This window comes from Lontra canadensis, unplaced genomic scaffold, assembly GCF_010015895.1.
Source record: "Lontra canadensis isolate GAN:19392208 unplaced genomic scaffold, GSC_riverotter_1.0 scaffold8, whole genome shotgun sequence".
NCBI classification, from domain to species: Eukaryota; Metazoa; Chordata; class Mammalia; order Carnivora; family Mustelidae; genus Lontra; species Lontra canadensis.
Genome location: NW_022631002.1, coordinates 26,207,914 through 26,277,084, shown reverse-complemented (window position 1 = coordinate 26,277,084; position 69,171 = coordinate 26,207,914). Strand labels below are relative to the sequence as shown.

The window sequence follows — 69,171 nt, the reverse complement described above, 5'->3', positions numbered from 1 at the left end:
TCCAGCCATTATTGTCAAGTACTTTTTCAGACCTGCCCTTTTTCTCCTCTCCTTCTGGGACTCTGATGAAATTAGTATTAAACCTTTTGTTACAGTCCCACAAGTCCCTGAGGATCTGTTCCTTTTTATTTTATTTTACTTTTCAGTCTATTTTCTCTCTGTTGTTCAAATTGAGCAATTTCTATTGTTCCATCTTCCAGTTCACTGGTTCCTTCCTCTGTCTCCTTTATCCTACTATTGAGCCCACCCACTGAGTTTTTCTTCCAGCGATTGTACTTTTCAGTTCTAAATTTCCCATTTAGTTTTCTTTACACTTTGTTTGCTGAGACTTATTTTTTCATTTGTGTTTAGTATATTTGTAATTGTTCATTGAACCATTTATTTTTTTATCACAGATGCTTTAAAATTTTGTCAGAGAATTCTAACATCTCTGTCATCTCAGTGTTGAAATTTCTTGGTTATCTTTTTTTTTTTTAAAGATTATTTATTTGAGAGAGAGAGAGAGAGAGAGAGAGAGATTGAAAATGAGCCAGTGGAGGGGCAGAGGGAGAGAGGGAGGATCTCAAAGAGACCTCCCACTGAGTGCAGAGCCTGAAACAGGGCTTGATCTCATGACCCTGGGGATCATGACCTGAGCCAAAACCAAGAGTTGGATGATCAACGGACTGAGCCACCCAGGTGCCCCTTGTTTGTCTTTTTGTAATCATTTGTGATCATTCTGGTTCTTGGTGTTAGTGATGTTTTGAACTCTGGACACTTTCATATTATGAGACTCTAGATCTTATTAAGCTTTCTGTTTTAGCTGGTGTTCTCTGATTCTGCTCCAGCAGGGGATGGGGGATGGGGGGTGGCCAGCACCTGGTTACAGCCAAGTGGAGATAGAGGTCTAGATTCTCTATTTGGCCTCTCTCTGTTGGCGAGAAGGAGGGCAGTGCTCCTCATTCTTGCTGGGTAGGGCTGTTCTCAACTGAAACCACAGTGTGTGTGTGTGTGGGGGGGGGTGTTCACTGCCACTGGGTGGTGGTGAAAGCCCTGAGTTTCCACTAGATTTCCTCTGATATCATCCCAGAGTAGAGGGAGAGGGGTGCCTCATTATTGCCAGGTCAAGTGCAAGCTGAGGCTCCCCATACAGCCTCCACTGACATGGCAGCAAGGGAGCCTCATTGTTGGTTGGGGACGCCTGCTGAGGGTGGAAGTTTGGGCTCCCCACTGAGCCTTTGCTGGTGTGGGTGAGGGCAGGGTTGCAATTTTTTTCTGTGGTTTTTGGCTGGCATAGATGGTTATCATCTTAAAGTTTTCTGTCTTGCCAGGATGTCCCTTTCCAGGTCAGACAGAGCAGGCTTTTGTCAGAGCTTTCTTTGGGTTTGTGCTCACTGGCATTTCCTGGTGGCTGACTTCTTCAGCATCAAGAGGGCACTGTAGGGAATCCAGGGAACTCACCACTGTGTTCCTGCTTGGGTCCCACCTCCCCTGAGGTGGCCTGTCTGCCTTCCCTTTGCTGCTTTTCAGAGTCTTCTTGTGTTTGTCTTACATATAAGCGCCAGGGTTTTTAACAGTACTTAGTGGGAGGCATAGAGAAAAGTGGGACTACTTTATCTCTCCAGAAGCAAAAGTGCCAACTCACTTAAGGGAAGAAAAACGTAAACACCACCCCTGCTCTGCCCTTGAACTAAGTAATACTATTTATCAGATCACAGATCGGATGAGTGCCAGTATTCAGATAAACGTATATTCATATATTTTTATGTGTGTGTGTATATACAATGTACTCTATGTGTACATATAGTGTATTACGTATACATTAAAGCTTTACTGATGTGTAATGGAGTTACAAAAAGCCGCACATATTTAAAATGCACAGTGTAATATGTTTTGACGTAGGTGTTCTTATCAGCGCAACCAAGATAGTGAACATATTCATCTTTCCAGTTTCTTCCCTCCTCTCATTCTTCCTCTGCCATCCCTCACCCCATCAGTCCCCAGGCAACCCTCTGTTTGCTTACTGTCACTTAGGTACTAGTTTGCCCTTTTTGCTGATTTTATAGATTCACACATGGGTGAACCACAGCAGTAATAAAAAGAACAAACCATGGATAATGGCAATGACACGGAGGAATCTCAAAATAATTATGCTGAGGGGCACCTGGGTGGCTCAGTGGGTTTAAGCCTCTGCCTTAGGCTCAGGTCATGATCCCAGGGTCCTAGGATTGAGCCCCACATCGGGCTCTCTGCTCAGCGGGGAGCCTGTTTCCTCCTTTCTCTCTCTGCCTGCCTCTCTGCCTGCTTGTGATCTCTGTCAAATAAATTTTAAAAATCTTTAAAAAAAGATTAAATAATTATGCTGAAAGTGAAAAGCGGCAGACAAAAAAAGAGTACATATCGTATAATTACAAACACACATGTATCACAATATAACAACAGACTATATTATATATTATATATAGATATTATAACATATTATAACACATACACACACATCACATCTCAAAATACGGAACTGTCCATCCACGTGCTACCCAGAATCAGGTACTTGCAAACTACTACCCTGAGCAATCTCTAAGATCCGGTTTCCAAATCTCTGAAGTTGCACCCAGGAGGTGCTGGCTCAACCCTGGGGTGCAGGTGGGGAGAGGGGAGGCTGGGGTACCGTGGGTCATGGGGAAAAGCCTCAATGAAGCCTGGAGGCCTCTGGCTGTGAGGCCATTGGCAAATCTTTTCCCTTCCCAGAACTTCCCAGAACTTCAGGGTCCTGATGTTTAAAATCAGCTTCATGAGCCGATGCCTGGCTCCGTCCTCCGGTGCCGACCAGGGGGGTTGAAGCGAGGCTGGTGCCAGGTGGGTGCTGCTCTTGGGCTCCCGGCCCGGGGTCTCCAGCCTGCTTCTGTCTGGCGTGGATGCCGGGCCTGGGGCCGGCTGTGTTGGCTTTATTAGCTCCTTCACACCCAAGCCTGCTGAGCTTCGAGGCCGCTCAGCCCCACTAGGCAGACTGCTTTCAATTCCTGCCGTTTTTCGTTCTGCGGCCAACACTCCTTCTAGGTTGGGAGAGCAGCTTTGCTTCTTGCCTGAGCATTCTCAGGGTCTCAGCAGCTCGGGCCTGATCCGCTGGAGAGGGAATGACCTGCGCCGGCGATAACGGAGAGCGGAGAGCAGGACAGGGCTGCCGCTCCGGCTCTTCTCCGGGGCTGTAAATGGCTGAGCCCAGGAGCTGCGAGGGCAACACCGGCTGTACCTAGGGCCCTCCCTCCTCCTCAGGCTCCCCTGGTCCTCCTGGGCTGGGAGGGAACAACAAAGCCCACGCAGTGGGCACCTCTCTTCAGAAGGAGCCACCTAGGGGACACTGAGGCAGTGGATAAGGGACAAGGGGTTGGCTGTGTGAACTCAGTTCCGTGTCTCTACTTCCCTCTGGCGATGGAGCGGGAGGGGATGCAGACCCCACATGGCCTGCTGAGAGGCTGTGCTCTAAGGGACAGGAAGCCTCAAGCAGAGAAGGGCCTTGGCTGAGGCACCTGGGTTCTGGAACCAACCAACTACCTAGTTCAAGCCATGCTTTCTTTTCACTGCTGGGGAACTGACCTAGCTCCTCTGTGTCTCAGTTTTGCCATCTGTAAAGTGTGAGTGATCGGTTCTGAGGACACACACACAAAGCTGTTGGAAGGGGACCCCGCACCCGGGGGGCTCCCCAGACAGGCCAGTCCTCACCCACAGTGCTTGTTTATTGTCTGTTAGTTTCCCAGATTTCCTACGATGGCCAAGTGTGAATTTTTCAATAAAAAAAAAACAAAAACAAAAACAAAAACAAAACTGTTTGAGGGGCGCGGGGGTGGTTCAGTCGGTTAGGCGTCTGACTCTTAGTTTTGGCTCAGGTCATGATCTCAGGGTCCTGGGATCGAGCCCCGCATCAGGCTCCTGCCTGCTCCCCCTTGTTCTCTCTCTCTCTCTCTCTCTCAAAGGCTCTGCTCAGAAGGGAGGCTGCTTCCCCCCTACCCCTGCCTGTCTCTCTGCCCGTGATCTTTCTCTCTGTCAAATAAATAAATAAAATCTTTAAAAAAAAAACAAACTGTTTAAGTACAAAAATCTGTTTGTTGGAGTTAAGGGGTGTGATCACTCCCTCCCCTCCGAGGGGGCTGTTTGGGGGTGGAGATGTGGGCGCAGTGCTCTGGGAAGCTTCCTCCACAGGATTCTGATCACCGCCCTGGGAGGGATGAGGACAACCCAGGCCTCAGGACCTGCCTGACTCAGGCATCCAGCCCGGAGAGAGTGCAGGAAGGAGGGGGCATTCGCAGGCACTTGAAAATCCTGAGACAGAGGCAGGGAAGCCTCTGGGGGTCCATCCCAGCTCTGCTGCAAGACCCTCCACCATCTGGAACCTCAACTTCCTCCTCCAGAAACAGGAAAAATGAAGGCGGCCGAAAACACTGTCTGTGGTGCTATCTGCTTGGTGCCTGGGGCACAGGATGGAAGGGGGGCTTTATCTCAGGTTACTATTTTTAAATCACTCTGACCTTCGTCCCTCAGGCCTGAGATTTTCTCCCAGGAACTGCAAAGCCCTTCTCCCAAGTTGACCCTTTCGGTCCCTCACCTCAGCTCCGTGTTGGCACATCACTTGACAGTTTAGAAAGTATTTTCAGGGGAGCCTGGGGGGCTCAGTCCTTATGCGTCTGCCTTCGGCTCCAGTCCTGATGCCAGGATCCTGGGATGGAGCCCTGCTTTGGGCTCCTGCTCACTCTCCCTGCTTGGGTTCCCTCTCTCGATGTCTCTGTCAAATGGATAAATAAAATCTTAAGAGCGCACGCACACACACACACACACACACAATCTTCACCGGCTCTCCAACAGGACAGCCCCAGCCACTCCAGCCCCAGTCACTACAGCCCCTTTGCAGTATGTTGCCTGATCCAAGCATCTCCTGTACTATTATTGGCTCAATACTTTTTTAAAAACTCAGCTCACATTTTTCTATTTGCCTTGCAAACAATATATATAAATAAAATACCTAAGAAATAAGACAAATGCATTAAACACATGCTGGCTAGCATTGCCTGCCTGATGAGTTCTTGTTAAAAAGGAGCTGAGCGGGTAGGAACGAAACCCACACTTACCGTTTGTCTGAGAATTTCCTTGGCAACCGGCAGAGGGTGAAAAGAAAAATGAGCAGGCAATAGCTTTCTTGTTGTGCGACCCATCTTGGTTTGGGCCGTTCTGTGGAGTGTGACCCACATCATCCTGTTCACCGTGGTGGTGTGAGTCCACACCTGCAGAAACACCGTGCCAGCCTGTTAAACCCCACAGTAGCAACCCAGGGTATCCACTGCAACCCCCATTTCACAGGTAGAAAAACTGAGGCCCGGTAAACAGAAGAATCTATTCAAGACAGGCAGTCATGTCAGAACTTGGAGACTATGTGATCTCTGTTTCTTGGGGGCTTGACATTACCTAGAAGGATGGGAATCCTTGCCCGTGTTAGTCCCACCTTGGGGGCCACCTGTAAGCTCCTCACCTGCCCTCCCCACCACATACATCTCTGCCTGCTCTTGGGAAAACGGTGGGCTTGACAGAGCCAGTGTCAGAGAAGATGAAATCTGGAGGATCAAGGAGTCCCAGAATCCGGGGCAAACCAGCCGCAGCCCTCAGACTGATGGCTTCGTTTCAAATGGTGTTGGTGGGAGGGTGGTGTTTGGGGGAGCCCCGGGCCCTCTGCCGTCCAGCAGCACAGAGACCAGGGGCAGTTCACTATTTGAGACGAGGCCCCAGACTGTCTCCCTTCCTCAGCTCCACAGTGACACAAACCAGGCTCCCCAGGAACCTTCACATCAAAGGGGACTGACCGGGAGCAGGGTGGAGAGGAAGGAGATGGGGCCCCCTTGCTCCCTCTGCTTCCTCTGAAGGAGGCTGGGCTAGGGGCGATTTCCAATGGATGCAGAGAGCAGCTCGCAGGAAGGAGGCAGCGTCCCAGCCTCCCAGCACACTGCCCTGGCTCCACCCGCACTTCTCCCCAGGCTGCCTTCCTGAGCGCTCCTGTGATATGCTAATAGCAAGTCTGACCCAGGAGGCTGAGGGCTTGGGCCAGCCTTCCCTCCCTCAGTGGTTCATTGACTCGTTCAACAAACACATGAGCACCTACTTTGTGCCAGGCACGGGGCACAACAGAACCACCTGGCCCTTGAGGAGTTCATGGTCTAGTGAAAGTGACAGGCACTGACCTAAGAACTCAGTTGTAGCTGTGGGAAGGACAGAGAAGGTAAGAGAGGGGTTATCCAAGGTTAGAAGAGATACAGGGAGAGCTGACCTGTTTAGGAAGGTGTCCTGTGGAAGTGATGAAAGCAAATGAGTAAGTTAACTAGGTGGAGCAGGGAGGAGGGAGGAGGGAGGAGTGTTCTGGGTTGAGGGAAGGTGCAAAGGTCCTGTGGCCGAAGAGAGTCTGCTCCATATATGACTGTGGGAGGAGACCAGAGTGGCCGCAAGGCAGAGGGAAGAGGGGAAGTATGGTGCTCAGCGAGGCTGGCCACACAGAGAGCCCTGAAGGCTGGTTCAAGGGTTTGGTGTTCATCTTAATAGAAATGGGGAATTTATCAAGGGTTTTTTTTTTTCCTAAAGATTTTATTTATTTATTTGACAGAAATCACAAGTAGGCAGAGAGGCAGGCAGAGAGAGGAGGAAGCAGGCTCCCTGCCGAGCAGAGAGGCCAATGTGGGGCTTGATCCCAGGACCCCGGGATCATGACCCGAGCCGAAGGCAGAGGCCTTAACCCACTGAGCCACCAGGCGCCCCTTATCAAGGGTTTTTAAATGGGGAAGGAGACTGGATCTAATCAGCATTTTGAAAAAGTCCTTCTGGCTGCCCTGAGAGACTAGATGGAGGGGCCTGAATGTAACTGGGATGGGGGCGGGCACAAGACAGGAAGTGAAGGCAAGTCTCACAGGAGAGAAGTGGTGTGGCTTGGGTAGTGAGAGGGGTGACAGCAGGGGACAGATCTGACAGATCCTCAGCAAGTCAAGTGTCTCTGACCCCTTGGTGACTAGCTAACGGGAGCCAAGTATCAGGGATAAGAAAAGAAAAACCCAGAGAGGAACACCCCAATATCGATTCTTGCATGTGTACAGAGAGAAAGCCAAGCCCGCATTGTGTGCTCCACTCAAATCAGATTTTGCACCCAGTCCCTCTTTGACAGGGTCGATTTGGCTGACTGGCCTCCGCCTGGAGGAAGGCACTGCCATTTATTTGACTGGCCCCCGACTTGGCCGTTTAGCTCTCTCCAAGTTTGGTTTTGTAAACAAGGCCACAAGGAGCCGACCTGTGGCTCAACATTTGCGGCCAGGACCAAAGGCTCCCCGAGCCTCAGACTTCAAAGGAGTGACCCCGTCTGTTTTGGCTACATTGTGCCAGGTTGCTCTGGGGGGATCTCTACCCCTTTGCCAACTGAGGACACACACTTCTCCAGGGCCCATGAGGCCAAAACCGTTGTGGCTGGTGCCTGAAGAAAACCCGTACTGACCGAAGACTACTATGAATTCCACGGACGGCTTAAATGGACTTGAGGCTCATCTCCTCCGAGGCACCCAGGAATCATACCTATCTGGGGTAAACACACGGATTTGAGGACGCCACCTTGTCTTCCTCTGAGCCCCCACCCCAAGTCCAAGTCGGAGAGATGCCTGGAGAAGACATTTCCGGCTAATGTGCTCGTCCTCTGGTGGGGGTCCCACAGCGAGGTGATGAGAACTGGAAGGGCTTCTGAGCTGAGGGCATGTGGGGAAGGCAGGGAAAAGAGAAGGGGATAAGGGCAGTTCTCCAGGGGAATGGGTAATGGCCAAAGGCAAGGGTGCTCTGCCCTGGGGACCCGCCCTCTGGCCATTGCCTGAAGCAGGTCCGTCCCTTTGCAGCAAAACTGGCATAATTGGTGGGGCCTAGTGCGAAATGAAACCGTGGGACTCCCTGTAGAATTGCTCATTTCAAGATGGCAGCCACAGAGCATTGAACTCAGCATGAGGGTCTTCCGAGGACAGGGCCTGGCATGACTGCACAGGCCACAGGCCCTGCTTGGCCTCTCCCTTCTAGAAAAAAGATGTCAGGAGCATGGACCAGCAGAGAGGTGAGGAAGGCTGGCTCAGGGGCGCATCAGTTAAGAAAGAACCAGAAGCCAGCACAGCCCAGCTCTGGCCCATTGTCACTGGAGCGGGGACCCTCGGGGGCCACCCGTCAGGTTGAAGGCGTGGATGGAAGGGGTGGAGTGGGGAGCAGATGTGGCCCGAGACCTGGCAGACAGGTGCACACAGAACACCTCCGTAGCCATGGGTTTGGCAGCAGAGCACAGAGGCTGATTCAGAGTTGAGCCAGAGGAAGCAGAGAGAAGGTGGCCAAGGTCATTCAGGGGGGTGGGGACGTAGATGTGAGGGCTGCCTGCAGAGCCAGGAGAGGAATGCTGAGGGCAACAACGGCAGCGGCCCTTCCTGGCTCTGTGTTTGGCTCTCGAAGCCGGCCAGTGTCACCCATCAGGGAAGAAATGATAGACCTAGAGGTCCTAAGTCCCAGCCCCCTGTTCTTCCTTATCCCCCTCTAGCCCCACCCTGCAAGGGACAGATGGTGAGCAGAGGTCTGGAGTGGTGGGGGACTGGCCACCAGTGGCAAAGGGGGGATCCCAGGGGTCCCCACTCCCACAGTGGAGCTGCCCTACACCCTTGTGGACCACCCCACCTGCTCCTCCTCCCTTCACACAGGCCCTGTGGGTGCTGAGGGCAGCGGCAGGTGCACGTGTGTATTTAGGGCAGGCAGGGGCTCCCCCTCTTCCCAGTGTCCTGAGCCAGGGCCAGCCCCATGGCCATCTCACCTGTCCTGGTCGACCCCCAGATGTTGCCCCTGGCGCCTTGGTTACTGTTTCGGGATCAGCCACACGGCAGCCTTTCCACTCTATCTGGGTTTGATTGTTCATAAAAAAAATTAATGGTCCCTGCAAATAAAGAAGCATAAAAACAGAGGAAGGCTTTTTAGACAATCAATTAAAAGCCTAAGAGAGGGATTATCTCATTGAAATATCAATTTTTAATAGCACCGCGTCTTAGAGTTTCCTCTCAAAAAACTTTGCACACTCCATTTGCCTGCCCTGGTTTATAACTTCATCACTTGCTGCCTTTGACCGAACTGAGCCTCTGAGATGGGCCTCGGGGAACCCAGAGCAGGTGCCTGAGAGGGAGCACGGAAGGTCCCTCGTTAATTTACGCATCCATTCACTCATTCACCAAGCGCTCCGTTTGAGCTCCTGCTAGGTGGTAGGTGCAGGTGCTGGCTACGAGGGTGACTGAAAAGGACCCCAAATTCTAGCCGTCAGAACATTCACTGGCCGGAAGGGAGTGGGGAGTCAGCACCAGCCAGGTGAATAAATTGGCAATTGTGAAAGGAGAAGCCATTCGGAAAAATCAACGTCAAGGGACTGAGACGGAGGTTCATTGGCACGGGAGAGGGGATCTCCCTGCGGCTGGAGGAGCCAGGGAAGGATGTGGAGGGAAAGAAGTTTCAGGGCAGAAGCAAAAGGATGCCTGCCCACCCCCCCCCCACCCCGGCCAGGTGGGAAGGGAGTTGAGGTACTGAAGGAATAAAAAGGAAACCAGTGGACTGGGACACAGTCAGGGAGCGGGAAGTGGGGTAACAGTGTGGAAGACGAAAAGAGACGCCATCCAGACCTCCTAGGGCCCCGGAGGCTGGGGAGGGGCACGTGGTACATGCAGAGTGCACCGGGAGCCGCTGGTACATGGGTTCCAGCCCCAGCTCTGGACAACCGTGACCCTGGTTCAAATCCTGCTTGTCAGCGGCTGTGACACCTGGGGAAGCCGCTGGGGGTCTCAGCCTCCGTATTCTCACCCGCTAAGGTGGGAGAATAATTGTGACACCTCGCAGGGCTGTCCTGAGCATCCAAAGAAGTCAGAGGCAGGCTGCCTGCTGGGGCACCTCTTTTGTCTCTGACCCCACCCTCCTTCGCTTGGCAGCTTCCTCACATCTGCCCTTGGGCGGGGGGAGTTGGGGGATCAGATAAACTTTATCTAATACAGGATTCCCACCAGCCACATCCAAGCAATTTTGTTAACACACAGAATTCCAGTTTGTCCGCCAGTGGGGTGGGGTTGGTGGGGAAGGAGGTGGTAATCCAGGAATGGACGAAGACACCTTCGCTTTCCCAGGGCTACCTGCCCTGCATCCCCCCCACACCCCTGAACTTCATTCCATCCTGGAATCAAGAGACCTGGGCAAGTGGGCAAGCGGTTGGGTAGGGGTTTCTGAGATAGGGTGGCGGCAGGGAGAGCCCACAGGGCGGGGCGGGGGGGGGGAGCTGAGTGGGTGGAGCATGCAGGCAGAGGCAGGTCCCAGACAAGGATCCCCAAAGTAGGTACAAGAGCATGACGCTGGGGCACCTGGGTGGCTCAGTGGGTTAAAAACTCTGCCTTCGGCTCAGGTCATGATCCCAGGGTCTTGGGATTGAGCCCCACATTGGGCTCTCTGCTCAGCAGGGAGCCTGCTTCCCCCTCTCTCTCTGCCTGCCTGCCTCTCTGCCTACTTGTGATCTCTGTCTGTCAAATAAATAAATAAAATCTTAAAAACAAAAACAAAAACACAAGAGCATGGTGCTCCCACACAGACACAATGGGGCCCTCAGACAAAAGCGAACAGTACTGCTGGGAGCTAAAGTCTGTGCTGGGAGCTTGGCAAATGTGCTTTCCAACCCCACAGCGCCCATGGTACCTGAGTAGAAACTGAGGCAGGCTCAGGAAGGTGGGTTGAGGGTACAGGTGCCTATCAGGGGTATAGGAGTGCCACTCGCTGTCTCACATTATAAAAATGAAGGTCAAAGGAGTGGAGGATCACAACACTTCTAAAAGGGCCCGGGGCCTCCCAGGTCACACCTGCTGGGGGCCCTTGCTTAGGTTGCTTTGCTCTCTGGACCTCATTTTCCTGGGCCAGGTAATGAGATTCCCAACTCCGAGCTGCCTTAGAGACTAAAGTGGGGTGCGGGATGAGAGGGCTTTGCAGAGTATGTGAGGAAGATGGCCTGATGTCCGTCGTTCTCCACGTTATCAGCTCCCTCTTCCCTTCCTCCAGCCTGCTCTGAGCCAGCTCAGACCCCAGACCCACGCTCCTGGCTGGACCTGAGAGCAGCAGCAGCCTGGGTTCAGTTCCCGGTCCCGTTATGCATTGGCTGGTCCCTTCCTTCGCCAGGCCTCATTTTCCCCATCATGCATGCCATTGCCCATCTCCCAGGCTGTACAGACAAAAATTAAGTGATTCCCTGGGGGAGAAGTAGCAGCTCTGAACACACTCCCTCCTCCCCGGGGAGGTCAAATCCCCAGAGGCAGGACCCCCACCTGCAGAGCTGGAGGGCACAGCCGTCACCCAGTCCAACCAGGCCACTGGTGCAAGGGCAGGGACAGTGCTGGTTGGGAGAGAGGCCATAGCAAGGGGCATGTCTGGATTTTATTGTAGCGTAATGGGGACCTGAGACCAAGGCAACTTGGGGAACATGCTTAAGGGCATGTAGAGAGCACCTCGGGGCCAGGATGTGAAGGGAGACTGTATTTGTCCAGCACTGGGGAGCCATGGCTAGTTCTTGAGTGGGGAAAGGGAAGGCTAAGATGTGCCTCTCTGACTTTGGGAAGCCTGGGAAGTGGGAAAACCACGGAGGAAGGTTTCATGTTCACACCTTTTTAGGCTACCTCCTGCAGAAGGGGGTGCGTCTGAGCACCATGGAGACAACCCCCCGGTGCAGCTGGATCTATGGGGTTGGAGAACTGGGAGGCTTTCCAGGGAGCCCCGCTCCATGGGGAGGAGTCTGCCTGGGGCCTGGGAAGCAGCTGGCATCTCACAACCCTGCAATTAGTAGGCAGAAGAGCTGGGGGTGGAGGGGTGGGGCTGAGAGCCGTGGCTGGTTTATGGGCGCCAATTCTGCCTCCAGGGTTCCCCTCACTGCTCCAGAAGGGTGTCCAGGGTGGCTGGCAGGCCCCAGGCAGACAGGGTACTAGGTTCTTGGGAGAGAATGCAGAGCAGGGGAAAAGCCAGAAAAATAATACTAACAGTTAAGTCATGTTATTGGGTGTGGGTCTGGACAACCCACTTGCTATCGTAATCATTTTACAGATCAGGGAATGAAAGCCCAGAGAGGGACAAGGGCTTGCCAAGAGACACAGCCCCCACCCTCCAACCCCATCCAAAAGAGCTGGGGCTAGATGCTAGGGTGATCTGGAGGGCTGGGGTGCAGGGACACTCCTGGGCACGAATTTCCACGCAGGCAACCCTAACAGCTGCTCCTGGTAGAGTCGGGTTGACATCATGACCTCTGCTGGAGAGCGAGCGGAGGCCAAGCCTTCAGAGGCCAGACCCCAGGGCCCCCAGCCTGTTCCTGCAGGGGGAGGAGGGCCTGGGTGGGGCAGTCTGGCCCAGCCGGTTCTCTAGCCTGTCTGGGCACTCCAGGCCTGGCAGGAGAGGCACTGGGCTGATGCTTTTGGGTACTGCACTGTCTGCCCTGGGAGACTTCTTATCTGAACAGCACACAGACCCACCCAGGCCCGTCCTGCAGGCACTGCAGTGGGGCTGGAGTTGAGGGGCAGGAGGGATGGTTCTGGCTTCTGCCTCCAACCATACCACCCATCTGCCCGCCCTCCCCGCCCCTTTCAAAGGTGCCCATAGAGCCCAGGATACCTTACTGGCTGCTGGCAGGGCTCTCTGGCCTCCGGGAGCATCTGGTGGGATGCGAGAAGCAGACGAGTACACAGCCTGCCAGCACTCTAAGAATGAACTGGGTAGGCTGAACCTGGAAGGGCTGGTGGCACTTTGACATGGGTGGGGCAATTCTGGTGGCACTGAGGACTTCAACAGGACCAGAGCTGCAGGTCTTTGGCCCAGCGGAGGGCAGGGGCCTTGCCTTGGAAGGGTGGGATGTGGGAGCTGTAATCGGGGGCCCGGGCTCTGGCCTGGGATCCATCTGACCTGGAATGCCAGCATCCCCACCAATGAGCCGTGTGGCCCTGGGCGAGTTACTTGCTCCCTCCGGGGCTCTGCATCCTTGCTCAAAGGAGGGAAGAGGTAGCGCCTGCCTCAAAGGGCAGGAGGCACATGGCGTGGCTCCATAGGCCTTAACAGTTGTTGGTAGTCACCCCGTGTGCCCAGTTCTGAGCCTGCAGTGGACAAGTGCACTCACCCACTAGAGCTCGCATTGACTTTGGATGAGCAGGTTCCCATGGCCTCCGGGTGGGAGGGGACATATATAAATGAGGTGCACGCAGAGTGAGGCTGCAGGGAGCGGCGGGGACTATGGCCCGCTGAGGTGCCTGTGACCCCGTTTTGGGCGGCACCTGCCTCTCCACCCCGGGGGCCCTGGCCACGCAGCGGTGTGAACCCAGCAGAAGTGCTGATTCCTCATGAGAAGAAAACCTACATTTTTCTGAGAAACTCCCCATTACTAATACTAGCAATGTGTATAGTATCGTTTTTAAAACCTATGGGAGCCAAAGCTGACCCTTCTGTCGGCAGAGGCTGCCCCCCTCCCCCATGAACAAGGGGACACGAGAGCCAGGAGCGGAGAGGAAGTGTGTTCCAGGCCCAAGGGATCTTCCAGCCCTGGGGTTTGTGGCTGCGTCTCCTGTCCCGAGACTTTGGTTTCTCCTTGGACAGTGCAGTAGGAGGCCAGACCCTCTCCTCGCTGACATTCTCAGGAGCAGCCCCACCCGCAGGCAGGGCCAGGAAGGGGGCCTCTGCTCAACACTCGGCCGGAGGTGCCAGGGAGTCTGGGGGAGCCCACAGGGCGGCGGATCTGCTCTGTGTCTGGGAATGGCAGGTCTGCCTGTGGCCTGGTGCAGGGGCTCTCAGGGCTGCTGTCAGCGAGGGTCTGGCTCCTGGGGGTCAAAGGGCAGCATTTCAGCCTCTTCTGGGGCCAACTTCCTGTTTGGGAGAGAAAACAGAAAGACCCCCGGCAGGTAAGGGCCCTCTTCCCACAGCTTCCCCCAGCCCTGGCTTGTGGGGAAAGCCCTATGGCGGGTGGCTCCCCATGGCTGGGCTGGCCCACTCCTTCCTTTCCCCTCAGAGCCATAGAGGCAGCTCCCCTCCGCAGGCACGGCGCCCCAGCGGCTCCTTGCACACCGCCTGAGCACAGGGAGCTCGCCTCTTATGCTGGCTAAGACCATGCGGGCAGATCCTCTCTCTGTAGAAAGCAGGCCTGCTGTCGAGGATTCATCTAGAGAGTCTCATTAGGGGCAGGGGTCTCAGCGCCACCTCGACCTGCACATGCAAACATATAGGCTACTGTGTTCTGAGTAACAGTTTCCACCAGATTTAACAGAAATCTGCTGGTTATAGAGGGCTTAGAAATGAAGTTTCAAAAATAAAATTAAAATTACCTGCAATTTCATTACCTAGAGCAGGGCTGAGGAAAGAGAAAAGGATTTATTATTTACGGTGTTTATACCCACCTCCGGTCGCCTGAACTTCATCCCTTGGGACAGAGCCCATCTGGCAAATCCCTCCTCTCCAGGGCACACCTTTAAGTACTTTAATAATAACTAACCTTTCCTGAGTTCCAGACGAACTCATCTTGTTCTCCTGACACCTGTAGGAGACGCCTCAGTTTACAGAGGGAGAAATTGAGGCTCAGAGAGGTCCGGTCACTTCCCCATGGCTGCACAGCCAGGAAGGGGCAGAGGTTTGAATCCATCTGGTGCAGGCTCAAAGTCTCCTGTCCTCCAGATCAGACACACACCAGACCTTTCCTTCCCCTCGCAGGAGGCGGATCCCAGGCCACCGAGCGGCTCAGATGCTCATCCATTCATTCTTTCTCACATTCGTTCGTTCAGCAAGTCGCCTGACGTTCGGGAGCTCAGGCTGGGTGCCGGACCCAGGCTGACTGCTGTCCCCTGCACCCCCTGCCCCCACCTGCCACACTCTGAGGATTCTGCCCTGAGAACCCAAACTCCATTTATTACAAAAGACTGAGTTTAGCACATTGTCAACAGCTCCACCTCACCCCCAAGGATAAGAGAGGCAGCCTGGGTCGAGGCCCCCACAGCCCCCTCTGACACTCCCTTGCCCCTGCACGAAGGTCCTGGGTGGACAAGGGCGCTGAGACTGGGTCCTGGAGTGGTCCTGTGTTTGTAGACCAAACGGATCCAAGGACCCCACGCACATATGTGAAATACACATGGATAATGTATACATGGGCTGTGGCTTCCCCTCCACGGGGTGTTGCTGGGATGGGACCATCGGCGCCCTCCCTGGGAGAGGACGACGTCCGCCACAGCGGGGAGCACGGCTGGGCAGCTGTGTCAGCTGGAGCCGCCGGTCAGCCTGGGCACCCAGGGGCCTGTGGCCACAGGCAGGTCCTGTCCGGCCCTGGGAGCTCTAGGCCACCTGGATCTGCAAGTCCTCGTCCTCATCCAGGTCGCTGGCTCCGTCCCCGGCCTCCTCGGTGCCAAAGCGAGCACTTCGGATCTTCCCGAAGAGGGGGGCGCTCTGCTGCTGCCTGCGGAGCCTGCGGGCCGGGTGACAGGAGGGTCGGGGACAGTCAGTCGATCAAGGGCGCTGCAAACAGCTCGGCCCTTCCCTAGCATGTCCCTGCTGCTAGGCACCTGCTGGGGCCTTTTCCCTCCAGTTCCTCATGTCACCGCATCTTTCCAGAAGTCACTGGGATAATGGAGGTGCTACCGTCACCCTCGTTTGACAGACAAGGAGACTGAGACACCCAGAGGTCAAGTAATGTGCCTATCCCCCAGACAGCAGGGAGTGAGGCTGGGCTCTGCAGCGGGCTGAGGCCGGAGAGGTGAAGCAGCCCCTTAAGGTCACCGTGCTAGGATTCGAACTGACACCAGGCTCCAAAGACCACAGGGAGAAAGTTTGAAGGTAGAGGAGTCGGAGGTCTCCTTTACCCTCCACGACAATGACAAAGGGCTCTGCCCTAGTTCTTCCCCATTCTGAAATTCCTAAAGCACCAGTTTACGAGGCTTGGTGGAGGAAATGCCCATCCCCCAGCAGAGTGGCCGCCTTGGCTCCATCTTACTGGAAGGCATGAATTATTAACACGGCAGGGAGGGGCCCAGGCGGGGGCCTCCATTACTGGGCCGTGATTTAGTGAGCTGTCCCCGGAACATTAAAGCACAAAAAGTTGGAAAATAAAATGAGGCAGCGGTCCTGGGCAGCCCTACCCTCCCCATTGGAAGCACTCAAGAGGCTGGGCACAGCCTGCCTGCCCATTTTGGAATGAACGGGGCCAAAGGACGTGGCCAAACAACACTGCGGTAAAGCCCGGGGCTCGGCGGTCCCTGGGGGTGGGGGGACAGAGCAGCAGCGCTGGTCAGACATGAACTGTGACCTGTCATGCCTGGGCCCTGTGCAGCATGTTATGGGCAACATCCCAGGTAGATGGGGAAACTGAGGCCAGGCTGGCCATGTCACACAGCTGTTAGGCCTGGCTCCATGGCCTGTATTCCAGCCACAGAAACTCAGCCTGTGGCAGCACGTAGTATAGGCTCTGTAAATCATGGCACTGATGGCCGGGAGGTTGGGGGAGATCTGGCCGGACCCCCGACCCCAGCAGTGTGGCCGTGGACACACCCTCCCTCTTAGGCCTTAGTTTCCTTCTCTGCCAAGCTTCCTAGAAAAAAATATCTTCCACTTCCCTTTTCTTGTAGAAGCGCAATTCTTGGTCGCATAATGTGGGACCCAAATATAAGTCCCCTCGTCCCCCAGCCCCCAGCGGCCCCCTGGGGGGTGTAGCAGCAGTGACAGCTGACAGTTCCTCAGCACTTACGACTGGCTGGAGCTTTTACAAGCTCCCTGAATTCTCACAATAAGCAAGGGTTAAGAAGTGTATCATCCCCACTTTACAGAGAAGGAAACGGACACAGAGAGGCCAAGCGAGTGATCCAAGACCACACAGGCCACTTCCACAGCTACTAAGCACAGATTCCCACCCACCTGGCTGCAGAGCCCGTCCCTCTATCCTCTGACATCACCAGAAACTGCCAGTAAGAGCCTGGCACGGGCCTGGCACAGGAAGTCAGCACAGTGGTCCTGACACTCCTTGCTGGTGGGGCGTGTGTGGAGTAAGGAGGGCCTTGGACTTGGCTCTCTGTCCCCTTATGGGCCTAGGGAGAGTGTTGGGAGAGGGGCACCTTGGAGTATTGGGATGGGTGGTCAGGGAAGGGAGGAAGAGTGTGATGGGTGGGTGGGTCCCCCACAGACCCTGCGGGCCTCCCTCACGAAGGCTGCAGCTGATGGCTTGGGCACACCATTAGGGCTGGGGCTCCTCCACGCTTCCCTGCCTTCTCATTGCTCAGATCCCAGCTGGCCTGGGGTCCCCGCAGCCCAGGGATCCTGGGGGCTGCCTGTTCTTCCTATCCATGACTCCCCAGACCCTTAGGCCCTGCCTGCTGCCCCACCTTGGACCTGGCCTCTTTGGCCCTCCTTCCTTCCCTCTCACCACCCACCCACCTGCCGGCCCACCTGGACTGCAGATGCTCCAGCTGCACTTGTAGGTTCTCGCTCTGCTCCGTCTGCTCGTCCAGCGACCGCTGCAGCTTCCGGGCCTGGTTGTGGGCCTCGTCCAGCTGGCAGGGGGGCAGGGCCAAGAGCGTGAAAGTCACCTTGAGTCAGCCTGGCCGGCCATCTACCCGGGACCGGCCACTCCTCTGCCTTTCCCGAGAGAAGTCCGTATCTGTCCTTTGAGGCCCAGACCAAGGCCCACCTCCTCCAGGGTAGCATGCCTTTGCTCCTCCCCATTCCCTGCTGTCTCTGCCCTCCAAATCTGCCCATTCTCCCATCCACCCAATCATCTACCCACCCATCCATCCACTCACCTATCCACCCATCCCACCAGCTATCTACCCATCCATCCACCCAACCAGCCACTGATCTATCCATCTATCCACCCACCCACCCACCTGTCCAGTCACCCACCCATCCACCCATCAATCCACCCACCCACCCATCCATCTACCTTTCCACCCATCCATCCAATCACCTACCCATCCACTCACCTATCCACCCATCCATCTACGCATCTATCCACCCATCCAACCAGCTATCTACCCATCCATCCACCCAACCAGCCACTGATCTATCCATCTATCCACCTACCCACCGACCTGTCCAGTCACCCACCCATCCACCCATCAATCCACCCACCCACCCATTCAGTCACCCACCCATCCATCTATCCATCCACCCATCCAACTTCCCATCCAGTCACCACCCAACCACCCAACCAATCATCCACCCTCTAACCCCCAATCACACCTCCATCCACCCACCCACCCACCCATTCAGTCACCTACCCATCCATCTACCCTTCCACCCATCCATCCAATCACCTACCCAGCCACTCACCTATCCACCCATCCATCCACTCATCTATACACCTATCCAATCACCCACCCATCCATCCACCCAGTCACCCACCCAACCACCTATCCAGTCACCTACCCATCTACCCACCTAGTCACCCATCCATCCAGCCACCCTCCACCCACCTACCCAGTCACCTACCCATACATCCATTCATCCAGTCATCCCCTCATCTACCCATCCAGTCACCCCCATCCATCCACCCATCCACCCATCCATCCACCCATCCAGTCACCCAGCCATCCATCTACCTATCCATCTATCCACCCATCCATCCACCCACATATCCACCTACCTACCCACCCATCCACCCACCAATCTATCTATCCACCCACCCACCTGTCCAATCACCTACCCACCCACCTATCCATCCAATCACCTATCAGACATCTCTTGGGACATCTCATCCATCCTCCTTCCCTCCGTCTTGCCCTCCGGCCCCCATCCACCGGCTCCTCTATTCTCGCACACATCTATTCGTACATCCACGGAATTACTTTGTTGTTCCATTTCCACGTCTACGTGCTCCACAGACCACCTGCATGTCCACCACTAGTCTATCCCTTAACCCAGTCAGCTGCTCGTCCCTCCTGCCCGTCCATTCTTCCCAAGCACCTATCCACCGACCACCGGACGACCGCAGAGGGACCCGGGAGGGCCGTGCAGCCCCCTCCTCCGCCGCCGAGGTCTGAGGCCGCCCTGCGGGCCCCACAGGGGCTCACCTCGTCCTCGGCCTGGGCCAGCTCCTTCTTGAGCTCCTCCACCCGCAGCCGCAGCTTCTTCACCTCCGCCTCGTGCTGCTCCACCCGCCGATTGGCATGCGCCAACTCGGCCACCTTCTCCTGAAACTGCTTCTTCAGCTTGCCATGCACATGCTTCAGGTCGGCCAGCTCCTGCGAGGGAGCACGTGGGGTCACAGGGCGCCCGTCGGCTCCCGGCTTCGAGGCTGGAGGGGTGGCGTGAAAGCACGGGCGCGGGGCCTGGCCCCGGGGGACGCCCGCCGGGAGCGGCTTCCGGGGCCATGGCTGCCTCTGTCCTCCCCCCCACCGCCCACTGTGGGCAGGAGCTCGACACACAGTAGGTGCTCTGCCCCGGCCTTGGCTGAACCGCCCGCTACCCCACCTTGTTCTTCTCGAAGAGCGCAGCCTGGCTGGCCCGCAGGTCACAGTCCAGGGCGCTGGCTGTCTGCCTCCGCCGCCGGGCCAGCGCCTCCTCCAGGTCCCCGACCTGCGCCCGCAGCTTCTTGTTCTCGCGCTCCAGGCCCAGCTTCTCAGTCTCCAGCCGCTCCCGGCGACCCCACTCGGCCGCGTTCTCCGCCTGCAGCCGCTCCATCTACCACAGGGCAGGACAGGGTCAGGGCTCCAGGGGGAGAAGGGCAGACAGGCCTGAGCTGCGTGCTCCCCGCCCCCACCTCCCCCTCCAGGGCCATTTTTGGCTCCAGGAAGCAGATCCAGCTGCGACAGCTATAATTAACCTGGGCTGATTTCACGGCGTGCAGGATGTGAGGGCGCTTCTGGTCTCTGTGTAGGAGAAAGGCCTGCCGCCCCCCGCAGACCGCACTACCTTCCGGGTGTGGCTGGTTCCTGCCTCAGCGCACAGACCTCCTTCTTGCCCTCTTAGAGGAGTGGTTGGCTGATGGAGGCCAGGCCCCTGCCTCCCCCCACCACCCCCCTGCCAGCCCCAAGCCCTCCCAGGTCCCGCAGGCGGCCTCACCTCACCCCTCAGCTCTGCCATCTTCCTGTCCATGCTGGACCGCGCACCTAACTCGTCCTCCAGGTCTTCGGACATGCGACCCAGCTCGTCCTGGTGGGCCTCCTTCAGGATGCTGAGCTGCATGACACAGTGCAGCCAGGTTCCGTGAGAACCAGCTGGGCACATCCCAGAAGCGGCTCCAGGGGATGGGTGCCGGGCAGGAGTGCTCAGCAAGGAGCCTGATGTGGAGCCCCGATGTGCCCCCGGGTATCCAGAACAGAGCCTGAATCTGACTGCTGGTGCTGCTTCTGGCATTTCACACCTCCTACCTCATGGCCATCTAGCCTCCCAGCGTCCACTTGGGGCCCCTGTCACCCCACCTTCCACAACAGTAGCTCAGAACGAGCTCTTTAAAAAAGATAAATCCAACCACACCCCCATCCCTGGGTGCCTTAGGATAAGGCCCGACTCCTTTCTATGGTCTCACAGTATGGTTGGACCCTTGCCCATCTCTCCTCTTAGTTCACTGTGCTCTAGGCTCGAGTCCTCAAACACACCAAGTTCCTATGCACCACTGGACTTTTGCACATACAGTTCTCTCTACCTGGTACACTCTTTCCAAGTTGTTTTACAGGATTGACTTTTTACATTCTTGGGCTTTGGCCTAAATGCCCCTTCCTAAAGTGAGGCCTCTCTCCTCCTCCCTCACTACAAGGGGTGTTTCCTACTTGATCCCACCCCCGTAACTAGCATGGGCGCACGGGAGGACAGAGCTGTCCACCTTTGTATCCCCATGTGGCCTTGGCACTGGGTAGCCCTGGGAACTGACTGAAAGCACTCTGTGTATCTGAGCAGGGTCCGCGTGTGGGTGCGGGCCTGGACACGCGAGGATTGCCTGGGGTGACTGTGGCATGGCACGGAGTCCTGTTGTATAGCAGGAAAAACAACAAACTATCACTGTGTGCGATGACACGAGTAAGCTCAAATCCGTAACACCGAGGGAGAGCAGCCAGTTATGAAAGAGAATCTTGACGTCTACCTGCTAAATGGAACATTCACGTTCTATTCACTTCTCCACAAAGCATTCCACTTCATAACTTGGAAAGATTAAAAAGGCAGATACCCGGACCCATCCCCCAAAAGATGCTGCTTCTGGAGAGTGAGGGTTTTAGGATTTTTCCTGAGAGTCTACTGTGAGACAGTCTTGGTTGCTTCCAGGGCAGTTTCAGGCTCTGAGGTCTGGGGGAATCTTTGCTCCCTCTAGAAATGCAGCCTGTCCCGCAGACTTTCTCTGGGTGGCTGCGCCCCCTGGTGGCCACGGAGGGCCCGCACAGGAGGCAGGACCTCGGTCGGCCCTGAGTCCCCAAACTGCAGTGGTGGGATCTCCTCTCCGCCAGGTGGACCTTCAGTTTTGTCATTTATAAAATGCGGACCTCAGGGCCCAGCTTCCTTGACTCCCTGAAGCATCACTGAGATGGAGCAACACTAGACCTCATGAATGCTACCCTTCAGCGTGGACTACAAAGCCCACTGAAGTCTGGCTCCCTCGGAACCTCATCTTTCACCTACTTCCCTCCAGCCACACTGCCCTCTGCTTCCTGCACGTACTAGGCTTACTCCAGCCTCAGGACCTTTGCATGCGCTGTGCCTTCTGCCAGGAACTCTGCCCCCATAACCTCTCAAGGATGGCTTCTTTAGATCTTGCTTCAAATATCACCTTCTGAGAGGCCATTCTTCTTTTTTTAAAATTTTAACTTATTTACTTACTACTTTCTTATTTTCTCAGAGATGTCATTCTTGACCCACCACCCCATGTCTCTTATTTTGTCTGACACTTTCCTAGCTTATGAATTTCTCTGCCTGGTTACTGCTGGTACGCCCTGTGCCTCACCCACAGCTCCCACAAGGTGCGCTCCTGGAGACAGGGACACTGCCTGCCCCAGCGCTCAGAACAGTGGATGGCGCGTGGCCAGAGCTTGATGAAGAATGACTGAACTCCCTCCTTTCTCCCACTCCCGCTGCTGAATGTCAACAGTGCAATGCTGCTTCCTCTAGGAAGACCACCGTCTCCAGCACTCACCTGCTTGAGCATTTCCTGCTTGGTCTTGTTCAGCTCCTCGTACTTGATCTTCCACTGGCTCAGCTCCCCCTCCAGCTTCTCAATGTTCCTGCTCAGCGCCAGTTTATCCCTGGAGAGAGGAGGAGAGGTAGACATGGGGGTGAGCCCACTGAGGCTCTCTGCTAAGAGTCCTCCCGCGCGGCCTATGCCTGGGGAGCCGGTGTCCGAAGTCCTTGGCTCGGCATTCAAGGCCCTGGAACCCCACATTGTGGCAGGCACCCCGGTTTTGCATTCCTTTGGGAGCTGGACTCCCCACCCCCCGCACAACTGCAGGTGTCCAGGGAAGTATGTCCAGGGTGTCCAGGGATGCGGGAAGGTGACCAGGACTCCAGGGCATTGGCTGTGCCTGGCCAAGAATCTCATGTTCAACTGCCCAATATGACCTCTGTTTCTGTTTTATGTACTGGGGTTGCCTGTAAGGCTTGGTTTGAACACATGGTTCTGGGGTCAGAAAAGCTGGAAAATGCTGTCCAGTGGGTCTCAGATGGAGGGGTTCCCTCTTGTCATCATCACTGGATGGGGGGCTCTCCTACGATCCTCACTCTACACTCTGCTCTGTGCAGGAATGAGACGCTGGCGGTAACAAGTATGGGGCCTGGCCCCAGCACCCAGCAGGTGCTCAACGAAGAGCTGTACTTACCCTCACTCTTCAGCACGCTGTGCCTCATGGCCCCCCGCCACCAGCCTCCCTCTCGGGAGCCCTGACCTCTCACGCCTCTAACATGGGCTTCTCAGAGGAGACAGGGCACCCTCTAGGAGGTGTTTCTGGAAACGCTGCATGACCGGCTCACTTGGTCGGCAGGGACGGGGGTGCCTACGTCCTGCACTGAAGGCCCAGTGCCATCCCGCCCCTCCAGGGATGACCTTGCATCCTCTGTCAAGCGTGTATGCCCAGCCGGACACCCCCGGGTGTGCAAACCATCTGAATGTAGACCCTCGCTCTGATTAACACGTGAACAGAAAGTATCTTTTGTACTCACAGCCTTTCCCCCGGAACAGAATCACTGTATAAACTGAGGTAACGGTGTGCTTTGCTTGGTTCAGAACTTTCCCAAAGGCTGTTCCTCTCTCAGGAAATCTTGTCACCACGACAGCGCTGGCATATCTGAGCGGTGGACCCTGCCCGCCTGCACCTGCTGTTTTTGTAGCTGTCCTGGGAGGTGACTTAACTGAGCCCGTCCACACAAAGCCTGACTTGGAGGATGGGCTACGGACATATTTACTGGGAGGGTTATCAACACTACCCCTCTCTGTAAGGGCTCCAGATTCTGACCACATCCTCCCCTCGGACACCATGGATTTCAACCGCATGGGTCCACTTACATGTTAATCATTTTGATAAAAATGGTACAGTACTGTATTTTCCTTTCTTTTTCTTAATGTTTTCTTTCCTCTAGCTTCCTTCATTATAAGAATACAGCACATGATACACAAGACATACAAAATACATGTTAGTCGGCTGTTTATGTTAACGGTAAGGCTCTGGTCAACGAGCTAAGTTTTGGGGGATTAAATGTAAGGAGTCAGATTTTCAACTGCATGGAGGGGCGTGTCAGTGCCTCTGAGCCCCACATTGTCCAAGGATTGACTACACTTCATTATTTCTTCTAGTGGAGCCAGGCCTGAGCGTGTCCACGTCATAATACGTATATCTTGTTACAAATTCCCCTCATTTCTGCTTTACATTTCAGTTAGCGAAACAGGTTGTTTTTTGCCCATCTTGCTTAGACAATTTTATGGCCTCACAGCTCTTGAGGCTAGAAGTCCAAGATCAAGGTGTCAGGAGGGTTGGCTCTGTCTGAGGCCCATGAGAAGGAACCTGTCCCCTTGCTTCTGGGAGTTCGCGGTCCATCTCTGGTGTCCTTGACTTACAGAAGTATCTCCCGGTCTCTGCCTTCACACTATCTATGCATTTAATTTCTGGACAGATAGGGAGTATTACAAAATGTTCATTAGAATCAGGCCTTGCCCGACCAAGGTCACCGGTGACCTCCATGTTCTAAATCCACTGGTCAGCACCTTGTCCTCGTCTTCCTTGACCAGCTGCTCCCACCCTCCTCTATGAAACAGGTGCTCCTGGTTTCCCTGACCCTTCTCAAACTTCCTTCTCCTGTCTCCTCTGCCGCTGGGCTTGCCGGGCTCACCTTCTGATCTCTAAAGCCAGAGGGCTCCAGGGGTCCATCCTCTGACCTCCCTCACTCAGCTCATGGCTTTTGAAATCATTTATTCCCTGCCGAGTCTTGCATTTTTATCTCCAGCCCAGATTTGCCTCGTGAACTCTGGACTCATTCACGTACCCAGCTGCTGCCTCCCTGTCGTCTCAAATTCAACTAGCCCAAACCCAAATTCCCATCTGCAACCCCTCAACCTCCCTGACCCTCCTTCCCTGCTCTTCCCTTTGCCCAGGACGTGCTCTCCCCTCTGGGACGTGAGGTCCATGAGGCAGGGAGTGGAGAGGGTTGGGAGCACAGGTCTGACTCAGAGCAAATGCATGATATGTATGTTATTTGAATAAAAAACTTGCATTGGTTAATAAAGAAGGTTAATAAAACAAAACTGCATCGTTCCGGTTAGAACACACTGCTCTGAAACTCTAAGCCTCAAGCCTCAAGAGTGCCAGGCACCTTCCGTGAGTCTCACGTTCTACAACACAGACTTGCATTCTGTGATTGTGAGGGGGCCCGCCGCCGGGGCCCTGCTTCTCCGCCGGGACTTACTCTCGCTCCTTGAGCAGCACCTTCTGGGACTCATCTAGCCGCAGCCGCAGGGCGGTCAACTTGGATGCATCCTCCTCGATGGTGGCTGTATCCTCCCAGGGCAGCCGGCTGCGCTCCTGGCGGCCTGAGCTGCCCCGTGGGCCCCCGGGCCCTGCGCTGCGTGCCTCCCAGCAGCCCTCAGGCTCCTCTGGTCTGCTCTTCAGCAGGCTCTCCACTAGATCCAGCTCCTGTAGGGACCAAGGTAGAGGAATGGCTGCTGAGCCCTCACCCTCCTGGCTGACCTCGTGGCCTTTCCCAGACCCTGGGTCTGGGATCAGCTTGGTGGGTAACCTTGGATAAGTCACACAGCCCTCCGGGCCCCACCCCTTCACCTCTTGGAACTGTACACAGAGTCAGCCACCACAGTTCCCTGTATCCGAGAAGATGGCCCTGGACAGATGGTGAGCTCCCTGTCATTGGAAGCATGCAAGCACATGGTGGGACACTGATGTGAATGGATGTAGAAGCAGGGACTCCTACAATGGATGTGAACCAGATTCCCTCAGAAGGAATTCTGGCTCTAAGATTCCATTCTTCAGGTGCAAACACTAAGGCACCAGGAGATAAGTGATACAAAAGATGCATAGGAAGGGGGTGCCTGGGTGGCTCAGTGGGTTAGGCCGCTGCCTTCGGTTCAGGTCATGATCTCAGGGTCCTGGGATCGAGTCCCGCATCGGGCTCTCTGCTCAGCAGGGAGCCTGCTTCTCTCTCTCTCTCTCTCTCTCTGCCTGCCTCTCTGTCTGCTTGTGATCTCTCTCTGTCAAATCAATAAATAAAATCTTTAAAAAAAAAAAAAGATGCATAGGAAGACAGCCCCTGTGAGCAGAACCAGCTCCCAGAACGGAAGCAGTGAGGGACTGTTAACTCAGTGCCAAGCCCCTGAGCTTCCCATTCCTCTTTGCCCCTCCAGCCTGCCCTGCTGCACCCAAGGCCTACTCTGAGCACAGACCTGAGACACATCCATGGCCTCTGTTCCAGTCTGGCTTCCCCCGTGACCTTTCTAGATGAGTCTAGGCCAGCTCCTTCCCTGTCTGGCCCTCAGTTTCCCTATCTAGATGGGGGCTTCGAATGCCACCTGGTCCAAAGCCTTATTTCATAAATGGGGACACAGGGAGGGAAGGGACTGGCTCTGGGCCACAGAACACAGAAGTGGCTAGGCTGGAGAAATGAACTCAGGCTGTAATGCCGGGGCTCCCCACGGTATGTGTCACCTCCTGGAGTGAGACTGACAACCGCAGCAAGCACAGGGCAGGAACAGCACAGTAAGGCTTGTTGACAGGGGCTGTCCTCTGCCCCAAAGAAGAGCAATGAAGGAACGCCACCTGGCTGACCCGGGGAAGTGGGGGCTTCAGCCACTGTAGGCAGCAGTGCCCACTCTAGCCTACAGGGGGGCCAGGGGCTGCTCAAGGGAGGGGAAGGGGCAGCCAAGAATCTTAGCTGGAAGAGCTGCACTGTCTGGGGATGGAGCCGGGAGGCCCCCGAGCCTGGACTCAGCTCCTAGAAGGCCTGCTGGGTCGGGAGATGCTGCCCTCCACAGCCGCCGTTCACGCTCCGGCCACGCTGATGATTGCCACGGACTCTGGAGGTCACCCGGGTTAACTACTTAGCCCTCCAGTCACCAGCGGGGGTACCCTGGTACTTAATCTCCCTGCGCCTCAGTGTACCCATCCACCAAGCAAACACCTCGGGCTTGTGAGAACTGCACATGCCGAGCTTACTGCCGTCTGCAGGAGCCCACAGAATGATGGGAGTGGTCATGCCCCGCCTCTGGGCCTCTTCAGGTCTAGAACGCCTGCCTGCACACTGCACGCGAATTCCTCCACATCCTCCTGGTCTCGGCCGAGATGGGACCTCTTCCAGGAAAGCTTCCGTGAAGCCCCCTCCTCAAAGCCTGGTTCAAGGACCTTCTCTGTGCTCCTAGTGCCCTGACAACCTCCCACCTCTCAGCTCTGACTGATGCGGGTTATAAATGTTTACCCTCTACACCCGCCTCCCCACCCCCGCCCCCATTCAAGTTGAAGGAAAGAACAGATTCCTCTCTGTTGCTAATAGGTGTCTACCAGGCACGAGCTTCCATCCCGCTCCTGCTGCAAACGGACGATTTTAAGGTTCTGTTGACTGCTCAGGTGTGGGAGTGGAAGGCCCACCCGATCCCCGCCTCTCCACCCTAGGGATCTCCGGAAGCATGCCCTCCTGAGGTCCTGAGGAACAGAGGCAGTGCAGCTGAGTGAAACCTCCCAGGGGACTGAGCCCTTCCTATTCCCCTTTCTCAGTCCTGCCGCACCCCTTCCAGACCCCAGAGCCAAGGGCCCTGCCCACGAGCCCGCCCCCTCGCCAGACCCGCAACCCCACTCGCGCCGCCGCGCACCTGGCTGCCCTGGGGCACTGCGGACCCGACGTCGCGCACGGGCTCCTGCTCCCTCTCAGGCTCGGGCTCCGGCCCGTCCGGTGTCCTGTCCGCGGCCCCCCGGGCGCCCCGCAGCCGCGCCAGCTCGCGGCCCCGCGCCTCGCACTCGCCCTGCGCCTCCTGGCGTTCGCGCCGCGCGCCGGCCAGCTCCTTGGTGAGCGCGTCGAGGCGCTGGCGCAGCTGGCGCACCTCCTCCCGCGCGCGGTTGCGCTCGGCGCGCACCTTGCTCCACTTCTCGCGCCAGTTGGCCGTGCAGTCCGACCACCAGCGCATGGTCTTCTCCATCTGTGCCGCCCGCGCGCGGGCCTCCTCCAGCTCCCGCAGCCGCAGCTCCTCGCGGCTCTCCCAGTCCCCGTCGGCCAACAGCGCGGGCGCCGGCGGCAGCGGCAGGGCAGGCGGTGGCCCGGGCGACGGCGTGCCGCTGGGCGGCGTGGGCGGCAGCGAGTCGGCCGGCCCCATGCGCTCCGGAGACGGGCTGCCTAGGATGGTCAGGAGGCTGCCCTTGGACAGCTGCGGGGACTCCGCCAGCCGGGGGCTGGGCCCGTGGCTCATGGTGCGGCCGAGCGGGCGGGCCCTGGGTTCCAACTCCGGGCGGACTCAGGGGCCCAACGGGGGATGCCTTCAGGATGGGATACCACTGTGCATGCTGACCGCGGCTCTCCACTGCTCTCCCGGCTACTGGGTGGGGGAGGCCTCCTCCTGCTCGCACCTGTGGGAGAACGCAACTGTTAGAAGGCCGTGGCCCCCATCTGTCCATACCCGTAAGATCAGCCATGGGAAGGGCGAAACAGGCAGCAGGAAGAGAATGGGCAAAAGCGAGAGGAGAGAAACGGTCTGCCCCAGGAAAGCCCCGGTGAGGCTGTGGTGGTGAGCGGCAGTGGGCCTGTAACCGCTTCCTCAGGGGCCTCCAGACACCCTCCTGCAGACCCTTCACCCGGCAGCCAAGGCAGCTGATCTCAAACCCTGATCTGCTGTCCCTGACCTTCAAGTCCCACGTGATCTGGTGAATGGCTTGGGCTACTTCCTCACCTCCGTCCCAAGTGCAGCATGCTTGCACCATGGCATTGCGGCCAGGCCTCCCCTCCCTACCTCTTCCGGCAGTGGGCTAACTCTTTTCAGCCTTAAAATGTATCTGAGTTGGGGCACCTGGGTGGCTCAGTGGGTTAGGATCTGCCTTCGGCTCAGGTCCCGGGATAGAGCCCCGCATCCGGCTCTCTGCTCAGCAGGGAGCCTGCTTTCCCTCTCTCTGCCTGCCTCTCTGCCTACTTGTGGTCTCTCTCTTTCTGTCAAATAAATAAAATCTTAAAAAAAAAATGTATCTGAGTTATCACCTCCTCCTAGAAGTCCTCCAGGACCACCTCAGGCCAGCTGGCCTGCCCCGCCTGTGTCTCCATCACGAGTGTAACCAACCTCACCTACCATTTATCTGTGTCACCTCCTGCTCCCCATCCTTACCCAACGCTGTGAGTTTGCTGAGGGCTGGGGCTGACTCTTGGCCATCCCAGCAATAACATTTGAGAAGGTCTGACTACAGGCCAGGGGCCATGCCCATGGTCTTCTGTGAACTATCTGACTTACTCCTCTCAATAAACTCAGGGGAAATGGCTCCCATTTATCGCAGAAGAAAAAGGGAGGCTCAGAAAGGTTCAAGCCCAGATTTGATTCCAGGTACAGGGTGAGGTGAGGGCGAGGTGTGTGGTGAATGCGAGGCATGCTCTGGGGTTAAGATGGAAATAAGCCAGAGTCTAGATGGCAAGGGTGCAGCGTGGTGAGAGGTCCCACTGCTGGGCTCTGCTATTCTGGGCCACATCACTTTAAAAGACGTAAGATGCATGTCTTTCTCCTCTCTGTCCCCAACCTGTCACCCTCTCTCTCCATGGTGGTCTTGCACTGACCCCCACCAGCAGCCCCTGGGCCTCCACCCCAATGGCCAGCTCTTCCTTTGCGGGGCACTGCTGGTGAGGCTCTCATCAGCACCACAGCCAAGGGCCTCAGCACTGGCTGCTCCCAACACAGCCCGGCCAACTCTCTCTGTCCCCTCTAACCATCTCCCACCTCCAACCGCTCACTCTCAGCAGGTGATCTAATATCAGAGTTGACAGCAGAAAAACGGAAGCCATCAGATGGGGACACCCTCCAGGTCCTGCCCCCAGGACCATGGCTCCCTCCTCCTTGCCCCTAGGAGGCTGGAAGGGCTTTCCCTCCCTCCAGTCCAGGCTGTGCTCCAGAACTCCCCTGCGCCTCTAGAACGATGTTCCTCAGATAACTGAGACTCAGCCTGGTCAAACTGGAACTCCTCTCCATTCCCCCCACAACCACCTCCTCCTTCTGGATGCCCCGTCTGGGAGAAGAGCACCTCCTCACTCCTTCATGCTGTGGAGGATGTTCTGGAATCTGCTTTCTCCCCGCAACCCCCACCCTGCAACCTCCAAGTCCTGTCCGTCTGTCTGCCACACGTCACAAGGAGCTAGCTACCTTCCTCCTATGTGGCCACTAGCCTGTCAAGCCACGACCATCACCTCCCACCTAGGCAACCACAGCCACTACCTCCCTGTCCTGAGTTCCCCTGCAAGCTGTGCCTTCTTCAAATCCATTCTGAACAGCAAGAGCCAGAGGGAGTTTTTACAAATGCCAATCTGATTGTGCCAGGGGCCACACCCTTTGTTGTCAGCAATAGCTGGGACAGCTTTCTAGTGTCAAGTCCAAGCTCATGTTCTCTAGGAGTCCAACTCCAAAACTTCAATCCCGAAAGCAGCCCCCTGATCCCCCCACTTGTTCTCTGTCCCTCCTGCCCACTGCAGCCCTCTTCCCCTGCCCAGCTCCCATTCCGTGGCTCTGATCTGGCCCTGGCCAATGCCTTTGGTGCCCCAGCCCCTCTCTTGTCCTCTTCTTTCCCGGCAACGCCAACCCAGGGCACCTCCCCAGCTCTATCTTGCCTTCCCCCATCCAAGCAGGAACAGCAGATTTTCCCACCACGTGGACAGGTGTCAGGACCATTGGCATCTCAGAGCGTTCAGTGATTCTACTGCATTTCTCTAGTCTGTTGGCTGTTTGTTCATTGTCTGCCTCCCTGCCAGGCATCAGTTCCAGGCTCAGCTCTGTCACCAACCTCATGTAAGCCACCTGCCCCTTTCTGGGCCTCAGTTTCTCCACCTGCAGAATGGGGCTGTGGTGAGGGTGAGGGAGACCAGTGCGCTTGATCCTTCAGATTCACGTGGACGCTAATGCAGTTCCCAGGCACCCCTTGCCCCCAGACTCATGCTTGGTAGGCGGGGGGTTGGGGATTTGCACTTTAGTAGTCCAAGCTGGAGATAGCTGAGTATTTGGTGATGCCTTGTTACCACCCAGAGTTTCATACATATAAACATGTATATAAACATACATATAAACATGTATGTCTCAATGCCAACAACATCCGCAGAGACAAAGTCACACACACAGACACGGCCATGTGGAGGAAGGTTCCACCGCCCCATATTCCACTAACTCCCTGGCAGGCTGCACGCCCTCTGACTCAGTCTCCCTACCTGTGCGGTGAGGTGGCTGGCCCAGATACCATCTGCATTCACAGACATTGTTGTACACCCGTACACACGTGCAGACACACAGGCAACGTGAATACAGATATGAAGACCTGGGCAGACACGCATGCCCTCCAGGATGGCCCCACGCGCCCACAGCTGTATGGCTGCGGAGACGCTCACCTCGGAACAGAGGGTCACAGACGCTCACCTCGGAACAGAGGGTCACAGATGCACCTGGAGACACATGCAGCCAACACACAGCTGGACACACACACAGACATGCAGACACTCATCCCCAAGACAAACGCGGCCACACACAAACACACATATGGGCACTCACACTCCTCCTCTCCCCGTTTTCCTGGCCCAGCTCCATGAGGAGAAGCTCTTGGAAAAGAAAAACAATGTGAGAGCCTGAGGGGGAGGGGAAGAGGCAGGAAATCCCAGTGCCAGCCAGACGCCCGCCACAACCACGCTGGTTATAGGGATTCGGGGGAAGGTCCTCCAGGCTCTGTCTGTTGGGCCCTTCTGGCCACCCCTAAACGGAGAGGGTGTCAGGGACGGGGGCCAGTGCCATATCTTCGCTGTGTCTGGGAGCCACCAGGCCTGGCATGGGGCTCAGTGGCGTGGGGGCGGGCTCTGTCCAGGAATCTCCAGCCTGTCGTGCAAGGGGCAGGCCAGGCGCCGCCCAGGCCCCTAATGGCTTCCAGGCGCCCACGCTAGAGGCAGGGGTGGGCTCCAGGCTCAGCTCCTGTTGCCCTTCCCAGCAGCCTGTCCCACTCCCTCCTGGGGGCTGGGTGGGGGAAGGGGAGCAAGGGGAAAAGAGGAGCTCCGGACAGCCCTTCTGCCTTTCCTCCAGGGTCCCCTGGAGGCTGTCTGTGCACATGTTGGGGAAGGGGTGGGGGTCCCAAAGCTGGTTTTCTTGAGAAGTCCACTCACCAGCACACCAGGAACCCTGCACCCTGTGTAGATTCAGGGCAGACGGACCCTGCCTAGCAACGCCTTCCCTCATCCCCCCCTCCACCCCACTCCAATCCCACTCACATAACACAGCCTTGGGGAGACACACTCACACATAGTCCTAGTAACCGACGCAGTCACTGAGAATCCTGCAACACAGAAGCTCAGCTTACAGTTACAGAGACAGGCTCTGTCTGCCCTGTCCTGCCCGTCCCCTCCCCACCAGGCTCAGTACCTTCTTCCCATAAGGTGTGTGTTTTTGTGTGTGTGGGGTGGCCTCTGGATTCCTCTAGGGTGTCACCACCCCCCAAAGAGCAGGTCAGGGAGGGACCAGCCACCACAGCCCTCAGAGAGCCTTCCCTGCCCCACTTGCCCCTTTCTTCCCCTCTCCTGCCTCCCATCAGCCAGACGGATCTATCCCTGCTTTAATCCTCACGGTTTCTGCTCACCCTGCTCCCCCAACTCAGAATGGCCCCCCTCCCCACTCCTGACTCTGATGAAACCCTCACCTGTCCTTCAAGCTCGGTTCTACCACCTCCAGGAAACGCCTTGATCTCCTCAGCTCCAACTGCTCCCCAGGGAGCACAGCCCTACAAACTGTCATGGCCAGATGTGGCCAGCTGCCCTCTCCTCTTGCAACGCACGCCTCTCTGATCCAGATGCGACACTTGTGCCACCCACAGCTTCTAGGACAGGACTTGGATACAGGATTTGCTTAAAGCTGGCTGGTAAGGTGGGCAACTGAAGGCTAAACCATGACCTTGCATCCCCTTAGTTGGGAAGTCCTCCCAGTGGGACTCAGAGCTCCTGAAACCCACTCTCACAGCCATCTTCATTGCCCCAGGCAGCTGCTGGTCCACTCCAGGACAGAAGCTAGAATGTTTCGATCCCATACTTGCCTCAGGGTAGGCTCTCATTCACCTTGTTCATAGAAAGTGACCAGAGGTTCCCGCTGCTTGTGGAACTGTTTAGAAGGTCTCTCCCCACTTCTTTCTCCATCAGCAAACTCCTACACATCCTTCAAGACCCTCTTCTGGGGAGCCTTCTCTGATTTCACAGAGTATGTTAGTGTTCCCAAAACACTGGCACCTCCCTGTTCTTCAGTAGTAGTCACAAGAAATCTTGGTCTCTCTGGCTGTTAGCACAGGGTCCAGCATACAGCAGATGCTGCATAAATGCATTCTAGGCTGATAGATAGAAGATGGACGGTTAGGGGTCTTCTAGTGAAGACGGAAGACTGAACTATCCTTAAGGATAAGGAGTCATTTTGTGGCCACGCTCTGAAACAGGCAAGTGTCTGAAACTGTCTGTGGCCAAGGTCAAAGGCAGAGGTCATCTTGTGGCCAGGTCAGGGATCAGTCTTCTTACCCGAGGTAGCCTAAATAGACAACTTTGTTTTTTCCTTAGCATGTTTAGATAACGGTCAATATCCAGTGAGAGAAGTAAGCAAAGCTGAAGCCTGGATGTGGGCCAGCTGAGGGGCCTGGGGGTTGCCAGGTGGCTCAACTCTTCCCTCAAACTCAGAACACTCTTCCGTCTTTCCAGAACCTTTCAGGTGGCGCTCTGGAGCTGCCCATGGCCACAGGCCTGGCTGTGGGCAGGGAGCAGAGCCCGGCAGGAAACCGCAGAGGACAGCCTGATTGGATAAATGCAGGGTCCAAGGCTGGTCAGCCCACAAACTGTGGGCACCTGTTCCTTGGACCTGCTGCCGGGGCTCCAGCCACTGGATCACCAGGAGAGGACTGAGAGGAGTGAGAGAGGTAAGCAGGGCCTGCAGGCTGGACCTGAGCCCCAGGGTAGGCACCTCTGGCCTGTCCCAGGAATCCCCATCTCAGACCGAGGAGCCACAAAGATGTCCTAGATCACATTGAGAACTCCTTTCTTTATAACGGGCCAGCTTAGGCCCAGAGGAGTGACTACTTGCCCACACAGGGGACCAACAGCAAAGTGGGGGTGACCTGGGGGGTAGTGCTGGAGTGCTCAGACTGGCTGCTTCCACTCCTGGGATGTCTACCTAAGCACATGAGTTCCCCTGGGAACACTTACAGGATGGGGGTCCTCAGGCATCAGGCCAAGTGGCCAGGCATAGCTGGTATGGGAGAGAGTGAGTGTGCCTTTCATGGGGACCAGCCGGCCTCTCAGCAACTCCTTCAACTATTCTCTCTGGTAGAAGGGACATCCCACCAGTCCCGGCTCTGCCACTGATAGGCTGCGTGATCATGGGCAACTTTCTGCCCTAGCTGGGACTGTTTCCTTGCCTGTACAGTGAGGAGAGGAACTAGTAAGATGCCTAAAAGCTCTGTCCAACAAGTGGGCAGACCCTGCGCCAACCTGAACCAACCAAACCCCCATCTAGGTCTGTACAATCCACCCTTAAGATACAGAAACCAGAGCCGGGGCGGAGAACGGGCTTGCCAGCTATCATCCACCCGCACCATCAGAACAGTGAGGCAACTGAGGCCCACTCCAGTCTCCTCGCACTCTCGAGCCATCGCTCTAACTGCCCCAACTCCTTCCAGAAATTCGCTTTCTGCCCTCCCACGCCAGAAGCCGCGTCTGCCCTCACTTCCTTGCCCCCTCACCAACCTCCCCCGTCCAGCAAAGACGCCCCGCTCCCTCTAGCGGCTGGCGGAGGGCAGAGGGGGCTCCCGACCCCGCGCGACGCGGTCCCGCCCACCCCGCCGCGCGGCTCCCATTGGCGGCCACCGCGGGCCGGGGCGGCAGCGCCGTGCTCCCATTGGATCGTGCGCCCGTCCATCCCGCACTCGCCATGGTGACCACGTTGGGTCCCCCGGGAGAGTTCCAAATTCCGCCCCCGCCCGCCGCCCCCCTCCCGTCCGGTCCCGGCCCGCAGCATTCCGTAGGAGGCCCTGCCCCCCCCCCCCAGCCCCCGCAGCCCCTCCACACCCGAGGTCCAGGGTCCCGGGAGGTGGGGGGAGCCCGGGAAGGGGGCTAGGAAGTTCTGCTCGGAGTTTGGGGGTTGCTGCGGACGCTGAGCCCCTCTCCTACAGCACGCCCCCAACTTAACCCCTTCCCTCCCGCGGAAGGTTCGCTGTCTGGGGGGAGTTCCCGGGACACAGTGGCTTGCCGTCCCCTGCACTGCCGCCCTCGCTCACCTCCGCCGGGGACCCGCGGGCTCCGGATGTCCGACCCGCTGCGGCTGGGAGGAGCGGGCACGGGGCTTGCTGCGGCCGCCGCCTGGAGGGCCGAGGGAGGGCCGCCGAGTCTCCTCCTCCCACCGGGGGGGTGGGGAGAGGAGACGGCGGGGCGGGGGCGGTGGGTCCCGGCCAGCGGCGGCCCTTGTGTGACCCGGGTCCGCCGGATCGCTAGGTGGGGGCACCAGACTGACTCTGGGGCAAGGGGCGCGGGCCGGGGCGGAGGGCTCTGCTGGAGAGCGAGCAGGACCCGGCCAGAGGCCCCACCCCCAATTGGGGCCGAGGGTGGGGGGATGGAAGGCTGGGTCTGGGGGCCCCGCAGGGTTCGACTTTCCCGCCTCAGGTTTCCCGAGCGCCAGCAACGCACTAGGCACCCTGCAGCAGAAGTGGGCAGCGCCTGTCCTGGGCTCCGCACGTGGGGCGCGCTGACCTAGTGTTCACTTTTGTTACCTGCCTTCTTCCTAGGGTCAGCAATGCAGCTGAGCGGCCGCGAAGCAATAAGGCTCTGCCTGTTGCCGGGCCTCAGTTTCCCCTTTGTACCACAAAAGGGTCACCAAAGTAACCTCACGCGCGTGGAGAAGCCGTGGTGGTGCACTTGGCCCACCCGGCGGAGATTTTCTCCGAAGGGCCTCGGTGCTTCCCGCTGGCGACAGGGCCGGGCTGGCGGTCCCCAAGCAATTACGGTAAGGCGCTCAGGCGTGCGCCCCGCGGCTGTGGGGCTTCCTCTGCCCTTGGGAATAAGGTGTCTGCGGTTTGAGCGGGAGGTGGGGTCAGGCGCCTCTCCTCAGGGCATCCTGTACCTGGAAGGCAACTGCGGTGAACCCCCTCCCCGCCCCCACCGCTTTTCTTAAAGTAGTCTCCACACCCACCGTGGGCCTTGAAGTCAGGACCGTGAGGTTAAGAGTCCTGTGGTCCACCGCCTGAGGCCGCCAGGCGCCCCTGCGGTGAATCTTTCTAAAAAGACAACCGAAACTTACAGAGATAGCGAGGGCAGCCAGACTGCATCAGGACTTTGCCTTGAAAAGGAAACTAAAAGTGCTGTAGAAAAATTAGCCTTAAGTCCTGATTAACCCTAATTTAGATTGTGTGCTCAGAGTACTGAGTATCTGCCTTTCCCCAGCCCAAGGTACACAGAAACCAAAGACCAGCCTTGCAACGTTCATTGCATTTCCCTCTACCACAACACATACCCCCACCCAAATCGGCCTCCATCGGATGCTATCAGAGTTTCTAACCCTGCAGATATGAAGCAACTGAACAGGCCAGCGAAACTGCAAATCTTGCAAAAAGTGTGGGGTTTCGTGAAGTTGGCATGACGCGGTACAAATGAAGCCGCAGCTGACCACAGAGGAAGAGAACATCACTTAGAGAGAAATGACCGCGTCCTTCCAGAGAGAACTGACTACCAAAGGATTCCAAAGCTGAGGAAATGCTCAGGGGGCGCTTATGGATCAGACTTACCCAGAGTCCCATGGCTGGTAAGGACAGCAATGGGCCAAGAGCCCCCGGTTCTTTCCCAGAGTTTCTGGAGGCAGCAGGGGGGCTGGAGAAGGTTGAGGAGGCTGAGTTGGCAGTGAACTTCAGTTCCAGTTAGAACATCACAGCTGGGCCCTTTCTCTTAAGAAAGGAAGTAGTCCTAGTTATGTGCTTTGCAGCAGGTGGAGAGATTCCACCTGTCATGGAACCAAGATGGGGACAGACCTGAAGCATGGCAGTTCATAGGAATTATCTCACTGTTCAGCCGCCCCACCAGCCTACAGTGAGAATCAGAGGTCAAGGGACAGGCCTGGAAGAGGCACAAAACCAGAAGGTCTGAGAGCCCCGATCTGACTCAACGTTACTTAACATTGTCCCCACTGTTCCTGAACCCACACCCCCAGACTGCCCACTGGTGTCAGCCTCCTGGCAGCCCTCCAAAGGGGTTCCTTCCCCAGCTCAGCCCAGTGGGTTTGTCGACAGAGGACTGTGTTGGTATTTTCCACATTCCAGAAGTTCTGTCTTGTACCCCTGCTGCCGCTTTTTGCCATCGACACCTAGCACGTTCCCTGCCCGTCATTTCCATGTTGTAAGACGTACGGGTATTTTAGAGTAAGTAGGAAATCGGCATCGGTCTCCATAAATAGAAGAAAACCATAAAAATAAATACCGTGTAAACACACAACACCACTGAGAAACTAGAAACCGGCTCTTTGTTAAATAGGGACGTGATTGTACACCTTTCACAAGAACCAAAAGATAGAGGCCACCCAAGGGTCTGTCAGGAGACAAATGGATAAATGATATTGGTCTATTTGTACATTCAAAAGAATATTATTTAGCCTTAAAAAGGAAGGAAAGGCTGATCCATGTGAAGTGAAATAAGCCAGTCACAGAAGGAGAACTATTAGGTGATCCCACTTCCATAAGGTTTCTAGAGTGATCAAGTTCATAGAGCCGAGTAGAATGGGAATGGTGGCCGCCAGGGGCTGTTGGGAGGGGGTGAGGGGGAGGGAACTTGCTCCTTAACAGGGACAGAGTTTCCCTTTGGGAGGTGGAAAAGTTCTGGAGAAGGTAGACGGTGGTAACGGCCGTGTAATTAAGGCCACTGAACTGTACACTTACAAAAGGGTCAAAATGGTAAATTATATGTATATTTTGCCACAATAAAAAAATCATTCAAGGGACGCCTGGGTGGCTCAGTTGGTTAAGCAGCTGCCTTCGGCTCAGGTCATGATCCCAGCGTCCTGGGATCGAGTCCCACATCGGCCTCCTTGCTCATCAGGGAGCCTGCTTCTCCCTCTGCCTCTGCCTGCCATTCTGTCTGCCTGTGCTCGCTCTCTCTCCCTCTCTCTCTCTGACAAATAAATAAATAAAATCTTTAAAAAAAAAAATCATTCAAAATCAGATATCTCATTTTCTGTGTCCAATAAAAGGTTGAAGAATGAAAAAAAAAAATAAGGACACAGGGCAGGGGAAGAGAGGAGTTAGAGAAAATTTGGCTCTAAATGGAGCCTTCTCTCAGATGCAACCAGGATTGGAAAACACTGAAAACTAAATGAGTTTTTCATGCTGTGACTCAGTTTATGACATGTCCTGTTGGCGGTCCCCCTTCCCGTCCTTCACTGATAGGGTGAGCAGCCCTACGGGGAGAGACATGTCACTGGGGATGGTGTGTGTGGGGGGATGGGAGGTGGCCTGCTGCCCTTCTCCCTGCCTGGGGTGCTGACCGAGGGACTGGCATGCTTCTAATGCTCAGGCATCTGGGATGTTTAATAGGGGAGTCAGAGACAGCGCAGCCTTCTCAGCGGAAGTAGGACAGGAGCTGCCCCATGGGCCCCTGAGGGATAGAGAAGAACTGGGGTCCTGCCCAGCACATGTGTGTGTTGCAGCTGGGACAGAGCAGAGAGGTGAGTGTGACTGTGGCAAGCTCATCCAGAAGTGGGCGGACACAGAAGCCAGATGGGTCTAGACCATGAAGGCAATAGGGAGCCACTGCTGGCTTTTGAGCTAGGGAGGGTCTTGGCCATGGTTTCTAGGGTCTGGAGAGCAGGGTGAGGTAAAACCAGCACTCCACCAGAGGCAAGGCATAGTGAGGCCGGCACAGATCCCGGGTGGAAAATAGAGGAGCATCAGGGTGAGCGGGGCCTCCTCCTGGGCCCCGAAAGCAGCCGCCTGGGTTCACAAGAAGCATAAGGAGGAAGACTGCTGGTGTTGTAATTCTAGAGGTGGCTAGGAGACCTCAGAAGGAAGGGCTTGGAGGTCATGATCTGGGTCAAGTGCAGAGAAAGGCAAAGGCTTGCTCAAGTCATCCAGCAGGAGTGTAGCCGAGGGATCAGGTCACAGGTGCATGGATGTCCCTGCTGCTGCGGTGGTGGTGGTGGGCCTGGAGACGTGGGTCTGCGCTCCCCCTAAGTCTCCCTGCTTTCAGAGGCGCAGCTCTCTGCCCGCTTCCCGTAGATGGCTGAGCCAGCCCCTGTGGGTTGTGCTTGGGTGGGGGAAGAGGGAAGAGAGACCCTGTTGGGACTTGCCTGCTTTCTCCACCTTGCTGCCTCCCCATCTCACCTTGGGGATAGGAAAGTACATTCCTGAGTCAGAATTTTCCCAGGGAGTTTGGCTGAGCGAGAGAGAGCACCCTGCCTCCCACCAATTCACACAGACACCTCCCCTTCCCCTTGGGGGTTCTGCGGAGGAAGTAGCCGGAGCAGGACAGGCGGACCAGCCTCTAGCCACAGTCTGGCCCGGTCTTTCCTGCTCTCCGTTCCCAGCGAGGCCTTTCCACAGCTGTGAAACAGAGTGCTGGGGGCTTGGCAGCATCACCTCCCAGAAGTGCCACACTGCCCTGTGAGGCGGTACTGTCTCATCTCCATGTTAGAAGGGAAACTGCGGCTCAGAGGGCCCAAAGTCCCCCAGCCAGGAAATGGCAGGCCTGTGGTTTGAGGCCAGGAGGTCAGACCCCGCCCTCGCCTGAGGCTGGAGCCTTCTCAGTCCCGTTAACGGTCTGTCAGGTCAGGCGGGGATCATTCTCCCTTTTCTGAAGGTGGGGAAACTGAGGCCAAAAAGGCGTAGAGCGGAGGTAGGTCTTGAAACCTTGCCGGGTGCTACGTGGGCCAGCCCTCCCCCGCCTCCCCACAGCCCGAGCGCCGCTGCAAGGTTCAGCTACCCCCCGGAAGTGCTGCAGGCACCAGGTAAGGGTGAGAGCAAGAGATGTCCTGCCTGGCTACCAGTTCAGAGGAAGCAAAAGGCTGCTGGCGGGGAAAGAAGAAGTGAAGCCTGAGCGTGGTGTGGTGTGGGGGCGCCGGGTGAAGAGAGAAGGGGAGGGCTGAGGACCTGGGCTGAGCTGTGCAGAGAGGCAGCCCCGGCACACACATCCAACTTCCCTTTCTCTCTGTGGACAGGACGGTGACAGCAACGCAGCAGCTGGACAGCAGCGGCCCCACAGGTCAGCTTCACCGGGCAGCACCATTCCCTGCTCCCGCAGCTCTCTGTCCTCATCTGTAGGTCCCCAGCAGGCACCAGGCTTGTCCCTGCCTTGGTGGGCCCAGGATCGGTGACATCCTAGGGGCTCCCGGCTGGGGACCTGCCCTTATCCTCTTCACCTTCTGGTGGCAACTCCAGAATCTCTGGGAATGTAGAAGTCTGTCGATCTCTCCATCTATCTATTTTTTTTTAAAGATTTTATTTATTGCTTTGATAGATCGTGAGCAAGGGGGTGGGGAGGGCAGAGGGAGAGGGGGAAGCAGGCTCCCCACCGAGCAGGGAGCCCACCTTGGGACTCCATCCCAGGACCCTGGGATTATGACCTGAGCTGAAAGCAGCCACCTAGGTGGCCCTCTATTTATTTTTTTAAAGCAATTTAAATTAAGGAGTGGTTAGGCATTGGGTTCAAATCCTAGCTCCCCACTGTGGCCTAGGGCAAGTTATTAGACTTTTCTGGATTTCAGTTTCCTCATTGATAAAATGGGGTGAATCTGGTAATCTGTACCACGGATGACATGGGGGAGGGTCCGCATATTTCTACCCAGAAATTTCTAGCCCAGAAGTTTCTACTGGGCTAATGCGAGCTGGTGCCCTTCCTCTCAGAGTGACCTGGACTGGAGCCTGGGGACAGTATGTCTCAGGGAAGTGGCTCTGGTGCTGGCTTGGTCGCAGACTCTGGCTGGGCCTTGACGTGGCCTCCCTTTCCCTGCCTGTGAAATGGGGATAAGAATGCTACTTGTCAGGGATTTCCTTCAGAGACCACGGGTTCACTCATCTCCCAGGCCATGGTGAGGCCAGCGGTGGGAGCTCCAGCCTGTGTCTGGCAGGAGTGGCTGTTTGCCGGGGGGCAGTGGGGCCACATGCAGGGGTATGACTGGCTCAGCAGACCTGGGGCTGTGGGAGACAGGGTGGGCTGCAGGGGGGTGGGGGGGATGCATGGTCAGCCCCAGGGAGGAAGGCAGGGGGTCCCAAGTCTTATGCTCAGATATATCCTGGGCTGGGGCTTTGGATCAGAGCCCTAAACTTGCAGTGGGGATTGTGAAAATGTCTCTGAGTCTCTCTTCCTGGGAGATAGGTCTCCTTGGCCTCACTTTATGGACAAGACACCCTGAAGCATGGAGAAATGGACTTATTGCCCAATGTCATGGCCCAGGCACTGACTACTGGAACTGATTATCAAATTTGCATCTTCTAAAGCCTGTGGCCTGCACTCTGCATGTTTCCCCATCTCTTTGTTGGCCTCGACAGAGTCTTACTCATTTGTAGAGCAACTCAGATACCCAGCCGTCTTGGAGAGGCTGCAGTGCACAGCGCGGGGAGGGCAGCTGACTTGGAGTCTACAGTGCTGGGTTTGAGTCCCAGCTTGACCACTGGCCTGCTATAACCCCAGGCCAACTCTTAGTGGTTTCCAGTTTCCCCACGATCCACTGGAACCATCTTGGACATCAGGTAAGGGAGTTCTGTTTCCCAGGAAGCCCCAGTAAGGAGCTGCAGGGTAGATGGTGAGAGGGGTGAGGGTGTGGGGTGACCAGGCACAGTGGCTACTCTGAAGGGCTGGGGAGAGCGGTGCTGAAGTCTCAAGTGGAAGTGAGGACTGTGGTTTGCCCCTGGGAAAGGGAGTGGAAACCACAGCCATCTGGGGTACTTGGAGGAGGTCTCACTTCTTCTTTGGCCTTGATTTCTCCAGCTGGTCATGGGGTTAGGCCACCCTCTTCCCTCTGTAGACACAGAGCAGGGTGGCCAAGGGCCTGGGGTCCAAGCTTTATGGTCCAGACCCTGGAGGTCAAATCCACATTGTGGTCTGGGCCTCAGTTTCCCCATTCACACAGTGAGGGAGGGGACAAGATGACCCAAGATCCTGTCTGCACTATGGGGCCCTCAGTCTTCTCATCTGAAACATCTCAAATTGTTTCCTTCAGCACTTCCTTTGTCTCCTCAGATCTTTCCCTCCTCTCTTCTCTGAGGTTCTGAGAATTGGCCAAGATAACACAGCTGAGTAGCTAACCAAGTGGCCAAATGATTAAGAACCCAGTGTTCTATGACTCCAACCAAAGTCTCTATTCTCTCTCTCACTCTTTTTCAAAGATTTATTTATTTGAGGCAGGGGAGGTGTGAGGTAGGGGCAGAGAGAGAGGAAGAGAGATATTCTCAAGTAGACTCCCCACTGAGCACGTAGCCCGACCAGGGCTCAATCCCACAGCCCTGAGATCATGACCTGAGCAGAAACCAAGAGTCAGATGATTAACTGACCAGACCACCCAGGAGCCCTTCTAGTCTCTTTTCAAGTAAACACATATATTAATAAATAATGTTAAGATAAATGGATGGGAGCACCCAGAAAAAAGTATCACATCCCCATTTCATACTGTACTCCAGGATTGATGCAAATGAACTAAGGGTTCCCATGTGAACAATGAAACCTCACAAGTCCTACCAGAAACTTAGGAGAATTCCTTTATACCTGGAGTAGGGTAGGTTGGTCTTTCTAGCTTTGACTCAAAATCCAGAAGCCAAAAGAGAAAAGTACTGGTAATTCTGGTCACACAAAAATTATACACATAAAAAAAGGCTTATACACGGCAGAAGGACCATATGTAATGTACAAAGACAAATGATAAGCCAGGAAACATATTTGCAACTCACATAATAGACCACGAGCTAATTTCCCTACTACGTAAAGAGTTTCGAGAAGATGGTAAGGAAGCTTTGAACGTAAAACAAAAATGGGTGGATGGTGAACTTGGACGTGGGAGAAATGTTGTCAGAACAGCTGCACTGTTGGAAGGAACCAAAGACTGGAACCCACACGGCCTGCTGTTCTGAGGGCATCTGCTGAATAAGTTAGCGCTTTTCCCTCCAACGTCAGACTGTGCAGTTGGAAAAGAAAAAGTGGAAACTCTAGGTACTGTTACGGAAAGCTCTCCAAGATGTATTTCCAAGCCAAAAAAGTTTTCATGTAAGACGAGGAGAATTTTATATCCTTATATTTATTTGAGACTTGGGAAGATTCAGCAAACACTAGCAGCAGTAGTTACCTGGGGGAGACTACCTGGGAAGGGAGTGGTTGGGTGACACAGGAGACAGAGATCATTTGCATTTACACCTTTGTGGACTTACTTATTGTTTGGATTTGAAAGATGTAAATTTCTAAACTCTCTGAAGAGCAGGGACGTCTGGGTGGCTCAGTCAGTCAAGCATCTGATTCTTTTTTTTTTTTTTTTTAAAGATTTTATTTATTTGTCAGAGAGAGGGAGAGAGAGCAAGCACAGGCAGACAGAATGGCAGGCAGAGGCAGAGGGAGAAGCAGGCTCCCTGCCGAGCAAGGAGCCCGATGCGGGACTCGATCCCAGGACACTGGGATCATGACCTGAGCCGAAGGCAGCTGCTTAACCAATTGAGCCACCCAGGCGTCCCCAAGCATCTGATTCTTGAACCCCAGCTAAGGTCTCGATTTCAGGTTTGTGAGTTCAAGCCTTGTGTTGGGCTCCATGCTGGGTGGGGAACCTCCTTAAAAACACAACAACTCTCTTAAGAGTAAATAAAAATTGAGAAACGTGTAACTGTAATGTATGGGGTAACATTGGGAAATCGGGGCACCCAAAACAAGAGTCTGAACCTCACCACACACAAATGACCCCCGCAGCTTTCAGAACTTGGGTCTATAAAAAAATGTGACTTTTACAAGGATTGGATTACATTGCTTTGCAAGATATATATATATTTTTTTTCATAAATAATAGACCACCATTATTTTTCCATAATGGTAGTCATTTGGAACATAAAAAATTCTAAGCATTAAAGACTTGTTTTTTTGTTGCGAGGGTAATACATGTTTGTCGTAGAAAATTTGAACTGTACTGGAAAACCTAAAAAAGAAAGGAATCCTCCTCCCCATAACATTATTAACATTTTGGTGACTGTTTTTCTAGATACGCTCCTAGGCCTAAACATGTATATTACCATAAATTTCCATACATGTAATTCCATTGTGTGTGTTATGTTCTACTGTCCCTTTCTAGGCAGTGAATGGTATACTGTGCTCCTCTTTTATGTCCTTAATGACATCATGATTTTTGATAGTGAAATGGCATTCCATTGTACTGAACTTTGAATTTTTTACTTTGGAAAACAACGATCAGTTCACAGGAGGTTGCAAAAAAAAAAAAAAGTACAGAAAGATTTTGTATACACTTCATCCAATTCTTTATATTCTTCTCCTTTTATTTGTTGTTTATTTGTTCCATCCTGGAATCTTCTTTTCTCCTGCCACCTTCTGGACAGGATAGACCCTGGTCCTGCTGTCCCACCAACACCCGGGGGGAGTAGCTTCTTGCATTTTCTGTGAAGTAGTTTCACCTCTTCTCTGGTGGGATTTCCTGTACCCTATGTTGTCTTTCATGATTTACTCCCTTGTTCTCTTGGAGCGTATCCTCCAGCAGCTTTCTGAGAGAGGGTGTGTGCTTTAAAATACCTAGTGATCCTTGGTTGACCATTCATCTTTGAGAGTGCAGCACTAACACTTAACTGCTTGTCGGAGCTGTTGACTGGGAAAGCTTCACCCTAAGTTTGGTCCTGGGAATTTCATTGAGGAGCCCCAAAACATCTGTAATGATAGGATATTTTTCTTGGAATGGCCAGTTCTTTAGAGAAGAATTTTCTTCTGCCTAAGAGCATTGCCACCTGGCTGTTGCAGGCTTCTGGAAGCTGAGTGGAGGAGGAGGTGGGAAGGAACATGGCTTAATTTTTCTATACATGAATGGCATCCCATCCTTCCCCTTAGATTGTCTATCATGCACTGTCTCCAGGGAATGAACTTTATGTTGGGGTGGCGTTGAGGGTGGTAGGGTTGTGACAGTGGTCCTGGACACCCCAGGTAGAGGAGGAAATCTGGGACCCCAGCTGGTCACTTTATAGACTCACAGTTGGGCCACCTGGGTGGCTTGGTTGGTTAAACATTGGCTCTTGATTTCAGTTCAAGTCATGATCTCAGGGTCGTGAGATTGAGTCCCATGTTGGACTCTCTGCTGAGTGTGGAAATTGCTTGGATTCTCTCTCTCCCTCTCTCTCTGCCCCTCTGCTCCCTCCCACTCCAGGCTCACACATGTGCTCTCTCTCTCAAAAAAAAAAAACAAAAAAAAACCACAAAAAAACAAAAAAAACAAAAAAACTCACAAGCTTTTATATCCCATTTTTTTTTGTTTTACCCCTCATCCCTGTTTTTAGAGGTTCTTGATGCCTCTAGTTCTCAAGTGTTCCCAGGGTTGTGAGGCTTCTTCGTGTCCCCTTCCCACTCCCCTCCCCTCACTTCACACCTCTCCTCACAGCAGGCACTCAGGGTGATACCTGCTTTGGCATCTCCAGAGTTTTGCTAACCTTTCCTGCCTACTGTCGTCTTCTTTCTCTTCATTCTGTCTTTGCAGCTCTCTGCCCATTTTATTCACTCACTCTCGGTTTAGTGGAGTTTCAGGGGATTTGACATAAATTTGCTATATTTAAGCAGAAATGTCTTAGTTTATTTTAAAACCACAGAAGGGGCGCCTGGGTGGCTCAGTCGGTTAGGCATCTGCCTTTGGCTCAGGTCATGATCAGGGGGTGCTGGAATGGAGCCCTGCTCTGGCCTCCCTGCTCAGCAGGGAGCCTGCTTCTCCACCTGCCACTTCCCCTGCTTGTGCTCTCTCTCTCTCTTAAAAAAGATCTTAAAAATCTTAAAAAGATCTTAAAAAAAATCTTAAAAAAGAAATTTAAAACCACAGAAAACAAAAGCTTGGAGGGACAAACCTTTGTTCAAAGTCACACGTGGATCAATGACAGAGGTGGACAGGATTACATGTTGCTTCCAAGTGGCTTTTCCTGGATGAAATCAGGGCCCCAGAGGAGCCCCAGAGAGCCCATTTTGGGGGACGGGGAGTGACTCAAGCAAAGCTGTTACTGACAGCCATTTCTGAACAAATGGTCGGGGGTTCTGGAGTCATAAAGACCTGACTCAGGGAACCTCATACAGAGCAAGACCACTTCCGCCCTGAACCTCAGTTTCCCCATCTGTGAAATGCAAGAGTAACGAGGATCAATTAAGATGCTAGACGTCCTACACTTGGGACATGTCAGACACCTAAAGTGAGAGGTCACTCTCTTACCATGGTGACAGTGACATGCATCTTTTCTAGGGCGGAAGCCGGTTCTCAGAAGAGACCGGGTACAAGGCATGGATTGCCGGGGGGCCTTTTTCCTCTGCCTGTGCTTCATGACTTCTCAGAGTGAGACAATGGGTAAGAGGGTGATGCTGAACTGGGGGGCCATCCTAGCCTGGGCCCCTGGCTGTGACATGAAAGGGGGATCCCTTGAACCAAGGGAGCTTGAAAGGGGGCACCACAGCCACCTCGGGCAGCAGCAAGACTGAGGCTGGAGTGGAAGGCTCAGGGACAGAGGCTGAAATAGAGGTCTGACTTTCTCCCTGCAGACACATCCCAAGAACCCCTGCGATGCATGAAAAAACTGGAGACCATATCCAAAGGCCGCAGACCGGCTTCTCTTCCTGAGTGAGTCAGGAGATCCCCCTCATCCACCTAGAGTCAGCTGTGCCTCCTACCCCTAGCTCTCACCTTGAGTCAGTGGTTCAGGGCTGTCCAGTGTGGACCGTTAATCCATTTATTCAACATGCATTTATTGAGTACCTACCGTGTGCCTGGCACTAGGTTCTGGAGAGGCAGGATAAGCATGCCCTGCCCTCATCAAGTGTGCTCTCTGGCTGGGGCCTTTAGCTACGGAGGCAATGAAACCTGGTGCAGAATCCCGTCTCTGCATTTGTCCAGGAAGGAGGGACAAGACTCGGGTTGGGCTCTCTCTGGGGTCTGAGATCTTAATGGGTGCGCAGCTGCGGGTGAGGGGATAGGGCTGGTGAGTGGCCGGGGAAGCCCAGGGACTATCGGGCATTTCACTCAGCCACTAGAGAAGAGTCAGAAGAGGCTTCCGGAAGGAGGTGTCGGCAAAGCTGGACCAGATAGAGAGGTAATCAGGAGACATGGATGAGTGGGGTGGAGAGGTAAGCATGTGCCAGGGATGCACCGCGTGCTGAGGTCTGGGGATGGGAGAAGCCCCGTCCTTCTAGGCTGCCTGGGGCCCCTCCAGCCCCCAAGTCCACCGCGGACCCAGGTCAGCTCTCTTGCCCTCAGCAACATCCGGGAACTGGAGAACAGCCTGTTGAACGCCAGCTTCAGGGGCAACAACCTGACCTTGCAGACACGCTCTATCCAGTCACTGATCTTCAAGCTGGGCTGCGGCTTTGCAGGCCTCTCACTAAACAGCACCACCATGGAGCAGTACTCCCAGGTCAGAGGTTGTGGTGGGGGGCTGGGATGGGGGGCAGGCAGGGCTTAAGGTCCTGACTCCCCTACCCCACCCAAACTAATCCGGTTTGCCCGCCTAGCTGTGAGTTGCCTCCTCTGTAAAATGGGGCTGATGTCCCTCATGCAAATGATGGAAAAGGGGGTACCCTGTGGCCCTGCAAGGGTGGCATTGTCTTCCCGCTTTTGCACGTCTATGGAGGGAGGCAGCTGTGGGAGAGGCCAGGGAATCCAGGGTCCTTGGAAGACCCTGTTGTGATTCCTACTAAATGCCTGGGCGCTGAAGGCAGAGGAGCTCCAGCCCCAGGGGCTGCAGCCGGGTGGGGTCATTTAAGGTGGGGTGGCCTGGAGGGAGGGCCTGGGACCTCAGCACGTTTGGGAGGAGGGGCAGCCTGCTTACCGGGAGAGAGCTCTGCAGGTGGAGGCTCAGAGAAATGAAATGCCTGGGGTCAGGCCGGGAAGGCGTCACAAGGAGTGGGGAGCAGTGAAAGTGTTGGGCCGGCTCCAGAGGCCATGCACCCCAGGCTGAGCCTGTCTGCGCCCCCTCCATAGGCTGGGGTCTCCCACGCCATGCACTTCCCGGCAGAGCTGACCAAGGACACCTGCAGGGCCCGCCCCAGGGAGCTGCGTCTCATCTGCATCTACTTCTCCACAGCCTACTTTTTCCAGGTGTGTGCCTTGGCGGGCCAAGGAGGGTAGGCGCGGGCCCCTTCCTGGGGGCACTGTGAACATCCACACCATCGACTGGCCTCGTGGTGGGGACTCGCACTGGGTGGGACCAGCCCTTCGTGGCCCCAGGCATTGCCCCTTCCGGGCCTCAGTAAGAGGAGAATGGTGGGCAGGCCCACTTACAGGAAACCTATGTGTGAGCCTGTCCTAGGGGAGATAGACAAAGATGCCTTTTTAACCTTGGCTTTGAAAGTGAATGAGGATAGTGGTGAGTTAGGATGGAGGCTGAATGCTCTCAACACAGGGCAGAGAGGTGTGGGTGGGGAGAGGACAGCTTTCTGGGTGGAGGGGACAGGGTGCGTGAAGGCTGCAAGGTTGGCCATGCGGGCCTCGTGACCGTCATGCTCCTTGCTCTCCTCTGGGGGAAGGGGCTGGCGAAGGGGGGTTCTCAGCCCTCAGCGGGGGTCTCCCTCCGTCCCCTGCAGTCAGCCCTTCTTGCTGTCGTTCCAGAATGCCAACTCACTTGTGCTCAATAACTACGTCTTGGGGGCCCAGCTGGGTCAGGCACACGTGAGCAACCTCAACGAGCCTATCAGCATCAGCTTCCAGCACAACCAGAGTCTGGTACTTTTTTCCACCTCTCCCATTCCCCCTTGTGGCTCTCCTGTTGAATTTTGGCTTGACCAAACCCAAATCTGTAGCAGCATTTTGGAAACAAATTATTTCAAATCTATCACAGTTTAAAAATTCCTGTCAAAAGAATCAGAGAGAAGTTTTTAGTTACTGCAGTAGGCAGGATTTTTTTTTTTTTCTTTCTAAGTAGGCACCATACCCAGCATGGAGCCTAGTGCTTGGGCTCAGGACCCTGAGATCAAGACCAGGAAATGAGATCAAGAGTTGGAAACTTAACAAAATGAGACACACAGATGCCCCCTAGGCAGGACTTTGAGTTGCAAGTGATAGAAAACCAAGTGAAGCCAGTTTAAGCACAAAAGGGAATTGATTGACTCACGTGAATAAATGTCCAGAGCTCTCAAGCTTCGGGCATGGTTGGATCCAGGGGCTTATATAATGCCATCCTGACTCAGCCTCTTTCCATTTCTCAGCAATGGTTTCCTGCCTTGGCTCTCTACTCTGGCAAGATGGCAGCTTAAGTGCTAGACCTCTGTCCCCTCTTCCCAGTAGGCTCTTTCTCATCAGTGCAAACCAGGGTCCCAGAACGGAGTTCTAAAGGTCCAGCTGGGTCATGTATCCATCTCTGAACCAGGTCAATGGAATGTGGGATGGCCAGGCCCAGGTCACATGGCTCAGGGACTGGGCTGGATTCACCTGACCTGCCATGGGAGGCATGGGTCCTCCAGAGAAATGCAGAAGCTGATCCTGGAGGAAAGGAGAAGGACTGCTGGGCAGGCATAAGCTCTGAGGCCTCTATTCTTCTGGCCCTGGCATCCCTTAAAAGCCCAGGGCCTCTGTGTTCTGCCCTGACTTCCCATCAGCCTCTTTGGGACTGTCCTGCATTCCCAATTTCTCCATCATATTCCCCCCTCCCCCTTTTAAAAAAAGATTTTATTTATTTATTTGACAGAGATCACAAGTAGGCAGAGAGGCGGGCAGAGAGAGAGAGAGGGAAGCAGGCTCCCTGCCGAACAGAGAGCCCAATGCGGGGCTTGATCCCAGGACCCTGAGATCATGACCTGAGCCGAAGGCAGAGGCTTTAACGTACTGAGCCACCCAGGCGCCCCCATACTTCCTTTTCTTTGCTCTGAGGCTTTGCCCCTGCAAAGGTTCACTCCTCAGTGGTTTTCCATGGCACTGCCTGTGTCATTTGCACCCCCCCCCCCACACCCACATGACTTGGCATCTAGGTTGTCTGTGAGTGAGTCTCTCCCCAACACTGGGCTTGGGGCTGCACCATCATTGTTCTCCATGGGGAGGAGGGGAAAGGGGACAGTTGATTACAGAACAAATACTGTCCGGCCAGAGCTGGACCCTCAAGATTCCTCACTGCCTGTAATTTAATACCATCCTTGGGACTTGGGTATAGATGATCCCATTTTGCTGATGAATAAACTGAGGTTTAGAGAAGCTCAACAACTTGCCCAGGTTACTTGAGAGTCAGAGTAGAGATGAGGCTGGAATCTGGTTCTGTCTGATGCCAAAGCCCAGCCAGTGCCTGGTAAAATGTTGACTAGGGTGCAGTTGAATCAACTTTGGCCCCTACAATTTCCAGACTCTGACCCACAGCCATCCCCCACATCCCTTGGATGCACCCAACTCCAGCCTCTTCCCTTAGGAAGGCTACAAGGTGACCTGTGTCTTCTGGAAGGAAGGAGCCAGTAAACGTTACTGGGGGGTCTGGAGCCCTGAGGGCTGTCGCACAGAGCAGCTCTCACCTTCCAGGGTGCTCTGCCGCTGCAATCACCTCAGCTACTTTGCTGTTCTCATGGTATGTGTGCCTCCAGTCCAGCTGAGGGGAGTCAAAGCAATAAAGGGCCCCATGTCTAAGCAAAAGGAGCAAGGCAGAGGTTGGTGTAGGGGACAAAATCCAACTCAAATGGGCTTAAGGAGGTAAAAGAGAAACTTATGAACTCATGTTGCTAAAGAAGCTATGTTAGGCTTCAGGCATGGCTTGATCCAGATGCTCAATATCACCAAGACAGGGCTCTATCTATCTCCCAGCCGTGCTTGCTTTGTGCTGGCCTAGCCTTTGGACAGGATTTCCCCACAGGATAATAATATGGCTGCTAGCAGACCCAGGCTCATGTCCTACTAGCTGTTAGGCCAGTAGAATGAGAGCTTTCTCTTACCCAATTCTCCCAATCTTGGGATTGGGTCCCACTGCATTGGAGTGTGTCCCACTCCCATCCCTCAACCAGTCACTGGGCAGGAGGAGGGAGGGCTCTGATAAATCAGGCCTAGTGCACCTGTTCACACATAGTAGGACCGGCCATGTGCACAGACAGTGGGGGAGGGGAGGTTCTCATAGAAAAAGGGGAGATGGGAGTTGAGGGAGGGCAAAAGCCACTGTGTCTGCCAGGCCTTTTTTTTTTTTAAAGCCAGGACCACAGTGAGGTTTGTGGTGCGACAGGGGAGTTTGGAGCTAAGGTCTTAGCAGGTCCCTGTCACTGTCGGGAGGGCATTTCCATTCTTCTGTCCCCCATCTCCCCTTCCTTCCTGCAGCAGCTGTCCCAAGCCCCGGTCCCCAGAGAGCTGCTGGTGCCTCTCATATACATCTCCCTGGTGGGCTGCAGCATCTCCATTGTGTCCTCGCTTCTCACTATCCTGCTGCACTTCCAAGCCAGGTACTCCCCTGCCCCTGGGCTGGGCCTGCCCACCTGCTGCTGCTCAGCACCCCTCCTTCTTGTCTAACTGACCCCCCAGAGCAGGATGCGCTCCTCCAGGGCATGGAGGTTGGGAGGCAGGAGACCAGCCTTGCTGTGTGGCTGCTGTTCAGTCCCTGTCCCCCACCCTGAGCCTCAGTCATGTGTCCCTGAGCCCCGGGGGGTGGCACTGCCTGGGTGATGTCCCCAGACCATGGAAGGTCATGCTTCCATGTGCAGGAAGCAGGGTGACTCCATGACACGCGTACACATGAACCTGCACGCCTCCGTGCTGCTCCTGAATGTCGCCTTCCTGCTGAGTCCTCTGCCAGCCACGCCCCCTGTGCCTGGGTCAGCGTGCACAGCAGTGGCTGCCATCCTGCACTTCTCACTGCTCAGCTGCCTCACCTGGACGGCCATCGAAGGCTTCAATCTCTACCTGCTCCTTGGGCGCGTCTACAACATCTACATCCGCCGATACTTGCTGAAGCTCTGTGCAGTGGGCTGGGGTAAGCAGAGCCTCCCTCCGATCTTGCTCCCTGAGGCTTCTGGCTGGACAGTGGACAGGGTGTCTACCCCACTTCTGCCCTTCTCTTCTCCTCTTCCTCGTCATAGTTACCGCATCCTGAGCACGGCTCATCCCTGTCAACATTCGCCACTACTTTCTGCTCTACTGTTCTTATCATCCATTCTACTTCCAACATCTCCATGACCGTCACCTCCAACATCTTCATCACCTCCACCTCCAACACCTCCATCCCCTCCACCTCCAACATCACCTCCAAAACCTCCATCATTATCACCTCCAACACCTCCATCATCACCACCTCCAATACCTCTGTCCCCTCTACCTCCACCACCTCCATCATCACCTCCAACACCTCCATCATCATCTCTGACTCCTCCATCACCATCACCTCCAACACCTCCATCAGCATCGCTTCCAACACCATCTACCAACAACATCTACCAACATCACTACCACCTCCGACACTTCCATCACCTCCACCATCATCTCCACCATGTCTACCTCCAACACTGCCATCAACGCCACGAATATGTCTGCCCCTGACTGTACCACGACCTTCACCTCCACCTCCGGCATCACCACCATGCTCATCCTCATCTTCAACACTATCTCTGACACCACCATCACTGGCACCTCTAACCCCATCCTAGCTCCTCTTTACTATCTCGGTTTCCTCCTGAGTTCCGCCAGCCCTCTGTCCTGTTAGCTCCATCTCCCCACCACCACTGCCACTCCCATCCCACCCTGGAGCCCTCACTGACACTATCTTGGAGCGCAGCCTCCTCTAAGACCTACAGGCTAAGTGCCCTGAAGCTGGACCGTACGGCAGGGCCTGGGGGCTCAGAAGAGACCTTCCCCTCCCCGCTTGCTCAGTGGAATTCTGTTTTAGCAGCCCCAGGGACCCATGACCAGCCCCTCTCAGGGTCACCTGACAGGTGCTGAGCCTCTGTTTTACCTCTCAGGGGTCCCAGCCCTGCTGGTCCTGCTCCTTGTTGTTGAGAGCTCAGCATACGGACCCTGCACAATTCCAGTCTCCGGCAGTCAAGAAAATGGCACGGGCTTCCAGAACATGTCCATGTGAGTGCCCTGAGGGGTGTGGCAGGCTCCCTAGCTCTGGCAGAAGGGCCCAGGGACTCTGAACAGGGTGTCCTATAGGCAGGACACTGGCTGGGGGGCGAAGAGGGGGCTGTGTTTCAGAGAGGGATAGTTTCCAGGCTTTGCCATAGCCCTTCTGCTGGATCCCAAGGTCTCCTGCAGAGGCAGGCTCTTGCTCTAGGCTGGCAACCTCTAGGGAGACTGGCATGAGCTCTGGTGCCTGCTCATGGGCTTCCATGCCCAGGGCAGCAGGACCCCTGGCTCCTGGCCGAGTGCGGCGATCGGCTCAGCTTCCCCTCCTGCTCTCCAACCCTGCCCCAGGAGGTCAGCCCACTCCTGACTCTGCTCACTCTTCCCACCGCCTTGCTGTGCTCCTTTGGGCTCCTGTGGCCCTGATCTGCTCCTGCATAGTGCTGGCAGCCCTCAGATTGTCCTCAGCAGAGAGAGCACTGCAGGGGCTGGGACGCCCAGGGACAGGGCTCGGCATGTGTGTGTGTGCGTGCGTGTGCGTATGAGGTGGCCTGGGCAGTCTGCGGGACAGACTCTGCTGCCTCTTCCTGTGCCCTAAGAATGAAGGTTCTCACGGCCAACATAGCGAGAGTAGCTGAACGAACCCCTGTAGACCTATCTCCTGTTTAAACTGTGCAGCAAGGAGTAGGTCCTACTGTCAGCCTCTGTTTACAGTTAGGGAAACTGAGGCATGGGCTGCTGAAGAACCCCACCCAAGGAAACCCAGGTGGTTCCTGGCAGAGCTGGGACTTGGCCACAGGCAGGCTGGTTCCAGAGGCCCCCCCCCCCACTACCCCTCTCAGCCTCCTGGAAGTGAGGCGGGCTGGGGTTCATTCCTCTCACTGTGGGGTTGGGGCTGCTTTCTTAGAGGTGTGACTTAGGGCTCCTTCACCATGTAGTTGTTTTTTTTTTTTTTTTTAAGATTTTATTTATTTGACAGAGAGAGATCACAAGTAGGCAGAGAGGCAGGCAGAGAGAGGGGGGAAGCAGTCTCCCTGCTGCTCAGAGAACCCGATGCGGGGCTCGTTCCCAAAACTCCAGATCATGACCTGAGCTGAAGGCAGAGGCTTAACCTACTGAACCACCCAGGCACTCCACACAATGTAGTTTTTTAACATGTGCTGGGGACTGGAGGACTGGGCGGGGGCAGGAAGCACAGTGTTGCTGGGCTGTCACAGAGTATCCCACTTCAAGAACCCCCCTCTCCGAGTCTCCCTCCCTTCTCCCTCTCCCTCTCCCCTGGGATTCCGTGACTTTTATTCTCCTGCATTTATAAAACCCTTACCAAGTCTATTTGCGTTCCTGAACACAGAACAGCAATAACCAAATCTTTGGAAGGAACTCCAATGCCCTCCGACATGTTAATAAGGTTAATAAGTTGCAACATAGCCAGCTCTGCGGGACAGTTAGGTGGCAGTGAAAAGGAATGATCCATGAGCCCCTTGCATAAATCTCCCAAATAACAATCAAGGCCCCTTGTGGCTGTGGCAGCAGGTGCCCACGGCGGGGGCCTGAGCAGGGGGCTGGGACAGGGACACAGGCTCTGGGTGTGGAGCGCGGGGCTGCAAGTACCACCTTTGCCTCTGAGCAAGCCCGAGCCTCAGTTTCCCCCTCTGCGGGGCAGAGACGACTATGGACCTGCCTCATACGGTCCTCATGTGGAGCGGATGGGCTCACTCACGGAAAGCATATGACATGGCGTGTGACTGGGTGAGAGGCACCACCTGTCTTGCCAATGTCTTGGGGACACAAAGAGCATGAAGGCCTCAGGGAGGGTCTGGGAGCAGGGCTGGGGCCACGGCCAGCTCTTCCCTCGGCCCTTGGTGGCCTCATCCTGCTTCTCACTCGATGTGCCACAGCTGTTCACTGCTCGTGAGCCCCATCTAGCTGAGGGGGGGGGGGGGGGGGGCCCGGGGGCAGGGCGCCCTTTGCACAGAGATGGTGCTGAGATGATGTTGACCTTGTGGTGCGTGGGAGGAAAAGTCTCCAGGAAGAGGGCCCCGGGCCAGGGATCCGGTAGAGTTTTAGACAAGTGGGCAGCTGGGCTGGCCATGGAAGGGGAGAGAGGTGAGTTGGAGAAGTGAGGAGAGGAAGAGTTTTCAGGTGAGTAAAGGCATAAGAGGGCCCTGTGTGGCTGGAAAGGAGAACACGGAGGGCTTCAGGCCGGGGGCCGAGGTGACAGGGGGGTCCTAACGTGACGGCTTGGCTGGAAAGCCGGGCCCCGATCTTCACACGTGTGGTCAGACAAGAAGCAACAGGTCTGGCCTGGGAGACAGGACCAAGTTCAAGAGCCCATCCAGAGGCCCAGAGACCAGGATCTCTGTACCCACGCCCCTCCGCACCCAGCCTGGGCCGCCACGCCGACCCTGGCCCTTCCCGCTCCCTTGCTCCCCCGCAGGTGCTGGGTGCAGAGCCGCTGGGTGCACAGTATCTTGGTCATGGGCTACGGTGGCCTCACGTCTCTTTTCAACCTGGTGGTGCTGGTCTGGGCGCTGCGGGTGCTGCAGTGGCTACGTGCCCGGGACAGGGTGCTGAACCTGCGGGCCTGCCGGGACAGCGTCACCGTGCTGGGCCTCACCGTGCTGCTGGGCTCCACCTGGGCCTTGGCTTTCTTCTCCTTTGACGTCTTCCTGCTGCCCCAGCTTTTCCTCTTCACCACGTTCAACTCGCTGTACGGTAGGGCCTGCGGGGGGCCTGAGGAAGCCCCGGGGGTGGTGCTCGGCTGTTCAGATGTTGACTGCTCGAGGCTTCAGGTCAAGGGGGCAAGTCGGGCTGAAGTTGAGCTCCCCCTTCCCTGCCAAGCTGGTTCGGGGCTCCTTCTGTCCATAGAAAGGGGCATTTCCTCCTCATTTGCACAAAGGCACCCTCCGGCCGGCTGACAATTGGTCGGCCGGTGTCTGTGCTCTGCCCCTTCTGGTTTCCAACAGGGAGGGACGCTGAGATTTTCTCCTGGGCTTTAGGGAAGCCCAGGTCACCCCCACTGAGGAGGTCCCTGGATTCTGGGTGAGGCCCCGCGTCTCTCCTTCTAGCCTCCTGCTGACCCACTTTTCCCTTGCAGGTTTCTTCCTCTTCCTGTGGTTCTGCTCCCAGAGGCACCACTCAGAGGCAGAGATGGAGACAGAGATGGAGGGGTTCAGCTCCTCCCAGACGATGCTGTAGTCTGGGCCCCCTCGTCCAGAAGCCCTCGCCTCTCTGGCTGCCTGCAGCCCGAGGCTCTGGGCTCCCCCAGAGAAGGTGGCAGGCCAGCTGCTGGACACCAGGGGCCCCTGTGGCCTCCAGGGAGGCTTTTCTACCTCCGTGGCGTCCCCAGGCCCAGAGGGCAGTGCGCTGCTCTGCCTCCCCTGGCTTCCTGGGGATGGGAAGGCAGAGCCTCTTTCCTCACCTCCTGAGGCAGGTGGCCCGTGGCCAGGTGGCCCTCTGATAATTGGGTAGGTTTGAATTGCCCCTGGTAGGCGTGACCGTATGGAGTCTAAAACCAAGCTCAGGCTACAATTGTGGAGAATGAGCATTGCCCTTGATCTCTGTCCGAGCAAGAGGGAGAGGGCTCCTAAAGCCAGCTCCATTCCTGGCTTGCACACCAGGGGGAGCTGTTGGCCTGTGCACGGAAGCCATTGGCTCCCGGAATCCTATCTGGAAATAACTGCTGCCTGTCTGGGGACATGACACACCAGATGGAGGGGGTCCGGCTTCTGGGACTGCCCCTGCTGAGTGACCAAAGAAAGGATTCTCGCACTGTTTGCACACCCATTTCTCTTTTCCCAACGCAGCTGTTCGCTCTGGGTCTTGGGTTCTTGGGCATCCATGGCGCTAGAGCAGGTGGGCTGGGGGAGGCACTCAGAGCTCCGCTGCAGGCCATCAGACAGGTAATAACGACTTTGGATGGCATGGTGAGAGTCCTGGAGCCAGATTCCTTTTCTCCTGGGGGTGGGGGCGGGGATCCTCTGCTCTCTGTTTATTTCTGGATGCCCATAGCCCTTGGCCAGCTGGTGAGTGCTGTAGGCTCTGGAACCCGACTGCCTGGGTTCAAATGGCCTTACCATTTGCCAGCTATGTGACTGTGGACAGACCACTTAAGCTCTCTGTGCCTTAGTTTTCCCATCTGTAGAGTAGGGGCCGTTGTGGTGCTGATTTTGAAGATGAAAAAAAGAATCCATATTAAGAGGCTTAGCAAGTAGGAAGTGCTCAATAAATCATTATTATTGTTACCATTAGTATGTTTGCTATTATTAACAGAGTTGACTGAGAGGGCAAACTATCTAAACTCTAGGCCCAACAGGCCCAGCTCCTCACTGGGCACAACCTGCTTTCCCTCAGCTCTGTCACTTCCTCTTCCACTTTCCCTAGAGTGGCCTTTGCTCTGACTCCAGACAGTGTCCCCCCATCTTTATCAGGGTGATGTGGGTCCCCATCCAAGCCCCCCTGCCACGATTGAGCCCCGTCCTGAGTGGTACCGGGCCCCTTGGTCCTTGGGGTGGGCTCCCACACTAAGGAGGGGGCAGAGGGATCATGGGAAGTCTCAGGCCCTCTCTGGATAAGCTCCAGGAAGTGGTGACACAGCTGGGCCTTGCCTGTGACTTGGCCCACCCCACTGGTTTAGGCCCAGCCTCTTACACACTCTCAAGCCCAGGGTCACCCAAGGGAGGCTATGGCCACAGTAACAAGGGGATGGTTCTGGTGGTTCCAGGAGATAGGGCCAGGCTTGCAGCTCTGAGCACCATGAGGGGCCAGGCTCTGGGCAGGGGTCACTTCTCAGAAATGCCCCACTGGGTATAGGCGGGCAGGGGTGGAGGAGACCTGCTGGGTCTCCCTGCCCTCTCCTCACTCCCAGCAGGGTCTTGGCCTGCTCCAGACTGGCTACTGGGCGTTGGGTCCAGCTCTCAGGGGGCTTCCAGACCAGTGGGAAGATGGAATGGGTAGGAGGACAAATGGACAGCAGAGAGGTCATGTACTAGAAGTTTCTGTGTTGTTCAGTTGCTGCTATATCAGACGGCATAGTGTGTGTATGTGATGGGGTGGGGTTTGAAAGCTGGGCTGCCAGTTAAAATACAGAATGCTAAATTTGGGAGAAAGATACTAAAACATTAAAAAGTTATTCGTTGTGTATCTGAAATTCAAATTTAGCTGGGCATTCTATACTTGTCTATCTCCTCCCCCTTTAAAAAAAAGATTTTACTTATTTATTTTAGAGAGAGAGCGAGAGCTCGCACATGTATGAGCAGGGGTGGGGTGGAGAGGGGCAGAGGGAGGGGGGTAGAAGCAGACTCTCTGCTGAGCAGGGAGCTTGAGGGGGGCAGTGGGGAGGGGAGGCCTCAATCCCAGGACCCCAGGAGCATGACCTGAGCCCAAGGCAGACGCTTAACCTACTGAGCCACCTGGGCACCCCTTTTCTAACCCTTTCTTTTGTTGTCTGGCCACTCTTTATTTATTTTTTAAAGATTTTATTTATTTTAGAGGGAGCATGAGCTGGGGCAGGGCTGGGACAGAGAAGAAGGGAGAGGGACAAGCAGACTTCCTGCTAAGGGCGGAGCCCCATAAGGCTTGATGCGGGGCTCTATCCCGGAACCCTGAGATCACCACCCGAGCCGAAGTCAGACACTCAGCCAAACGAGCCAGCAAGATGCCTCAACAACACTATTGTCAAGGACCATCGGCATGGGCGTCTGGGGTGTGTACGCTTTACCCTTCAGATGAACCCCATGTGTGCTGACTGGGGACCCCCTCTGTCCACCAAACAAGCCCCCATATTCAGGATGACTCAGCGCCGGGCTCCTCCCCCGGGCTCCATTTTCCAGCCATCTATGAAGGGCTGACGGAATGTGAGCTGACTTCCCAGCAACCACAACAGAAGCTAAAAGGCTGGAAAGATCTCTGAAAACTAGTAAGGGCAAGTGAATGTCAACTCAGAATGGGGCCCAGCGTAAGTGCCTTTTAAAAACCAAAACAGAAAGAAAAGAAAAAAAAAAAACATTTATTTTTACATTCACAGATAACCAGAAGTGAGGGAGCCACCAAAGACACTTCCCAAGGATGTGCTTCGAGAAGGAAAAGAATTCCAGAAAGTCAGCCCGAGAGGCAGGAAGGGATGGGGAACCTAGAGAATGATAAATGTAGGTAATGCCTACATTTGAAAATCATCTGTATAAAAGAATAATGACTAATTTCTGATGTTGAGGAAAAACAGGTCTGAAATGTTGGACAGCAATAGTATATGTGTGTGGGAGACCAAGACTTACGTGTTCTAAACATTCCTCCCTTGCACTTGGGGAGTGGGTAAATATATTGTTGAACATTAGACATTGTTAATTAAATGTGAGTGGTCAAAGTTAAAGGATAACAACTAAAAAAAACCCCTGGAATATATACATTTCATTTCAATAGAGAGGAAAAGGTAGGACAGGAAAACAAACACATAAAAAGCTTTTTAAAAGGTTAAGGAAGGAGGGGTGCCTGGGTGGCTCAGTGGGTTAAGCCTCTGCCTTCAGCTCGGGTCATGATCTCAGGGTCCTGGGATCCAGCCCCACATCGGGCTCTCTGCTCAGCGGGGAGCCTGCTTCCTCCTCTCTCTCTGCCTGCCTCTCTGCCTACTTGTGATCTCTCTCTCTCTCTGTCAAATAAATAAATAAATAAAATATTTTAAAAAAAGGTTAAGGAAGGAGAAAAAAGAAATAGAACAGGACTAGGGGCCCTTGGCTGGCTCAGTTGATAGAGTATGTGACTCTTGATTTCAGGGTTGTGAGTTCAAGCCCCATGTTGGGGGTGGAGCCTACTTAAAAAACAAACAAAGAGGGGTTCCTTGATTGCACAGTCGATTAAGGGTCTGACTCTCGGTTTCCGCTCAGGTCATGATCTCAGGGGTTGGGAGATCGAGCCCCACGTTAGACTCCAAGCTCAGCAGAGAGACTTCTTGAAGATTTTCTCCCTCTGCCCCTCCCTGCACTTGTTCTCTCTCTCTCTCAAATAAATAAATAAATAAATAAATAAATAAATTTTAAACAAACACAGCAAAGGATAAGCAGCTCAGGAGAAAAATGGGCAAAAACCATTCATGAACCAGAATTTCATGAATGATAAAACCACTATGGTCACAAAACATGGCAAGATACTTACACTCTCTGGGGAGCGGAGACCTGGAAACGAGGACCACAGTGAGATGTTCCTTTCTCCCCCATATGATTGGCAAATGGCTGACGTTGGATGCTATTAAATGTTGTCGAGGAGATAAGCCAACATGAGTTCTCTGAACTGCTGGTAGGAGTGCGAATTGGCTCCGGTGGAGAGACAGTCTGTCCTTTATTTCTCTGTGGAGATAGACCCTGACACACCTGTGTTCTAGTCATCCTGCCCCCAGGATTCTAAGAGGAAGCGCTCTCGCAGGTGCACCTAGAGACCAGTGCGACCTGATCCCTCCCATCAACCCCCGAAGTAACACCTAGAACCACCCCCATTTTACAGGTGAGACTTCACTTTCTCACCTTCTCGGGATGGTTCTAGGTGCTACTTCCGGGCCTGACAGGAGGGATGGGGAGAAAAGGCTGCAGGTGTCCCGGCCTACCACCCGCATGATTAGCAATTCGCGTGGGCGGTTATTTGTCACGTGTCCACGGACGCCCTCAGCAGCTCTCTCGAGGCCGTCTCTAACAGGACTTGTCCAGTGATAGGCCCTCCAGAGTGTGAGTGAACACCTGGTCTGGCACCGAACGCACTGCAGGTTCTGCGGACTGTGTCTAAGAACATTTTGATGGGAGCCTCAGCCTAGGAGCCAGGAGGTCAGGGTCCAGGGTGAGAGTGAAAGTGGGCTCCCCAGGGGCTGGTCACTGCCAGTGTGGCCAAGACCCGCTCCTGGAGTGGTTATTCTTATGGTGACCACCAGGGGTCAGGGTTGGCCCGGTCTGCCTTTCTGCCTAGTTGCAGCACCCCAGGGTGGCCTGCAGAGGGCAGCCTTCCTGCCAGCAGCAAGGTGGGGGTGTTGCCAAAAAGAATGCGTTTGAAGCCCTGACTTCCTTGGCTTTCTATCTCTGTTAAAGAAGAGAATTGGTAAGTCTGTCCATCCATCTGTGGGTCTGTCTACCATTCTTTCACTCACCCATCCTTTGTCCCTTTGTCCACTCATCTGTCTGTTCATTCATCCATTTTTCCTTTATCTTCCATTTGTTCATCTACCCGTTTATCTGCCCCTTCATCCAGCCATCCACCTGACCATCCAGCCACCCACCTATCCTTCGTCCATTTATCTGTCTGTCCACCCGTCCATCCTAGTGTCTGCCCATCTGTCTATCCTGCTTTTATTCATCCATTTGCCCATCCATCCATCCATCCATCCAACCAACATCTGTCCATCTACCCTCTGTCTATCCCATGTGCACTGAGAGCCCCTGTTGAGCCAGGCCTTGCTCAGTCCTGGGGTACCCCATAAAGAGAGGAGGTGCAGTTCCTGCTCCCACCCCAAGCTCACTGTTTGGTGGGTCAGAAGTTACACCAGGCAGTGATAAAATAGCGAGATGTGTGTGGAGAGACTTGGGGGAGCAAGCAAAAATCTCACATTTCATTATTAATTTTTTCATCAAGTTAGACTCTAAGGCTCCATCCCCTGCATGGGAAGGACACTGGTTTGTCATTTGTGGAGGAAGCCCTTGAATTAAACAAAAATCTTGGAGGCTTATATTGTTCCCGAAGGAAAATAGGGGAAGACATCTGGTTCACCTTCAGCCCCTCATGGTGCTCTCTCCCTGCCTCTCCCCCAGCTTCCTGGCTCTGGGGAAGCTTTGCTGACCTGAGCCTGAGAAGCTGCCTCTCAGAGGCACCCCAGACCTTCCATGCAGCTGTCACCAGCGGTGGGAGCCTCTGGGTTCAGGTAAGTCTTAGCTTCGTTCCCTCATACCAGGGGTCTGAGCTGCAGGAACACTGGCCTCCCCAGAGCCCAGAGCCCAGAGCCTGGAACCGGTGGGCTTGGCTGCTTCCTTAGGCCAGGGTTGCTGGGGGCAGGGTGAGGGGTTTAACCCAGCCAGACAGGGAGGCTTTTTGTGAAAGGGGATTTCTAGCTGGGGCCTCAGTGTGAGACAGGGAAAAGGGGAGGGGGAGAAGTGTTTTGAGCAAAGGCTTAGGGCTGAGGGGTGAAAAGGAAAGAGAGAGAGAGAGAGAGAGAGAGAGAGGCAGGTAGGTTTGGCAGGTGGGGTGGTGGTGGGAGGGGCAGGAGGGAAACCAGAGGGAGGAGAGGGGTTGGTCATGGAGCTTGGGCAGTAGGGAGATATTGAAGATCTTTGATTAGGAGAATTCCTGATCCAGGTGGTGTTTCAAAAGGGTCACTTCAAAAGGGTGGAGACAGGTTGGAAGGACATTCAGGGAGGAGTGGCTGTCTCTGGTTTATCCTTGGGTGGCCCCGAGGTGATGTTGGGCCTCCCCACCCTTAGTCATGTTGGTGTAGGAATGGAGTGAGGGGTGAGGCTCTGAGAGGGGTAGGGAGGTGGACCCCCAGGGTGGAAGACCTGATGGATTGGGGTTGGGAGTTGGGGTTGGGAGTCATCAAAGCTGCTCTCTCGGGGTCCTGGATCCTTGGAGCAGCCAGTCCGTAACCGGGGTGGGAGACCGGAAAGGGAGAACAGGTGGCGTGTGGGGGCCGTGTTACTGATCTAGTTATTTGTATTCAAACATTGAAACAATATTGTGTACATAGAGAATACATAGGATATACACACAATTTAACAAAAATTATAAAGCAGGGGCGCCTGGGTGGCTCAGTGGGTTAAGCCTCTGCCTTCGGCTCAGGTCATGATCTCAGGGTCCTGGGATCGGCGAGCCCCCTGTCGGGCTCTCTGCTCGGGGGGAGCCTGCTTCCCCCACCCCCGACCCTGCCTGCCTCTCTGCCTACTTGTGATCTCTCTCTGTCAAATAAATAAATAAAATCTTTTAACCCCCCCAAAAAAACCTAATAAAGCATCTCCCCATGTAACCACCCCCCCAGAACCTCCTGGCACGGTCCCCTCTCTCTGTGACGCCCCTCCCTGCTCCAGAGAGAGAAACATCCTGACATTCAGAAGAATCTCTTCCTCACATTGATTGTTACTTTCACCACCAGGATCTGCATCTCTTAAACAACCGGGCCTGGGTTTCGCCTGTTTGGCAAGTCTAAGGAAATGAAAGCCTACACTCCTTCCATTCAAACTTTGTATTTGCAGGCTCCGTGTTAGGTCGAGGTTGTGCACATTCATGGCATGGCTGCATGCTATTCCAGTAGCGGGAGCAATGCTATTCCAGTAGGGTGAACATTACAAGCTGGGAGCCCAGCCTCTTGCTGGGGGACGTCTGGAACGTTTGCAGGTCGGCTGTTGCAAGCAATGCATGGACATTCTTCCCTGCAGCTGGTGTGCACAGATATACACACTTTCCTCTTCGTATATGTATTGGTTGGATTTCTTTCTTTCTTCTTCTTTTTTTTAAAGTGTTTCTTCAGATCTGTTGCCTGTTTTCTACTGGGTTATTTGTATTTGTAGCAGACGCCTATGGTGCCAGTGTTGCTCTGATTTTGATCGCTCTGTGGTGAACAAGGCTGCCACTGTCCGAGGGCCAGCCTTCCCACGTTCTACCTTCTCCGGGACTGTGGAAAAGATTGGAATGGTGGGATGATTGTTGATGGGGAGGTACCCCATCCATTTTCCTGACCTTCACAGACACAGCTCTGGCACTCCCTAGAGGTCATGGAGCTCTCCCATTGCCTTCAGCAACGACCTGATGATGTCCTCATATTGAGGTGTCTGCCCACCCTGTCTCACTCACCCCAACCCTCACTCCTGCCTCTGGAATCATCTTCTGGATACTCTGTTGCACCCAACCCTTGTCTCTGTCTTCTCTTTTTCTTATTGATTTGTAGGAGATATTTATATATTCTGGATACTACTCTGTTGTCAGTTACATTATTGCAAATATATTCTCCCAGTCTCTGATGTGTCTTTTCACTTTTTTCCCCTGTAGTCTTTTGATTAACTGAAATTCATCAGAGATTAATGGATTATAGTGGATTAAGCTTTTACTCTACAGTTCGTGCTCTTTAAGACCTGCCTCCCAGCTTCAAAGTCAGGAAGACATCCTTCTATATTATTGTCCAGAAGGTTTATGACTTGGCACTACCAGGTCTGTAATTCACCTGCAATTGATTTTCATGACCCGTTACGTGTTAGGGTCACATTTTGTGTTTTTCCCTGTGTGGATAACCAACTGTCCTAGCTCTGTTTACTGAAAAGCAACTCTTTCCACGATACTCTGAAATGTAACGTCTGTCATAAGCCAGGCAGCCACATATGTGTGGAACTGTGATGGTGTGCTGTAGTCTGTTTCTTTTTGTCCCATTATGTTTTAGAATTTTATCTAAAATTTGCACATTTCTGGTTGGATTTATTTCTAGATACTTGATATATTTTGAACTACTGTAAATGGAGGTTGTATTAGCTACCTATTGACATGTAACAAATCACCCCAAAATGCAGTGGCTAAAACAAGAAACATTTATTCACTCCAGTTTCTGTGGGTCAGGCGCCTAGTTGGATGGCTCTGGCTTAAGGTCTTTTATGAGATTGTGGTTAAGTTGACGGTTAGGTTGGTTCAGTCTGAAGGCTTGACTTGTGCAGGAGACCCACAGGGTTGCCTCGCATGTGGCAGCTGGCTTCCCCAGGACGGGTGATCTGAGAACACCCAAAATAGAATCTATAGTCTTTTAATAACTTGATATCAGAAGTGACATCTCGTGATTTCTGCCATATTCTATTCATTAGAAGTGAGTTACCAAATACAGCCCATAGAAATGGAGAGGACAGCATAAGGGCTTGACTACCAGGAAGTGGGGCTCATTTAGGGCCATCCGACAGTGAGTAGCTTTTATTACAGTGCTGTTATTACAGTGATCTTCAACAATTTTGATTTTCTGGGTACCTGGCTGGCCCAGTTGATGGAGTGTGCGTGATCTCAGGGTCATAAGTTTCAGCCCCATGCTGGGTGCAAAGATTAACTTAAAAATTAAATCTTAAAAATAAAATAAAATAAAAAATTTGATTTTCTTTTTTTTTTAAAGATTTTATGTATTTATTTTTAGAGAGAGAGAGAGAGGGAGAGCAAGCAGAAGGAGGGGCAAAGGGAGAGAGAGAGTTTTAAGTAGGCTCCACACTCAGCCTGGAACCCTAAGCAGGACTCAGTCTCATGACCCTGAGATCATGACCTAAGCCAAAATCAAGACTTGGACGCATAAGAGCCACCCAGGAGGCCCCCAAATTTTGATTTTCTTTCTTTCTTTCTTTCAAAAGATTTTATTTATTTATTTGACAGAGAGAGAGATACATTGAGAGAGGGAACACAAGCAGGAGGCGTGAAGAGGGAGAAGTAGACTTCTGCTGAGCAGGGAGCCTGATGCGGGGCTTCATCCCAGGACCCTGGGATCATGACCTGAGCCAAAGGCAGACGCTTAATGACTAAGACACCCAGGCGCCCCCACATTTTGATTTCCTAATTGTGGCTGCTATATGGTGTTGCCTAATGATGTTTTCATACTATTTTCTGTATCCAGAAATCTTACTAAACATTCTTATCAATTCTAATAGCTTATCTGTAGATTTTTAAATAAATCATTTTATAAATGAAGTCTATTTTTTTCTTTCTAATCCTTGTATGTTTAATTTTTTTTTAATTGTACAGGTTAGTTCTTAAAGAACAATATCAGAGAGCTATAGTGACAGTGGTCTTCCTTATTTAGCTACCAGTCTCAAAGGGAAAGTATTTTTACAGTTTCACCTTAAAGCGTAACATTTGCTGTTAAATCTTTATCAGATTTAGTGAGTTCATTTCTATTGCTCATTTGCTAAGGTGTTTTTTTATTAAATCATTAATGAGTATTGAATGTTGTCAAGCATCTCTTTTGCATATATTGCTATGATCATTAGAATTTTTGCCTTTGATCTATTAATGTGAAATATGGTTTTTTTTTCTAATGGTGAATCTACCTTGCATTGGTTAAATCTAACTTGATCATCATATTACCCTTTTATATGTTACTGGATTTAGGTTTTTTGTTTTTTGTTTTTTGTTTTTGAGAGAGAGTGCTTGCCTGCAAGTGGGGTGTTGGGGAGGGGCAGAGGGCGAGGCAGAGAGAGAATCTTCAGCAGGCTCCACGCTTAACCCTGGGCTGGAGGTTTGATCTCATGACCTTGAGATTATGACCTGAGCGGAAATCAAGAGTCTGATGCTTAACTGGCTGGGCTACCCAGGTGCTCCTATATTTAGTTTGTTAATATTTTATTTAGGATTTTTGCATCTACATTCTTGAGAGAGAATGGCCTATAATTTTCTTTCTCAGGCTGCCTGGTGAGGTTTTGGTGTTAAGATGATGCTAGCCTCAGGGCGCTTGGGTGACTCAGTCATTAAGCATCTGCCTTCCGCTCAGGTCATGACCACAGGGTCCAGGAATCGAGCCCCTCATTGGGGGTCTCTGCTCAATGGGGAGCCTGCTTCTCCCTCTCCGACTATCTCCCTGCTTGTGTTCCCTCTCTCACTGTGTCTCTCTCTGTCAAATAAATGGGTAGAATCTTTAGGGAAAAAAAAAAGATGATGCTAGCCTCATAAAATTGAGTTTGAGCCAACGTGAAATAATTTTTTCTTTCTGGAATGTTGCCAGTGAAGCTTTCTGGTCATGAGTTTACCCTGTGGGAGAATTTTTTTTTTTTTTTAACCTTAGATACAAGTTATACAATGTATAGGAGCGTTCAAAATTTCTGTATATATTTCAGTCTGTTTAGGTAAGCAACGTTTTTCTAGGACTTTTCTATGTTGATGTCCTCCTTAATTACACTGGGTTCAGGGATACATTATCTGAATGATTTACAAGTCTTGGAAATTCATTGAGTTTGCTTTATGGTCTAGAATATGAGCCATGATTGTACACGTTCTTGATGTGCTTGAAATGGCTATTTTTGTAATTGCTGTGTGCAGTGTTCTATTTCTGCTTATTAAATCTGCTGTATTAACAGAGTTATTTAAATCTACAGAATCTTCATCTCCTTTCCCTATCAAATTGAAAAATGGGCCTGCTCATTCCCATATGACCGATGGATGGGCCCTGGGTTTTTAGCAGATAGATGCTATGAAATCCCTCTTCCTCTGCCTGTCCTCAGGGAGGTGGGAAAGTGAAGCCTGACTCCCCAGCTCCTGAGACATCTATCAGTCACCTCTCCCATGTCCACCTGTCCCGCAGAGAGCTGCCTGGAGGACCTCCTGTCTCCTTTTCCATGGAGAGTTCATGAAATGGGGGCAGTAGGAGGGGAGGGTTAGGAACTCGGACTCTGAAGCCCGGGTGGTCAGTGGAGATTCCGGGCCCTATGTAGGAGCTATGCGACCTCAGGCAAGTCACCCAACCTTTCTATGCCTTTGTTTCCAGATCTGCAGTATGGGGATGACCATGATGGTAACTAGCTCATGGAGGTCACAGGAGAGTAGACAAGTGACTCGAGGACCCGCAAGGGCTGGGCATGTGCAGTGGGATGATGGTTGAAGCTGCCTTCTTGGAATCCACGGGGTTGAGAACTCACAGCCTCAAACCCAACTGCTGTCACACCCGCAGCCTTGGGTGTTACCCAAGGTCTGGCTTGTAAGCAGCTTCCCACGGGGGAGGGAGGGGCACTGGCTGCAACCCCGGGTGAGAAGGTGCTGCAGCCCGCTGGCTGGACAGGCGGGCCTCCCTCTCTGGGTCATCCACACCTGCTCCGCCGTCTAGACCCCCCTGAGCCGAGGCAGGACACCTGAGTTCCAGCCTTGCACTCCGTGCCTCCCATCGGTCCCTGCCCACCTCCGGGCCTCAGGCCACCATGAAAGAAATGGGATGGGGGACCTTGTGGATAAAGGCTGCCCATCAGGCACACGGGGCTGTCCCTCCTAGCACGTGGCCCCGATTTCTATCTGCCCCCAGTGCAGGGGAAAGGCAGTGCAGACCCTGAGCACGGGGACCACCACCCAATCATCCTACTATCTGACCTCTCCTAGTGCCAGAGTGCCTCACCAGTGCATGGAGAGCAGCTCCCACGGGGCAGGGCTGGAGGGATCACCAGGGCCTGGAACTGCAACCGTGTTCTGTAATGCAGACCGTAATTCCCAGCCCACCCACACCCACCACCTCTCCTGCCAGGCTGCAGGGGCTGGAGTCAGCTCTCAGGCCTTTGCAGGCTCCTAGGCCTCCACTGCAGACGGAGCCAGAACTCAGAAGAGCCTTGTCCGAGGTTCCAGAGCAGATGCTGGAGTTCCCCTCCTGGAGCTGGGTGGGGGTGGGGGGAGTCTAGGGGGTGGGGTGTAGTGGGGGATGGGGGGGTGGGGGGCACACCCATATCCTGCTGGGGCTCCAGGCCAGCCCTCAAATTAGTTATCATTTAGTTAGGCCACCAGTCTGCAGGCAGCTAATTGGTTCCATTAGCAAAACAGGAAGACCTTAATGAGCAATTAATTAATAAAACTGATGACTTCCAGAGCCACTTCTTTCAACAGGGACTGATTTTATTAACCACTTAGTCACTTGGACAAAGGCTGATATCTGTGGATTTGCATCCTCCAAGATCCTGGGAGGAAATAGAAGGTAAATGGCTATCATTTATAGAGTCAGTTCTGTGTTGAGGGGTGTGGGCTGTGAACCCCAGGTCATCCTGCCCTCCCAGTGAGGGACTATTATTATACTCATCTTGCCCGTGAGGAAATTGAGGCTCAGCAAGGCTCTTCTCTTTCCCCAGATCACAGCACTCAGTACAAATGCATCTCGGTGGGTCTGACTCCCAAGGTACTTTCCCCTTAAGGCATTTTCCTCAAATACCAATTTCCTTTCATGCACGGAAGGCTCCAGAACCTGTGAGCTAAGGGGTTGTTGTTTGACTCCCTCACGGCCTGGCAGGAAAGACTCCTTTGGATTCAGGTCTGTTCTCGAAGCAATTCCATTGCTTTAGAGATGAAGGAAGCTCTCAGACCCTCAGGCACACTGGAGCTGGCTTTTCCCCTCCAGCCTCACTCCTGCCCTCAAGCCGCCAACCTAGTCTTCAAGTTCCGGATTTTTCTTCTGCTGCTCACTACCTCTTTCTTGTCTGTGGTTCTCCCCATGAGGCAACGTTAATGTAGTTTTAGAAGACAAAGGGAGATTAATTTTTAATTTTTAATGTAGTTTCATGCCTGGCCTTTATTTTATTTTTTTTAAAGGATTTCTTTTATTTTCTTTTTAAAGATTTTATTTATTTGACAGAGAGATTACAAGTAGGCAGAGAGGC

At 54.2% G+C, this 69,171-nt stretch overlaps 2 protein-coding genes across 6 annotated transcripts; one reads left to right on the top strand and one right to left on the bottom strand.

Annotated features, from left to right (window-relative positions):
* Positions 1–14,926: 14,926 nt before the first annotated feature.
* On the bottom strand, positions 14,927–35,041 carry CCDC102A (coiled-coil domain containing 102A). Its single transcript, XM_032854385.1, has 9 exons — positions 34,944–35,041; positions 27,305–28,052; positions 24,898–25,124; positions 22,142–22,250; positions 20,083–20,199; positions 19,492–19,701; positions 19,092–19,262; positions 17,470–17,573; positions 14,927–15,499 (listed from the first exon to the last, which is right to left on the bottom strand). Exons 2-9 carry the CDS (start codon positions 27,893–27,895, stop codon positions 15,370–15,372), a joined length of 1,659 nt encoding a protein of 552 aa, XP_032710276.1. The 5' UTR covers positions 27,896–28,052; positions 34,944–35,041; the 3' UTR covers positions 14,927–15,369.
* A 217-nt stretch (positions 35,042–35,258) lies between these two features.
* On the top strand, positions 35,259–57,111 carry ADGRG5 (adhesion G protein-coupled receptor G5). Of its 5 annotated transcripts, none has more exons than XM_032854380.1 (16): positions 35,259–35,665; positions 36,225–36,460; positions 38,238–38,368; positions 39,857–39,900; positions 41,014–41,387; positions 46,103–46,204; positions 46,396–46,474; positions 47,108–47,264; positions 47,831–47,947; positions 48,458–48,571; positions 50,241–50,393; positions 51,128–51,249; positions 51,508–51,776; positions 52,759–52,873; positions 55,299–55,576; positions 55,959–57,111. In XM_032854380.1, the coding sequence occupies exons 6-16, from the start codon at positions 46,141–46,143 to the stop codon at positions 56,057–56,059; spliced, it is 1,569 nt and encodes a 522-aa protein (XP_032710271.1). In that variant the 5' UTR covers positions 35,259–35,665; positions 36,225–36,460; positions 38,238–38,368; positions 39,857–39,900; positions 41,014–41,387; positions 46,103–46,140; the 3' UTR covers positions 56,060–57,111. The 5 variants fall into 5 exon arrangements, with proteins under 5 accessions (XP_032710271.1, XP_032710270.1, XP_032710274.1 ...); XM_032854379.1 differs by lacking the exon at positions 41,014–41,387 and adding an exon at positions 39,594–39,646 and having other exon boundaries at positions 36,109–36,460; XM_032854383.1 differs by lacking the exon at positions 41,014–41,387.
* Positions 57,112–69,171: the final 12,060 nt, after the last annotated feature.

What these genes read in the sequence shown, in the direction of transcription:
- CCDC102A (XM_032854385.1), bottom strand. Translation starts at nt 27,895, where the DNA reads ATGAGCCACGGGCCCAGCCCCCGGCTGGCGGAGTCCCCGCAGCTGTCC. An exon ending in CAGTGCCCCAGGGCAGCCAG is followed by an intron (nt 25,125 to 27,304) that starts GTGCGCGGCGGC and finishes TGGTCCCTACAG; the next exon opens with GAGCTGGATCTAGTGGAGAG. An exon ending in TGGCAGAGCTGAGGGGTGAG is followed by an intron (nt 19,702 to 20,082) that starts GTGAGGCCGCCT and finishes GCCCTGTGGTAG; the next exon opens with ATGGAGCGGCTGCAGGCGGA.
- ADGRG5 (XM_032854379.1), top strand. Translation starts at nt 38,336, where the DNA reads ATGTGTGTGTTGCAGCTGGGACAGAGCAGAGAG. An exon ending in TTCTCAGAGTGAGACAATGG is followed by an intron (nt 46,205 to 46,395) that starts GTAAGAGGGTGA and finishes TTCTCCCTGCAG; the next exon opens with ACACATCCCAAGAACCCCTG. An exon ending in CCACAGCCTACTTTTTCCAG is followed by an intron (nt 47,948 to 48,457) that starts GTGTGTGCCTTG and finishes CTGTCGTTCCAG; the next exon opens with AATGCCAACTCACTTGTGCT.